We start from the raw sequence: 71656 nt of genomic DNA, 5'->3' as shown, positions 1-71656 counted from the left end.
TTTGAAAACCTCTGCTCTAGGGCACTGGATGCCCAGTAAGATCACCTGGGGAGCATTAAAAAAGTTCTGATGCCTGAGTCTTTTTCCCAGAGAGTGTGATTTAATTGGTCAAAATTAGGGCCTGGGCATCAGGATTTGGGGGGGAAAGTTCCAGGAGATTCTATGGGGGAGTCAGGATTCATAACCGTTACCCTGGAGCCTCACTGAGAGGTCAGGGCAAGTCTGGACAAAATCTTACTTCTGACACAAACAAAGAGTCACACCATGCAGGGCTGACCAAGGGTGTGGCTGGCCTTCCATGTGTCTCTGAGTGTGGCTGGCCTTCCCCATGTGTTCCTGAACCTTTAGGCTCAGATAAAGGTTGCTTGAGCCTTGGGGGTTTTGTTTCCCAGAGTATTTCCTCAACTGTTTTCGTCTCTCGGTAAGGAGTTTCATTGTAAATAGTTACATTAATGAAACGTTCCCCATGTGATTGCTATTTTCAATCCACACACTTAGATTTGTTTCATAAGTCAGTCTCTCATGAGTTTCTTCCAAATAAGTTAAGCAATAGGAATAAAAACAAGAATCTCCAATGGAAACTTAGGACAGCCTAGATTTTCATGGACTGAGATATCTGGAAGATTGAAAACTTCCTTCTGGAACATCTTTGGTAATAGTGTTAAGGAGACAAGATGCGTAGAGAAAGCCAGTTTGCTTGTAAGGCTGGATCATAAACAGGAGTGGAAGATGGACGTTCATGAGTAAGGGGAGATAACTTGCAGAATTTACTGAGAATTGAGCCTTAAGAGATACTTTTCTGTGACTAAAAGAAAAATAATGTTACACAAACGTAGTAACAATAAAAGTTTAAGCGTAATTTTCCTGCAGATGCCTTGCCTTCATATCGGGAATCTGCCTTAAGTAATTGATGCAGTCTTCTGGGTTAGACCTAATCAGTCTGCAGAACCCACAGATCTTGTGGTTATGCACACAAGCTTGTCCACAAATGAAAACTTCCTACGTTTTTCTTCTTTCTCCCCTCCCAGAAGTACAAAGGGGAACAGAGCAAGTGCGTGGGTGTTTATATAAGGCAGTTCTTGCTTACTCAGAGGGGAAAATTAAGCCTAAATGGTTATGTTTGTTTAAACAAGTTTCTTATTTTTAATAATTCCTCCGCCATATTTCTGGACCAAATGGTAAGAATTTTCAAAATATTTTGTGCGTTCCTTTTGCTGTTAATATTCACCATTTTTAAATACTGAGAATTTTATGACTATAAAGGGTTTTTCTATCCTTATAATTTTTTCCACTCCCGTCTTCCTTGCTCAAAAAGGTTACTAAGAAGGAAAATGGCCTGACATTCAGCTAACTGTGAGGCCATCCTTCTCTGGAATGCTGTCTGGTGCCGTGCTGTGACTTCTATGGAATTCAATCCCTGTTTACCAAGGGCTCCCACTTATTTTAATATCATATGTTGGAAAAAGTAAAGTAATTCAATAGACCTCTACCACTAAATTGTGAGTTAGCCTTTGAAAAATAGTAAGTAGTAGCAAAGAAAGATGTTCTATTTAGGCTTAATCTGATTAGCTTCCATTGCTTGGTGGAGGAAAGAAAGGAAGCAGTAATCCTAGGAAGGGGGTTGGGAATTAGGCACACACTGTGCCTTAACCCTGGGACCCACCTCTGCCTGCACTGTGCTAAGAACTGCCCTCTGACCTGGTCGCCAGTCCACCCTGTCGGTTGTGAATCTGACCCTCCAGGGCTGCCCAGACCCTTCTGATGCGTGACCGAGTCTGTCACTTGGCTTCTTCCCACCCTTCAGCTCCCTGCATGAGTCACAGGTGAGGAATGCCTGGCTCCCGAATGCAACGTAGACTCTGAGGACCTCAGTTTCCCACTTCAATCTTTTGGGTGGGGTTAGAGGCCCATACCATCATGGCTAAATGCTCAATCTTCTATTTACAAATGATTCTAGTATAAAACAGTGGCAAGATACCTAAATATTTTAGGATTGGGGAATCTTTGTGACAGAGTCACAATGCTTGGCTGTGTGATGGAGGTGACATTAGTGGTAGCCACGCTGCCCCTTCTCCCCCTTCCCACACTGCACTGTTGGGATTCCTGGCAGGTTATCTTTGAGTTGCCTGACGTGGATAGATTTGAGCTGAGTGGCAGTTGGCCTCCAGTATTATGTGTGTGGGGAGCACATGTTCCAGAAGGAGGAAGGCTGGGCCAGGGCATGTTATCATCTGGTGGTGCTGACCACTAGGCAGAGGCAATGACACGCTCCCAGCCCTGATGAGGTAACAGCAAGACACATCACGGCAAAATACAGTCCTCCGCATCAGTGAGAGATTTCAACAAAGGGCAAGCATTGCCTAGCAATAAAAATGTTCCAAGTCTCCCTCTATTTCGTGCCATTCAGGCTGCATTTCTTCGTCTATCCCTTTAAGTAAGTTGTGTGTAAAAGGAAGGGGTATGTGTCTGTCTATGTGTGTCTGCGTGTTGGGTGGGAGGGTGGTGTGGGAATGGAGGCAACTTTAAAATTAAGATTTAAATTTTCATCCTGGTAAAGGAAAAAAAAAACAACAACATTCAAAGCACTGAAAACAGCCTCTCCATTTTGTGCACAGAGTTATGATGTCAACATAATCCTGCGTGTTGTCCCTGGTACTGGGTGCATTCCATTTAGGCTTATACTCAGAATTGTGAAACATGGTAATTTTCAGGGAAAGTACTTCTTTTAAAAATGTACATTGTTTAGAAAATGAAAGGAGCCAAATATGGGGGGGGGGAGAAGAGAAAGTAAAATACAGAAACATAAGGAACAAAACTGTTTGTTTTGTTTTTAAGAGAAAAACAATATCCTAAGATATGCTGATGTCTCTGACTTGAATGGCCTGGTTCAAGTTCACTTCACCTGGGCAGTTTTTCTATTCACATAAAAAAATCAGGTCATCTCTGGTAACATTCTCTGAAAAAACACAGACTGCCAAGAGAAAGGACTGCAAGAGATTTAGAAAAAGAGAAACAAAAGCAAAAGCCCCATAGGATTAGAGGACCAGAACTTTTATGATTGGTTCCTTTATAAGAAATTCAAAAGAAAAACCTAATACTATCTACTGTAGTACAAAATCATTTTTCTTAGGAGAACTTGGTTGTCTCCCTTCCACCAAAGCATCCCTCTGAGTTTACTGTTCTAAGAAATGTCTGCCCCGCTCTTGCTAATGGTCTAAAATGTTTACTTTCAACTAACAATGTAGTTTCACTTGGACTGCCTCATGGGGGAAGTATTTTTTTTTTTTGCGAAAGGTTTGCTTACTTGATTATTATCTCCAAAATGCATAACAATGACAATTCCCTACTTCAATATCTTATAGTTAGCATGCTAAATGGAGCCTGCTCCACTATTCTCTACAGGACTTCTAGCTTCTGGAACAAAGGAAAACAAACAACAGCATCAAGATAAAAGTAAGATGAATAAAGTGAGCAGGGCATTCATAGGTGAAGTAAGACTCATAAATTACTGCTACTAATTTCCTAGACAGGAAGAACAAGGTCTTTGCCAGTTACTTTTCCCCATTTGGGGAAAACTCAGGATGTTTTTCATAACCAAATGCCCTTCCTGAGGGGTTCCCTACGATGGCCATGCTTTGTGTCTCATTACCCTATTGTTTTGGCCACAGATAATGGACAAGGTTGGGCATTTGAGAACCCGGACTGTCAGTCCATAGTTTTGCTGGAGGCCTGAAAGTGGCTTAGCATGAAAACTCTACCCAGCAGAGGGCTAGTGATTGGCTGCACAGGCTAGAGACTCTTTTTGGGACTTTGAATGTGAGACACACAGAGAGAGTCACAGTTTGGATGATTGGGCAGAAGACAAAAAATGCCTGGGGAAAAGAGAGTAAGCAGAAACCAAGAGGCAGCAGAATCACGGAGATGGAGGGAAGATATAGAAGAATAGAATGATATTAATATGTAGCTGCAAGAGCATAATAACCAGAGAGTAGTTGAGTCACCAAAATGGCAGAAGGCTGAAGTAGGGAACCATAAATGCCTGCTACTGAGACGACAAGACAGACTGAATTTCTGCTCTTCCATGAGGCTTAGCTGTCGTGTCCCAGAATATCCTCACAATAAACCCCTATGACCTGACAACCCAAATGCCAGCAACATAAAGAAGCCCACCTAACACAATTTGGCTTCATGATGAGTTTTAAGATACATTTCAAATATTTTCCACAATAAATGAGAATGATTTATTTAAATGATCATTTTTGTCTCTAGCATCTCCTGATAATAAAACTGACCATAAGTATGTTTGGAAAGCATGAGATATATTTTTGTGTAACTAAAGAGATGTTTTCTAGATCTTAGACCAGAGAAAGGTATAATTGTATTTTCTATTTGTGCTTATAATAAACTGGAAGAGATATGAGCCCATTAAGTAAGTTAAGTGATATAAAATATCTAGTGATTTGATTACCTTTTTAATGTTTGCATTTTGTAATTACAATTGACATCAATGTAGCAAGAATGAATCTTGCCCCGAAACTTTCTACACTCATATAAATCACGGAAAAAATAAACGTTTCTATAAAATTATCAAGATGAGTTTACTGTCTATTATTTAATGACAGTCAGTTATTTTCCTGTCCAGGATCCTATTCTAATTCAAATCTTGTTATTGCTGTTTTGTTATTGTGAGCAACCAGACATTTCTGGAGCATTGAATTTTCACCGTAGTAAATATTGCTTGAAATAAGGGGGCTTTTGCCAGTAGTGAGAGTTAGGGTAAGGGGGAAGGGATAGGAGAGTCTTTAATTTGGAGATGAATGTTGCCCACTGCCCTCTTCTGGACAGAATAGGAGGAGCAACAGTGTGCAGATGTGTGAGAAAAAAAAAATCTTCAAATATTTTGTAAATTCACTTCTATATTTAATGAATGTCTACAATGTACTGGTTTGCCATGGCATGGTGGTCCAAACCCCAAGAATGTCTGAAATTTCCCTTCCTTTGGAAAAGCTTACAGACGTGATGGGGAAATGAAATTTCCCAGAAATGAACTATAACTTCACTGGATAATCTAAGAAAGTATCAAGTCAAATTGTATGTCTATTAACATAACTCGAGAAAACTTCATATGATTTTCATTCTTTGTAAAACATTTTTGCTCTAGTTGGATGGAGAATAGGAATATATACAAAAGAAGCTGGCCAGCAGCAAGTTCTTAGAAGGTCAACAGGCACAAAATACAGTAAAACTGTGTGTCACATACTGATTAAAACATTAAACTAAAGGGCAGATTTATACAGCTCTATGTTCATAATAAAGATGCTCTCAGTAAAGTTGATCATGAGTTCCCTTACCTTTCCAAGGTTTCAATTTATACTATTCAAAGTAAAAGATCTCATTTTTGCTTTCCAGAATTTCTAACAAGCACAATATATGGAGTTCCAATTTTTCAACCTAAGGATCAGAATTTCAAGTTTTATAAGTCTGTTTCTACTTTTTATATATTTTATATCATACTTTTCTCTATTTAAAAATTTCATCTTACTGTGACACCACCAATGATGTGATGTTTTTACTGAAAAATCATACATTCCCCCCATACCCCTCAGAACAACCATCATAATGACATTGACCTGACAGTAAAAAGCTTTCCCAGCTTTGATGAACAGAGTTTGCACCAGGCCAAGTATTTGTAAACACTATCTGTAACTAGAAGGCCCGGATGCCCTAAGGGGGGCTTTGGAAGCTACAATCAACACACTCATCTATTTATGATCTAGTTCTGTGTCCAGAGTTTAGCTAGGGAAAGCAATACCTGAAAATCAGGAGAACTAAGGCTGGAAGAGGTCTCACCTGACAGATACGGAAAACGAGGTCTGGACAGGCTAAATGACTTGCTCAGGGTCACACAGTGGGAATGTGGCGGAGCAGGATATGTACTCTTTTTTTTTTTTTTTTGCAGTACGCGGGCCTCTCACTGCTGTGGCCTCTCCCGTTGCGGAGCACAGGCTCCGGACGCGCAGGCTCAGCGGCCATGGCTCACGGGCCCAGCCGCTCCGCGGCATGTGGGATCTTCCCGGACCGGGGCACGTACCCGTATCCCCTGCATCGGCAGGCGGACTCTCAACCACTGCGCCACCAGGGAAGCCCTGTACTCATATTTAATCTTCATTACATTGGACTTGGTTAGACTACCGCTCTGAATCTGAGGAGGATCAGAGATCTTCATGTTTAACTCGTAACGGCAACATCATAATATTTCTTGTCAAACCTATCCTTTACGATGATCTTGATTTAAACGATCAAGTTTATCTCTGATTAGCTTCTCCTAATAATAAAACTTTTATCATAAATGTGTTTGGAAACCATGAAATATATTTTTGTGTATCTAAGGAGCTTTCTTTTAGACCTTAGACAGGAGAGAAGTACCACTTTATTTTCGGCTTGCTCTTATAATAAACACAGAGATTTATGCCTGTTAAGTTAAACCCTCTAATATTTCATTACTACAACTAAAATCAACTATGGTAACTCTACTGCAAATTCCACATTTTCATTTTTCTCAGAATGATGATCATAATAGGAGAAAATCTTCAAAGCTATATTTTATATATTTTTTTATTGAAGTATAGTTGATTTCCAATGTTGTGTTAGTTTAAAGTGTACAGCAAAGTGATTCAGTTGTACATATATATATTCTATTCAAAGTATTTTAAAGAAACAATTAATTTTTGGAAAAAGCACTAGAATAAAGTCAGAAGAATTAAATTCTAAGCTGGCTTTTTTTTCTCTGACAACTATAAATTTTTTAAATTGAAGTATAGTTGATTTACAATACTGTATTTGTTTTAGGTGTATAACACAGTGATTTGATATTTTTATAGATTATACACCACACAAAGTTATTAAAAATATTGTCTATATTCCTTGTGCTGTACATTATATCCCTGTTACTTGTTTATTTTATAACTGGTAGTTTGTACCTCTTAATCCCCTTCAACTATTTCACCCCTCCTCCCATCCCTGCTCTGGCAACCACTAGTTTGTTCTCTGTATCTGTGAGTCTGTTTCTGTTTTGTTATGTCTGTTCATTTGTTTTGCTTTTTAGATTCCACATATAAGTAAAGTCATATAGTATTTGTCTTTCTCTGTCTGACTTATCTCACTTAGCATAATACCCTCTAGGTCCATCCATGTTATTGCAAATGGCAAGATTTTGTTCTTTTTTTAAATGGCTGAGTAGTATTCCATTATATATATATAATGGAATATATTTATATATATTCCATTATATATGTATATGTATTCCACATCTTCTTTATCCATTCGTCTATTAAGGGGCACTTAGATTGCTTCCATATCTTGACTATTGTAAACAATGCTGCAATGAACATAGGGGTGCATATATCTTTTCTTTAATTAGTGTTTTTGTTTTCTTCAAGTAAATACCCAGGAGTGGAATTGCTGGATCCTATGATAGTTCTACTTTTAATTTTTTTTTTAGGAATCTCCATACTGTTTTCCATAGTAGCTGTACCAATTTACATTCCCACAAAAAGTTAAACTGGCTTTTCTTACTATGTTCGTGGTGACATCACCTAAGTCTTAATTACAGCATCAGTAAAATGAGGCTAATGACAGATGTAAAATGAGGCTAATGGCAGATGACCTTTTTACTTCACAAGGCTCTTGTAATGGAAAAACAGATAATAGGTGGGAATTACTTTGAGCTTTTCTGAAGAAACACTCTGTATTATTCATGTTTTAAAATATCAGGACTTCTCTGGTGGCGCAGTGGTTAAGAATCTGCCTACCAATGCAGGGGACACGGGTTCGAGCCCTGGTCCAGGAAGATCCCACATGCCGCGGAGCAACTAAGCCTGTGAGCCACAACTACTGAGCCCGCATGCCACAGCTACTGAAGCCCACTTGCATAGAGCCTGTGCTCTGCAACAAGAGAAGCCACTGCAATGAGAAGCCCGCGCACCGCAACGAAGAGTAGCCCCCGCTCGCCACAACTAGAGAAAGCCCGTGCACAGCTACGAAGACCCAATGCAGCCAAAAATTAAAAATATAAATAAATAATATTTATAAAAAAATAAAATATCATGTGCTGCTGTATATCATATGTTACAATGCTGCTGACAATTTTCATAAATAATGGCTTATTTAAATTTTGTAGTTGTATTTTGAGTCAATAACCACAAAAAGTACACTTGTATATGATAAAATCACATTTAAAGTGGATATATTTTAATGTTGCAGGAAGTTGACATTAGAAGTAACCTATCTCCTTTTTATTTAAAATGTAAGGCTGACTACCCTCCTACACTGTTGGTGGGAATGTAAACTGGTGCAGCCACTATGGAGAATAGTATGGAGGTTCCTTAACAAACTAAAAATTGAGCTACCATATGATCCTGCAATCCCACTCCTGGGCATACATCTGGAGAAAAACATGGTCCGAAAAGATACACGCACCCCACTGTTTACTGCAACAAGACAATAGCCAAGACATGGAAGCAACCTAAATGTCTATAGACAGAGGAATGGATAAAGAAGATGTGGTATATATATACAATGGAATATTACTCAGCCATTAAAAAGAATGAAATAATGCTATTTGCAGCAACATGGATGAACCTAGAGATTAGCATACTGAGTGAAATAAGTCAGACAGAGAAAGAGAAGTATCGTATGATATGGCTTATATGCGGAATCTAAAAAAAGGAAGTGTTTTAATGGCCTGGAATGTGGTATATTTTGGTGAATGTTGCGTGTAATTTTGAGAAAAATGTATATTCTGTTATTGAATAAAATTTTCTGTACATGTCAAAAATGATTTGGTCTCCGGCATGAGATTTCTTTTCACATCGCTAGATGGCGCAATTTAAGGTTAAAGCCTGTCCTAAGAATTTGTCAGAAGCCTAGTGATAGAGTGACAATCTGCCCTGTAGAAAAGGCAAAATGAGGAAAACAAGAGAGAGGAGAATGTTATTAGTACCCTAAGTCACATAGTTGTCTCCTCTCAGAGACAAAAGAGTGTCGAGTAGGGCATAAAGTCAGGAGACCTGTTCCTATGTGCAGCCTTTCACTAATCAGCTCTGCAAGAATCACTTAACTCATATGGGTATAGATTTCTTCATCTAGTCAATTCCCTTCAAATGCATCCTCTTTCTCTCTTTCCTTCTCTGGAGCCAGGAAACAATCATGAGTTCTGTGGAAGCCACGGTATGTAGGTATACAGTAGGTACTTGGGAAGGATGATGATGGTTTTCTGTACAAGTGCATGGTCTGAGAGGGCAGCCAAACGAAAGGCACACCATTAGGTTCTGTTCCTGATTCTTCTGTGCTCCACGGGCAGCATGTGACTATGTGGACTTCCTCTAACCTTGCCCCACTTCTCTATAACACCAGCTATGGAACATTTTACACTTGCCTAATGAGATAACGCTGCTGAAGGCCAAACCTTTTAACAAAAGCTACTAATTATAAGCAAAGCATCAGAGGGTGAGTATAAAGTCTGACCCTTCATTTGTGTTAAAAAGCTCTTGAATTGGGTGACATCATTCCCACATGTAAAAGAACACTTTGCTGGTGAAGTGAAATTGATCAAGAGGGAGGAAATCAGGTCTTTGAAGGAAAATGCAAAGGCCAAGAGACAGCCCCTTTGCACAAGAGAAGGGGGAGGGTGACAGAATATTCTCTTCATTAATAAGAAGGAATTTTGTATAGGAGTGGAAGTGGATCTTTTCCCAGTTCATTGAGGACAGGAGGGGCAGACAAGAATTTACATGACATCAGAAAGGTCAGAAAGGCATAAAGTTTAGAGAAGAGATATTTGGAAAGTGGATGTTGTATACATTCTTAGTTTTATAACAAACAGACCTGTTTCTTTTAAGTTTTTTTTTTATTGTGGTAAGAACACTTTAGCGTGAGACCTACCCTTTAACACATTTTTTAAGTGTACATTTTTGTTAATGTACATAGGTACAATGTTGTACAGCAGACCTCTGGAGCTCATTCTTTTTTTTTTTTTTTTTTTGGCCACGAGGCATGTGTGATCTTTGTTCCCCAACCAGGGATTGAACCCGCCCCCTTACATTGGAAGGGCAGAGTCTTAACCACTGGACCGCCAGGGAAGTCCCCTAGAGCTCATTCATCTTGCTTGACTGAAACTTTGTGCCCTTTGATTAGTAACTCCCCATTTCTCCCTCCCCCCAGCTGCTAGCAACCATCATTCCACTCTTTGATTCAACAAATTTGCCTATTTTAGATACTTCATATAAGTGAAATCATGCCGTATTTGTCATTCTGTAACTGGCTTCAACCATGTTGTTGCATATTGCAGAATTTCCTTCTTTTTAAAGACTGGATAGTATGCTATCGTTATGTATTGACCACATTTTCTTTATCCATTCATCTGTTGATCGAATTTTAGGTTGCTTCCACATCTTGAATAGTGCTGCAATGAATATAGGCATGCTAATATCTTTCAATTCTTTTGGATAAATATCTCCAAAGTATGCAAGCAGCTCATGCAGCTCAATATCAAAAAAACAAACAACCCAATACAAAAGTGGACAGAAGACCTAAACAGACATTTCTCCAAAGAAGATATACAGATTGCCAACAAACACATCAAAGGATGCTCAACATCACTAATAATTAGCAAAATGAAATCAAAACTACAATGAGGTATCACCTCACACCGCTCAGAATGGCCATCATCAAAACGTCTACAAACAATAAATGCTGGAGAGGGTGTGGAGAAAAGGGAACAATCTTGCACTGTTGGTGGGAATGTAATTGATACAGCCACTATGAAGAACAGTATGGAGGTTCCTTAAAAAACTATGACCCAGCAATCCCACTACTGGGCATATACCCTGAGAAAACCAGAATTCAAAAAGAGACATGTACCACAATGTTCATTGCAGCTATATTTACAATAGCCAGGTCATGGAAGCAACCTAAGTGTCCATCATCAGATGGGTGGATAAAGAAGATGTGGCACATATATACAATGGAATATTACTCAGCCATAAAAAGAAACGAAATTGAGTTATTTGTAGTGAGGTGGATGGACCTAGAGTCTGTCATACAGAGTGAAGTAAGTCAGAAAGAGAAAAACAAATACCGTATGCTAACACATATATATGGAATCAAAAAAAAGTTGGTTATGAAGAAACTAGGGGCAGGACAGTAGTAAAGACGCAGACTAGAGAATGGACTTGAGGACACGGGGAGGGGGAAGGGAAAGCTGGGACGAAGTGAGAGAGTCACATGGACATATATACACTACCAAATGTAAAATAGATAGCTAGTGGGAAGCAGCTGCATAGCACAGGGAGATCAGCTCGGTGCTTTATGACCACCTAGAGGGGTGGGATAGGGAGGGTGGGAGGGAGATGCAACAGGGAGGGGATATGGGGATACATGTATATGTATAGCTGATTCACTTTGTTATACAGCAGAAACTAACACACCATTGTAAAGCAATTATACTCCAGTAAAGATGTTAAAAAAAAAAAAGGCAAAAAAAAGAAAAAAAGTTGGGACAGAAGATTTTCAATAGGAGGAAATCAGAGGGCCTAGATTTTGTTACAGATAGAGGAGATGGTGGACTTCAATGTTAGAAGACAAATAATCAATAGAAATCATGTAATAACAATTTCCAGATGAAATTAGTGCATGTACTCTTTAGAAACAAGTTCAATACCCACTGAGAAGTTGATGAGTCTGCTCAGAGAAGAAAGGGAATTTTATTTGTATTGCATACATATTATAAAACCTGTAGCTTGTTTTCAGGAATGACAATATAATTGGCCTCACTTTGGGAGAAATTCCACAAATAAAGAAATACTAATCGAATAAAAAAAAATGGAGATGAGGGAGTAGGCCATTTGGGCATGGGAGAAAGAGCATTCCAGAAGGAGGGAACAGCAAGTCCCTCCTTAGGAGGAGAACCTGCCTTGTGGGTTTGAGGAACAGCAAGGAGTCTAGTGTGGCTGAAGCACAGAATAAGTGGCAGAGTAATAGGAAATAAGGTTAGAGAGGTCCCAAGAGCTGCAGGTGATGGCCAGGGAGCCAGATTCTATAGAGTTTACGCTGTAAATACATGGGCCTCTAATCTGAGACGGGGAGGGGGCGGCTATGAGCAAAGGAGTAACATGACCTAATTTACATTGTAGCAGGATCAATCTGGCTGCTGTGTTGAGTCAGTCAGGGAGATCAGTTAGGCTAGAAGAAGTGATACTGAAAGTCACTACCCTTCAAAGGAACTCACAGAATTAGAATTTCAGATGGCTGTATTTGTGACTGGTGATTAGTTCTTGAGACACCTGACTAAAAATTAGCCACATGAACTGTGCTTGAGGAAATTAACCTTTAAATAGGGAATTCTCAATTCTGCACCTCTGAGAGAGGCGAGATTGCCTAGAAAACTCATAAGGACAGAAAAGCAAAAATAAACGTCAAAACACACTTTAAAGACTGCTAATATTAGGAAGCAGCAACTGTGACTTTGCATTCCTTGCAGAAAAAAACTTAAATACAAATGAGTAAGATGAATCTCTCAGGGACATTTTTCTTTAGCAATGAAGATGAACAGAGAAGAGGGAGAACAGAACTGCTTCAGAGGAATATATATATATGTGTATGTATATATATTACTAATTACTAATAACACTGATATCCTATTTGAGAATTTGCAGTGTGTTTTCACATACATTATTTCATGTTATTCGAATGATCTTGTAAGTTTACATAACCTGTAAATGGCTAAGGCTGGGCTTCTCATTTTTGGCTCCAGATCCCATGATGGTTATTCCCACTAAATCATTTACATCCCTGCAGAGCTCGAAACACACTTATCCGATAACATCTGTAACTACAAATTAAAAATGAGACACTGAAAGCAAGCCAATCTGCCTCATAAAAATTCTCCATTTTCAGGAAGTTAAGGACCTCCCTGTGTTTGCTGAAGTGTCTCTGTGTCAAAATGAAATTAGAGATCAACCAAAAATGCTTAATGATGCCCATGTAGGTGTGACAAAGATTTGGAGGTATGTTCTCTTCCTTACATTAGCATTGGAAGTCTCTTAGAAAGTTCTCTCTAGTAGTAAAAAACTAAAGAACAACTCTTGAGCATTCTGAAATATGAAGGCTTTTTACAGTGGATATACAACAGGTTTGAAAAGGACGTTTTAACAAAAACTCTGTTAATAAAAGAGTAAAGCAAATAAAGGGGCACACCATTTACCTAAACTTGTAACCAGTATTAACCTTCTCTTTCTAATATAAACCTTAAATTGGTTGCTTTGCTGCACCTATTTTGATAAGTTGTGTTTTTATTATCAGTTAGGAAATTAAAAAAAAATTTTACTTGATGTTTTTCTTTGATCCATGGATTAAAGGTGCATCAACTTCCTTGCCATACTCATTCTGTCTTCCTCACCTGTCACTGTGGTCAAAAGAACTTCATCTTTCCAGTTGTTCCAGCCAAAAATCACCCCTTACTTCTCCCTTTCGTACAACACATATCGAATCCTGACAGCTTCAAAGTATATCCAGAATTTGTTCAGTCCTATAGCTTTGGTGCAAGTCATCGCTATTTTTTGCCTAGGTTACTGCCATGGACTAATTGGTCTCCATGCTTTCAGACTTTGTCCCTCTAAAATTGTCACTCTTCCACCTAAACCCTCCAATGATCCCACATGATCTGGATTCCCACACCAGTTCACTGTGCACCAGCCACACTGGCTTCCAAAATATCAAGTGGGCTCTCACCTTAGGACCTCAGCACTGGCTGTTCCCTCTGCAGAAGCTCCTTCTCCAATAACAAATCATTGATTTCTCTAAGCTGAGGATATCCAGAATAAGAAGCACCTTGTATCTGCAAAGTTACTTCCTGTATTTTATTTGATTCTTACCATCATCAGAAGAGTTTCCACGTTTTTCCTGAAAGTTTAAAAGAATGTCCCAAATCAACCCTTAATACTGAAGACATGGAATCAGTACCAAAGTGTACCTGAATATGTTTGCTTTAACGTATCCTTCTGCTATAAGTAGGCAACAATTCCCAACAAAAGATCAAGACGCCTTCTGGTCCATGGGACCATCATTTTAACAAGAGAAAACTTTAGAGCCTTTATCGTTAGGGAACTTCCTATTTAAAAACTGTTTCCCCCACTACACAAGTGAAACCAGCTTTAATACAAAAACAAAACAAAGGAAAACACAAATGAATGTGAAAAATCTTTTAATGTTTGAATATTTTCTTACATTTTTTCTGCATTAAAAAAACAACATAAGCATCTTCCTTTATTATAAACATAAATGGTACTTCAGCATTCATTTCATAAAAGTACCATGTTTATCCATTTTCTTAGCTTGTTGCCACATATGGCAACAAGGTTATATACTTGTTGCCATTATATCTCTTTGTAACTGCTGCGATGAACTTGAAGATAACAGATGTACATATATATACGTTAAGTACTATTATTTCCTCAGTTTCACTCTCCCAAATCAAAAATTCTGAATATTTTTCGGAGTATTTATACTTACTTTCACATTACTTATCAAAACTGTTACCCAAATTTACACACCCTTCATCAGTTCATAAATTGCTATCACAGAAATATTTAGATCTGCATCCTGCCGCGTTCATTTTACAAATTCAAAAGTGAAGCCTGGAATCCGAATCTAGAACCCAGATCTCAGGCCTTCCAGTTGACTTCTCCCCCGGATTCACTCTGGCTATTCTGCAGTTGGGCCGATCCTTCTGGACTCGCCCGATGCACTAACAGAGCTTCTGCATCTCTGCCCACTGGATCTTTTGTTTGTTGTTTTTTTTTTTTTTTTTGCGGTACGCGGGCCTCCCACTGCTGTGGTCTCTCCCGTTGCGGAGCACAGGCTCCGGACACGCAGGCTCAGCGGCCATGGCCCACGGGCCCAGCCGCTCCGCGGCATGTGGGATCCTCCCGGACCGGGACACGAACCCGCGTGCCCTGCATCGGCAGGCAGACTCCCAACCACTGCGCCACCAGGGAAGCCCTGCCCACTGGATCTTACACTCTCGTGGGATGCCAAGAACTTGGAGGTTCCAGGAACGTAGAAATCACCTGTGACCCGCCACTAGCCATCACCAGGACATGCCTTTGCCCAGTCTGCCGCTGCCACAACGTCCTAACCCGGAAACCTGGTCCCGCCTCCGGTCCCGACTCCCCCAGAGTCCCGCCTCCAGCTACATAGTCACGCCCCCGCACTCCAGGCCGGCCTTAAGCCCAGACAAGTCGGGCAAGGATGCGCCGCTGAGGGGCTTCTCAGGCTCAGGCCCTGCAAAGCCCAGGAACCAATCCTTAGGTGTCCATGGCAAATGCCAGACCGGGTATCTTCACTATCCCTGCAAATCCCGAGCGGGCGTGGGACAGGCGGCCCACCGGCCAGGCCCAACGAGTCGAACGCGGAACTAGGGAGCAGGCGGAGGCAGGCGCTGGGCTGTGGCTCAGCAGGCCTAGCCTGGCTTTGGGCCTCCGGCCTCTCAGCCGGGGACTCTGCGCCTGCGCCCGCCCGGCAGCTGCCTGCTCTCCCAAGTGCGCCGCGGTCCCGGCTGCCGCGCGCCGCCTGGGTGTCTGGGCGATCCATGGGCTGCAGCGAGGGCCGCGATGACAGATTACGGCGAGGAGCAGCGCAACGAGCTGGAGGCTCTGGAGTCCATCTACCCTGACTCCTTCACAGGTGACTTACGCGGCCGCGGGCCCGCAGCTACTCGGGGTGGAGTGGGACCGGCCGCCACCGCCACGGCCCTCGGCATCCTGGGCCAGGATGGAGAAGGGAACGGAGAGGCCGTGTGGCCACCGCGCCCTCTTCTCTACTTCTCCTCAAGGGTTCAGGCATCTACGAGTAACTCTACGGCTGTTTTCTCTTCTTCGCTTGTTTCCTGAAATCTGAAAGTCCGGGCGAGGCTGGCGAGGTCCCTGGAGTCTCGGGCCTGGAATTCAGTCGGGGGCAAAACCAGAGAGTTCCATTGTGACTTAACAGCAGCCCGAGGTTTAGTGAAATACACGAATATAGATACTCCAAGTGGGAGTAGTCTTTCCAGTGCCGCACAAGTGTCAGTTTTCACATTTTCATCTCTATTCAGGTAGAAGCTGTTTTTCAGACGATGGCGTTTTAAAGTTTGTGGGATTCAGAATTCTCAGTTACCCAGAATCCGTTTTGAGAGTAGTGTTGTCCCAGAAGTTTGTCGTTTTTCTTTTGTCTTCTTTCTTTCTTTCGTTCTTCTTCTTTTTTTACATTCTCATATTCTGCAGAATGCCCCATGAATGAGGTGGCCCAAATTTCAGGTCCACTGTAAGATCACAAGTAATTAGACCAATAGTAGGATATCATCAGGCCTGGCTTCCTCTTGCTAGAAGCAAGGTAGTGGAGGCTCAGGAGAGGTAAGTGCTTGCTCTGGGTTGGCCAGAAAGTTAGTGGCAGGACTGGTAATAAGAGTAAGGTCTGGGGCTTGGGATCCAGCTCCAGCTGGGATGAGGGGGAGCAGAAGATTACTTGGGAAGTTGGGCTAATGTGAAATATTAATGAGAAGTTCATTTGGTATATTTTAAAGGAAGAGAATTCTTCAGTATTAAGCCTTCAGATGATTCTGAAAATGCTGCAAGATAACCATATCAATATGGCTTCTCTCACTTTACACTCAGTTTTTGAGAGGTGATCTAATAAAGCGAACATGAACGAGTATAGCCTAGGTTTGTGGGATTTACCTTCCCTATCCCTTCCTTTGAGTGTTGTCCATCACTGATTGTCAGAATTCAGAGTGTAAGGTAATGTTACTTTAACTCATAAACTCCCTTTTTATTGTTTAGCTTAGTTTTCTTAGCTCTACCCTTTGATCACTGCTTGCAATGGTAGCAAATTTTGTTCTGCTTTGCCAACAGGCAGATGTCTCTCAGCTATCCCTGTATAGCTCCAGTCCTGTTCATGTTCTCTGTCAACAGCAGTACAGCTGTGCTGTGAGGATGTTAAGGGGATGAGTGAAGAGGGGTTTGAGAGTGTCATTAACTGGGTGAGTGTGTATGGAGTCTGGCTCCCTTATCTATCCTTGCTTATATATCAATGTCTAAATAAAATAGAATATAGGGTCAGTTGTTGGATATATTCTTAATCATGACGTTTGGTCATTTCTAGTATATTGGAAACGTAACAGGCATGAACACAGTGTAGGCAGAGTTAAGAAAGCATAAGATGTGCTGTTGTTTTCATTTCTTTGGGCATAAGGTATCACTCATTAAGTACTGTGCACATAAGCATTTATGACAGTGATACATTTTTAACCCTAGAATAATTGGATGGTTCTTTCAAATTGTACTAAGCTCTGATGTAGTTCAGTATGTGAAATTCTTGTCAGATGCAAAAGTGCTTGAGGATTCCGAGCCAGGGTAATGAAGGACAATATGTGAATCTTTGACGCATCAAGTATTCTGCAGTGTCAGCTGAGCCCACCTGTCTCTAATTCCTATCAGCAGTCCTACAATTGCATTAAATAAATTAAAATGAGATGTCTTGATTTATAGTTCTTTAGGAACTTTGATCAAGTTCTGTATGATGCCTCAAGGAAAAGGCAGAGGGCTTTGGAATCATATATTTCCATGTTTGGTCTTTTGAAATTTTGAGGATTTGCAAGGTTTACTGTTTTACAGCTTTCTTTCGTGTTGATGATTTCATACTTTAATATTTTCATACCAGGTTTCAGAAAGAGACCTTGTTTGTGTCAGTTTGCCAAGGAACACTAATTGGTAGTTTTCAAACGTCACTTTGAATCACATTGAATATTAGATTTGGTAAATACTTTTTTTTAAGTACATGGTAGAGTGCTGACAGAGAAGCCTTTGTTAAGTACATCATGACCCCCTTGTGGATGCTGAAGAGGCACAATTCAGCCAGCCATAGTCCTAGGCACATAGACCTAACCTGACTTTAGAATTGTTGCTTGACTATTTGCAGAGAACTTTTGGCCTGATGTTGCATTTGTTGTGAAATATGACAGATCATAATACAGTTTCTTCTCTGTGCCTGTTCTGTAGCTTGACTGCACATTGATCCAATCCTCCTAACAACTAGTCTCCCAAAATGTAAATGGACTTTCCTGATACCACATTCTCCTTCAGTGCTTCACTTGACAAGGTCCTGCTAAGGTAGTTGAATTTGGTTATTTCCATTTCTGTGTCAAAATTCTGGCTATCGGGTGTTCTGTTGGAACAAATTGGTTAGCTTTAGGCTAATCAAAAGTTAGGTTCCCTTAATTCTCTTTGATCTTACAGAGAGGGGTACGTAATCCTGTATTTGCTTATATTAGTACCTCTAAGTAACACCCATGAGCTTAACAGTTAAAATTGCATCTTAGAGATGGGGCAGAAGTCATCTTGTGAAAGCAGTTTTTCTAGGACAGTCACTTTCTAAGACCCAAAGAGACTTATTTTATCATGAGCTGATCTGGTTCTTTGTGAAAACCTTAGTGTCATTTGTGTGTCCTGTTAGTGTACCTTTCAGCTACTACCTCAGTTTTCTCTGCTCTTTACAAAATCCTAAATTCTGTCTAGTTTACCATCATCTGCCCCTATATCACCTAACACTTATGCTCCTCCGCTGGTTCCTTCCGCAATGCCCACCAACCTTATTCTTTTTCTCAAAAGTATTTTGATCCACTCACAGTGGTGGAAGTCTGGTCTCTAGTGAAAGTTAATCTTTCCTCAACTCGCCCCAACTCACAGTGTGTAATGCATTGGGATAGGATTATTGCTTCATGAGAACTCAGGAATAATTCATCTTTTCAAGTTCAATTCAGTAAGTTTCCCTATTTTAGTAACCTCCAAGCTTTGGAATATAATCCCTTTTCCATTTTTTTTTTTAATTAGGTTAAGCTATGATACGAACCCCCAAATAACTGGTTTTAAAAAGGTAAAAGTTTATTGCTCTTGCACATAAATGATAGATGTGTAGCTCTGGTGCAAGAATTCTTCATGGACCCAGGCTGCTTCTTAGTTCTTTGTCATTCCTAAGATGTAGTCTCATGCTCATGGTGAAGATGGCAGCATTCCTTTTCCAGGCAGTAGGATAGATAAAGGAATGAAGGAAAAAAAAGAAGAAGAAGAAGTAAAAGACAGCAGTTTCTTAAGAAATTTCTTAAATATTTCTTAAATTTCCTTAAGGAAATTTCCTCAAAACTATAAAAGGGCTTATTTCTTTCTATCCCATTAGCTGGAACTCGGTCATTTGGTGAGACCTAACTGGAAGGGATGCTGGGAAAGAAAGTCTTCATCCTGGGTGGGCAATACGCTCAGTTAAAAATGGTATAACTGGAAGAAGGGGAGAGTGGATATTAGCAGTGTTCTCCAATATTTTTTGTTTGTTTGTTCCTGGTTCACAATTTTCTCTCTGTAATGGCAGTTTGGTGGAATGCGTATCAGCTCTTTGTCCTTGGACAAATCATATAACCTCTCCAAGCCTCAGTTTACATATCTGTTTAATAAGGAATAATGTAAGTGTAAAAACTTTATAACTGTTAAACAAATATAAGATACTCTTTACTAGAAATTTACCATCTTAGTTGTGGATTCTTCTAATAACATGGCTTCATAACTCCCGTCTTTATCAACGAACAGTTTTGATTTCTATTTCCTCCAACTGCAGGGGCCATAGCCACAGCTTGGATGGGCCATCTTTAAAATTTTGGCCTCTGAAATTCCTCTTTCTGTCTATAAGCTTTGTAGCCCTACGGTTTTTCATTGCCATGCTTTTAGTGAACATGCCTCTCATCATGAATTCTCATGGTTTGATAGTTTATCAGCTTCTTTCTTGTTCATCTTGCCTCCCTCTTCTGTCTAGCTCCCAAGGTCAGGCAGTTCAGGGATGTTCTTGCTAGCATTCCCATGTCCTCATTTACCACATGGGTTCCTCATTTACCATTTATTTAGCATACTTATTGTTAGAAGCTCAATCTCTTGGAAAAGACATCAGGTAAATAATTTACAACACAATGTGATGATTCTTTCATGGAGGTTCATATAGAATGCAGCCACAGCAAAGGGAGAGGGGACGGTCTGAGTTGTTTTGGAGAGCTGAGGGGTGATGAGTTATGTGAATGAGACTGGGGGATGGGGCATATGTGCAGAGCCAAATGTGTTCAAAGGACAAGTAGCTGGGTATGGCTAGAAAGTAAAGTGAGAGTCACGGAAAATGAGACTGACAAGTACACAGGGGCCAGATCACGAAGGGCCTTGTTAGGGATTTAGATATGATCTTACAGGCCAATGGTTCATTCCCCATTCCCCCTACCAACAGCTGCTCAGACACATACAGCACATAGAGACTGCCATGTCAGAGCTGGATCTCTCGGTACTTAGGTGGATTCACAAATAAAATAGGCTTCTCTTGAGTTTGTTTTTACCTGTCATGGCTGCTACTTTTCTTTTAACCTTTGGCACTTTTTCCTCCTCTTACTTTTGTTCTGCAAATTTAGGATCCCTTACATAGCTGACATTGGCCCTTATTTTTCTCTCTGTATTCTCTCTGGTGATTTCATTTAGTCGAATGGCTTTAGCTGTCACCTCTGTGGATGATCCCAAATTAAATTCAGGCCCAACTCTCTTTAGCCCCATTTGCCCATTTCTGATTGCATACTTGATACCTCCAACTGAAATTCCGTGTTCTTCAAATACATCTGGTTTTTCTTTTCTATTTCTGGTTTTTGTTATTGGCACTGCCTGCAAATTCAAGTTGTCACCCATCACCATCTTAGATTTGTCCCTGTTCTCTGCTGTTCCCATTGCTCCCAGCCTAGTTCAGAACCTCATTAACTTTGCTGAAACGATTTCAGTAACTATCAAGTTTCATCCTGCATCTAGTCTTGTTTTTCCCCTTCCACTTTATGCACTGTTGCTAGATTTATCTTCTATGTTTAGAAATAGAATTCTGACCTTATTACTTCTGCTAAAGAAAGCTATCACTGTCCACACTAAACTTTCAGCTGTATATTTTCAACTTGTTTTATTCACCGCATGTACATTCTCTAGTGGAATAATTTCTAATTCCTTGCATAGTCCTTAAGCTTTCACACCATTATACCCTTTGCTGTGTTACTCTATCCTGCATTCCTTTTCTCCATCTCTATTTACCAGTATGCCTTTATTCACAGCCTAGCTCAAATGACTTCCCTGGAATTTCTCAGCTGGAAAAATTTTTTTAAAAAGAATGAAACTCTATACAGTTTATATTCAGTCCTGCCAGTTACTGGCTGTATAGCTCTTCTTTCTCAGTTTCCACATCTCTAAAATTGGGATGATACTATATTTAACTGATTCAAAGACATAGTTTTACATGTAAACATTTCTAAAATATGAATTTGTCTTATAATTGATTACATATCATAGTTTAATTGGTAGTTTCTTTCTTAGTGGTACATAAAGTAGGGTGCATCAGATAATTGATGGCATCTTAAACTTGGTGAAATGTGGTAACAGTATAAAAGCAGGATTTTGGTGTGAGAAGTAAAGGATCTTTGTGTAAATGCATAGAACAGCACAGGTGCAAAGTAATGCTCAATAAATGTTAGCTGTTGTTACTGGTTATAGGTAACCCCTAAATTACAGCCTCATGGAGCCCTAGAAAATGATAATAAGTTGGAATGTCATTGAGTTGAACCCTTATTTCTATAGTTGCAATGTTTGTATTTCATGACATGTAAATGCTAAGGTTGGTCGTGAAAAGAAATAGGAATGAAGTACATCAAATATATTTTACACACGTTTGTTAGAAAAAAGGTAGGGCCAATCATATTATAAAAGCTTTATTATAATTACCTTTTAGGGACTTTTTCGGCATAGGCTGGACTGCCTGAGGCCTATTAAAATATGAGTCCAGTGAGTCTCTTATCTTCCTGACAGACACCTTTGTACTAACCATAGATGTTCATCATTGCTTCAAGTACTTTTAAACTTCAATTAAAATGAGGGAATATGTCTTGATTTTTTTTTTTTTTTTTAACATTTTGGCCGTGCCACTGGGCATGTGGGATCTTAGTTCCCCCACCAGGGATCGAACCTGTGCCCCCTGTGGTGGAAGCACCGGAGTCTTAACCACTGGACTGCCAGGGAAGTCCCCTGAAACTTTTATTGATAATTCATTTTATTGATAATTCATTTATTTATGAAGACTTCAGAAGTTCTCGAATAGGAAAAGCTGAGTAGTTTTTGTGGTGACTTCTTCAGAGATCCCCTTACTCTTTCATGTCCGAAAGAGGCTGCTGAGCTGCACAGGGGTCAGGGCTTCCCAGGCCTGAAGTGAAGCACAGACTTTTCTTTTGGGCTCAGCAGCAATCAAGGGTGACTTGAATTTTCCTTGTTTAATCATCTAATGGTTCTGAATATTAGTTCAGCTCTTTCACTGAGCCAAACTTTATTGAGTTTCTAGATACTGCCAGGCACTGATGTAGGAGTTCTCAGTTTTTACAGTATTCTTGTGGGGGAATAGATCATAAACAGGTAAATAGTATCAGATAGACATCAGGCTTCAAAATAGCGTATAAAGCTTTCTTATTTATGTAAATGTTGATTGACATGTCTTGCTTAACAAATTAGAAGTAATTTGATACTTGGATTCATAATTCCATGAAAGATGGTAGATTTTCAATAATTTCTGAAAAAATAAAGCTTGGTTCTAGAGATCATATAGAAGAACGAGAGAGCTAGAAGACACAAACTCTAACAAATTAATATTTACTGTTTGTCATGGAGATTCTGAATTATATTTCAGAATATATAAGTATAAAAATTAGTGATAATACTGAGTATTTATGAGGGTAGGTTCTGATGAGAAACATCAATTTTTTTTTTTGCCGTTTCATTTGGAAATTTTTTAGAATGTAATTTTCCATGTATAGGTGGAAATTTTGAATTAAAAAGTAAATTACTTATTTTAATTGATTTGATAAAACTCAAAGAGGGTATCTATTATAGGTATTTTTTTCCCCAGATTAAAGAAAACCCTAGATTTAAATAGAAATTGATGGATGTTTATCGTTTGAATTGTTCTATTCAGTCTGTATTTATGGAAATGGAAATACAGACTAGGAATCAGTTTCCAGGACTGGATATTGATATTTTGCTAATAAGGAAAAGCATGTGCCGTAGGAAGCATCTTAATAACTTAACCTCCGTGTATAATTTCTTGCAGTATTATCAGAAAATCCACCCAGCTTCACCATTACTGTGACATCTGAGGCTGGAGAAAATGATGAAAGTAAGTCTAATTAAAAATACTTTAGGTTTTTCTAAGCCCTTCTCTCGGGAATTTTATTCATTCTGCAGCCATTGTGTTGGGCATTGCATGTGTGGAGGTGCTAAGGTGCTGTTAAGAATTTAGTATGAATGTTACATATTTCTAGTCAGTATTTACTATGGAGTAATGACTTCTAGAGAAACAGAGAGGAAGTCAAGGAGATGTATTCTGACAGTAAGCTTAATTCTTAAAAGTGAAACAGAAACATTAACAATACAGCAGATAAGAAAAGGGTAGGACATATTTGTCAAGAACACTTGGCATGCACACGTAATTTAGTGGTTGTGTGGTATTCCTTGGCATAGCATGGACTTTTTCCTCTTTGGATATTTAGATTGTTTACTGGACATTTGCTGTTATAAATTGGGCTGGATAAATACCTATCTGCATTTTTCCCCTCTCTCTTTAGAATGGATATTGTACTGTTATTTAAGTATGTGTATACATAAAACCAAATAAAAACCAATATTATACAAGTGTAGAACTAAGACAAATATACAAATTGAAATAAAGGAGCTATAAAACTAATAAATTAAAATTAATTTAAATTTGATACATGTTGGGGGAAGAGTGTCTTAAGTTCTTTTCTGCTTTTAGTCCAGTTCAGTTAATATTGTAATTTGATAAGAATGTTGTATAAGTTGGTGTTAACCCCAAGGATTTTTTTTTTTTCCTGTCAACTAAAATTCTGTCATGGGTATTCAGTAATACCGTTTTAGTGGTGTCATTTGATAACTCTAAATCTGTCTTGTAGAATTGAAAAATTAGTATTGATATTACTGAAATCTGAATTAAAAAGCTGTTGAATACAGTTATTTACATATATTTATATAGATATTTATATATATTTATATATAATTATATAAACTTCTTTGTTAACGTCATACATAAAAATTAAAACAAAATATAAAGCCAGCACATTTTGAGGTTTTTTTTTTCCATTCCCATGGAGAGAAATCTAGATTTCAATTAAAATCATCAATATCAGGAGGTTTTAATAATTAAAATGTGAGTTACAGGAAAGGCAAAATCTAGACAAAGGGTCATTTTGACGAGTAAGTTTTAACAGAAAATGTTTAGCCCTACTGCTTAGTTGGCGAAATTGAGAATTCATCATGCTAGGTAGCAGAGAGATACTTTGCACTAATGCGCCTGTAAGAATCTCACACCTATACCAGTGTCAGATCTGTGAATTGACACAGGCCAAAAGACTGGGGGAGCATGTATGGATGAGTCAGGTTAAAAGTTTCTCAGATAGCCTCTCAAACTGTCCAGTTCACAGCTGTGTACTCTAGCAACCCCTTAGCAATGCCCTGCTGGCATTGTGCAGATAGCAGTATGGACTCCTGCACTGGAGCTGGCTCTGGTAGAGGCCTGAAAATGAGCCTAAGGTAGTACTTTTTCTGTATGTCATATTCAGTGCATTTTGTTCATCTTAAGGAGAGTTTTAAAAAGAATGTGTTCTTCATCCTCTTTCTCTGATGTACAATATGATAAAATACTCATAAGTAGTAGATGTGTTAGAAGTGATCTTTGGTATTCCTATGATTTGTTTTCACTTATATTTGTGGTACATGTTGTTTATGTTAGTAATTATCTATCTGGTCTCATGGTAACCTTGTTTTTCTTTGTAGGAAAATCTGTTGTGCTACTTTTCATTGACACATTGTAAATTAATTAATGATTCAACAAAGATGTTGACCTCTCTGTACTTTACATTTTAAGGTTTCATATCAATCTCTTATCTTGTGTCTTTAGCTGTCCAGACTACCCTCAAGTTTACATACAGTGAAAAATACCCAGATGAAGCTCCCCTTTATGAAATATTCTCTCAGTTAAATCTAGATGATAATGATGTCTCAGACATTTTAAAATTATTAGCATTACAGGTAAGGAAATAACAAGTTTTGTAGTGGCATTATTTTATTGGCCTTAAATATTATACAGTAATGTTAAGAGTCAGAAAATGCTATTAAATATGTATAACCAGTGTTTTGAACAAGCAAAATTCATGATGTGTGTGTGTGTATATATATATTCACAAAGCATCTTTATTTTTGTTTCCCACTGTACCTTTAAAATTTGAGTAAGAGAAGTTCTTCCTATACCCTTGTTTAAAACTCAGTTAACCCTGTGACTTGTAGGTGATAAAAAGTGTGATTAGGGACTCTAAGTTATAAACACAGTTAAAATTTGGTTCTCAGAATGCCTAGTCCCATGTAAACTTAAAAATTCCAACTTAAAAAGCATTAAAACTCCTAACCCCCCTGACCTGTTGCAGGCTAGTTGCCTATAATTTGGTAAGAGAAGTGGTGGAAAATGGGTATTAGAAAGTTCTTACCTGGCTAGTTCTGTGATGGGATGGGCTACTCACAGTCTGGGCATGGGGGATATTTAAAGCTCTCTCTTGCTTGGGTAGAGAGTTTTCATGGGATCTTCAGAGTAGGGAGTAGGGAGGGCAAGTAAAATCTTACTCGACCAGCTTAAAAGCAGAAGTCCTGATTTTGTTTGTTTTCTAAGAAGAACTGACATAAAACATGTCTCCATCATAAATGTGACTTGTATATTTCAAAGACTATAGATGCTCTAAATGCTGACATTTTAAAAATATCTGGAGCTATTAGAGAATGAAGAGGGAAAGGATATATCAAACATTAATTGATGCTGATCTGGGCCCTGTTCACTCTGTTACCCAGTGTGAAGTTATATTAATTCTCTATATTTGGTTTAACATTCTTCTTGTAAAAACATTGCAGAGAGCCTGGAACAATATACTGTATTCAGTCAGTCATATATTAATGTAAGTTATTGGATCTGAGTGATTTTGTTAATATGCATTTTATATTTCGTTTATACTCAAACTCCTTTCTTTCAAAAAGAAAGTTTTGATTTCTTTCTGATACTTACCTGAGATCAGAGATAGAGCGCATATTTGTATTTTTTCCCCTAAAAGTAGTTATATTAATTTTTAGTTATCAAAATAATAAATTTATATTATAGAAAACTCAGAAAATAATGAAGAAGAAAATAAAGATTACCCTTAATCTCACCAGTCAGGTATAAATGCCTAATAACATTTTGGTACGAATTCAGAAAACTTTTTCCTACAGTAGCTAGCACTATCAGTTCTCCAGTATGTTGTCATTATTTTAGTTCTTTGAGGGTATTTTAAGAGCTCTGACAATGGACTGAATTTTGAGGGCAAAGTGATTTTCTAATATAATACAACAATAAAGAATGTAGGTACTTTTATGATTTATCTTTATGTATCCTTTTTTCTTTCTATTTGTAATGGTTTAAAACTAAAAGCATGAAAACATGCTGGAGAACTGATGTTGCTAGCTACTGCAGAAAAACGTTTTCTGAATTGTACGTATATTTATGATTATTACATAGGATTTATTGAAATTTCTTTTTTTCTCTGTTTTAGGTTGAATATGGCAAATTACAAGACTTTTAAAATGTTATTTTTATATATATGCTTAATTCTTAAGTGATCCAAGAGTCCAAACTTATGGTGTAACTGAATTAGTAATCATGTTATAAATGTATGAAGTGTAGTGATTATGCTGAAACACCTTTTTTCCCCCCACTGGTTAGTTAGTTGTTTTTATTTTTCTGAGAATTGTGTTTCTCACTACAACCGTTTTTTCTTTTTTGGTTACATAGACAGAAGAAAACCTTGGTATGGTGATGATCTTTACTTTAGTGACAGCCGTGCAAGAAAAATTAAATGAAATAGTAGATCAAATAAAAACTAGACAAGAAGAAGAAAAAAAACAAAAAGAAAAAGAAGCAGAAGAAGCTGAAAAGGTATATTTAAAAGTCAGATTTTCTTTCATTATTCTTTAAACCTGTTTTTTTTTGGGGGGGTTTGTTTTTGCTTTTGGAAATTTCAGTAATTTGGGGGGAATCACAAAAAGAAGCTCAAGTAAATTTTAATAAAGCTTTACTAAGTAAAATTTTAGAAGGTCCCTCATTTAGTTGATGCACATGGCACAATAATGATTAATAATCAGTTAGTTAAAGGTTATTAAAGCTTATGCAGGTAAAATCAAGAAATATAAACTATTTCACTTACGGTATAGAGTTTAGAATTATAAAGCCTCCACCAGAGTGATTTAAATATTTACTAAATGTAAAGAAAACCTTAGATTCTAAAATGAAGTAAAAAAAGATAAGCAGTGATGTTAGTGTTATGAATTGATGTGTATTTAAACATATTAATATTGACAGTAGCAACTTTCTTCTTAACAGTGAATAGCAATGGGGACACATTACGAATTATCTTTGCTTTTTTGTAATAAAAATTAAAAAAGGACTTTTCCAGAGTAAATTGCCAAAACCAATGAGAGTAGCCAATGCAGGCAGTAATCAGACTAAATATTTTAAACTTGAAACCATTTTTCTCTGTTTTTCCTGTGAGTGGCTGTATTCATTTGTCTAGAAGATCATTAGGCTTTATTTTCTAACTGTTGTATCATTTATCTGGTGGTGTGTCTTTTTTCTTTTCTAAGCAATTATTCCATGGCACTCCTGTTACAATCGAGAATTTCTTAAGTTGGAAGGCCAAGTTTGATGCAGAACTCTTGGAAATTAAAAAGAAACGAATGAAAGAAGAAGAACAAGCAGGAAAAAATAAATTAAGTGGTATGACCCCTCATATCCTGTTCCTTTAAGCCCTCCTATATTATTTCTTACATAGCAAGAGGATCATTTGGACAGATTTCTATAAGAAAATAATATACTTAGGCATCTAGGACAAAAAGAGAAAGCATTCTCTCCATATGGTGATGTTTCTTCACACCTAATTATAATTAATTTTTATGGCTTATCTTTCATCTAAATATTGGAGTGGATAGATGTTGAGATATAACTACCATGACTTTTAGGATCACAAGCCTTAGGACTGATAGAATCAAACCGTTTGTTTTTCTAAGACTCTGAGGCAGATTAGGTTTTCACTTCTTCCATTTTAATGCAAATACATTTCATATGCCTCTTAGCTACTCACTGAGTTCATAAATTGATTGAAATTCACAGAAAAAACAGGTTTTAAGACTTGTTTTTTTATAACTTGTTTATATTATTCTACTGTTTAAAGCATTGTAGGGGAGATGGAGGAAAAGTATGCCATTCGAGTTAAATATGTGTATTTCTTTTAGGGAGACAGCTATTTGAAACAGATCATAATCTCGACACATCTGATATTCAGTTCTTGGAAGATGGTAAGATAATGTTAGAATTCCACACGTACATAATGTGCTGTTTTTATTAAACCATGAAAATCATAGTGGTAACTTAATGTAAATTTTTCCTCCCAAGGCTATAAAGAAACACATTTTGAAGAATAAACTCGAATGTTTGATCAATTTATACATTAAACTACAGCAAAGTATTTTTTTTGTAACATCTTTATGGGAGTATAATTGCTTTACAATGGTGTGTAAATTTCTGCTTTATAACAAAGTGAATTAGCTATACATATACATATATCCCCATATCTCCTCCCTCTTAGGTCTCCCTCCCACCCTCCCTATCCCACCCCTCTAGGTGGTCACAAAGCCCCGAGCTGATCTCCCAGTGCTATGCAGCTGCTTCCCATTAGCTATCTCTTACATTTGGTAGTATATATAACTCCATGACACTCTCTCACTTCATCCCAGCTTACCCTTCCCCCTCCCCGTGTCCTCAAGTCCATTCTCTACATCCCTGTCTTTATTCCTGTCATGCCCCTAGGTTCATCAGAACCATTTTTCTTTTTTAGATTCCATATATATGTGTTAGCATATGGTATTTGTTTCTCTCTTTCTGACTTACTTCATTCTGTATGACAGACTCTAGGTCCATCCACCTCACTACAAATAACTCAATTTCGTTTCTTTTTATGGCTGAGTTATGTTCCACTGTATATATGTGCCACATCTTCTTTATCCATTCATCTGTCGATGGACACTTAGGTTGCTTCCATATCCTGGCTATTGTAAATACAGCTGCAATGAACATTGTGATATATGGCTCTTTTTGAATTCTGGTTTTCTCAGGGTATATGCCCAGTAGTGGGATTGCTGGGTCATATGATAATTCTATTTGTAGTTTTTTAAGGAACCTCCTTACTGTTCTCCATAGTGGCTGTATCAATTTACATTCCCACCAACAGTGCAAGAGGGTTCCCTTTTCTCCACACCTTCTCCAGCATTTATTGTTTGTAGATTTTTTGATGATGGCCATTCTGACTGGTGTGAGATGATACCTCATTGTAGTTTTGATTGTGCATTTCTCTAATGATTAGCGGTGTTGAGCATACTTTCATGTGTTTGTTGGCAATCTGTATATCTTCTTTGGAGAAATGTCTGTTTAGGTCTTCTGTCCAGTTTTGGATTGGGTTGTTTGTTTTTTTGATATTGAGCTGCATGTGCTGCTTATAAATTTTGGAGATTAATCCTTTGTCAGTTGCTTCATTTGCAAACATTTCTCCCATTCTGAGGGTTGTCTTTTGGTCTCATATATGGTTTCCTTTGCTGTGCAAAAGATTTTAAGTTTCATTAGGTCCCATTTGTTTATTTTTGTTTTTATTTCCATTTCTCTAGGACGTGGGTCAAAAAGGATTTTGCTGTAATTTATGTCATAGAGTGTTCTGCCTATGTTTTCCTCTAAGAGTTTTATAGTGTCTGGCCTTCCATTTAGGTCTTTAATCCATTTTGAGTTTATTTTTGTGTATGGTGTTAGGGAGTGTTCTAATTTCATTCTTTTACATGTAGCTGTCCAGTTTTCCCAACACCACTTATTGAAGAGGCTGTCCTTTCTCCACTGTACATTACTGCCACCTTTATCAAAGATAAGGTGGCCATATGTGCATGGGTTTATCTCTGGACTTTCTGTGCTGTTCCATTGATCTATACTTCTGTTTTTGTGCCAGTACCATACTGTCTAGATTACTGTAACTTTGTAGTATAGTCTGAAGTCTGGGAGCCTGATTCCTCCAGCTCCGATTTTCTTTCTCAAAATTGCTTTGGCTATTCGGGGTCTTTTGTGTTTCCATACAAATTGTGAAATTTTTTGTTCTAGTTCTGTGAAAAATGCCATTGGTAGTTTGATAGGGATTGCATTGAATCTGTAGATTTCTTTGGGTAGTATAATTATTTTCACAGGGTTGATTTTTCCAATTCAAGAACATGGTATATCTCTCCATCTGTTTGTGTCATCTTTAATTTCTTACGTCAGTGTCTTATAGTTTTCCGCGTACAGGTCTTTTGTCTTCTTAGGTAGGTTTATCCCTAGGTATTTTATTCTTTTTGTTGCAGTGGTAAATGGGAGTGTTTCCTTAATTTCTCTTTCAGATTTTTCATCATTAGTGTATAGGAATGCAAGAGATTTCTGTGCATTAATTCTGTATCCTGCTACTTTACCAAATTCATTGATTAGCTCTAGTAGTTTTCTGGTAGCATCTTTAGGATTCACTACGTATAGTATCATCTCTTCTGCAAACAGTAACAGTTTTATTTCTTCTTTTCCGATTTGGATTCCTTTTATTGCTTCTCTGATTGCTGTGGCTAAAAATTCAAAAACTAGGTTAATAGAGGTGAGAATAGGCAACCCTCTCTTGTTCCTGATCTTAGGGGAAATGGTTTCAGTTTTTCATCACTGAGAACGATGTTGGCTGTGGGTTTGTCATATATGGTCTTTATTATGTTGAGGTAAGTTCCCTCTATTCCTGCTTTCTGGATGGTCTTTATCATAAATGGGTGTTGAATTTTGTCGAAAGCTTTTTCTGCATCTATTGAAATGATCATATGGTTTTTATTCTTCAGTTTGTTAATATGGTGTATCGCATGATTGATTTGCATATATTGAAGAATCCTTGCATTCCTGGGATACACCCCACTTGATCATGGTGTATGATCCTTTTAATGTGCTGTTGGATTCTGTTTGCTGGTATTTTGCTGAGGATTTTTGCATCTATGTTCATCAGTGATATTGCCCTATAGTTTTCTTTCTTTGTGACATCCTTGTCTGGTTTTGGTATCAAGGTGATGGTGGCCTCGTAGAATGACTTTCGGAGTGTTCCTCTCTCTGCTGTATTTTGGTAGAGTTTGAGAAGGATAGGTGTTAGCTTTTCTCTAAATGTTTGATAGAATTCACCTGTGAAGCCATCTGGTCGTGGGCTTTTGTTTGTTGGAAGATTTTTAAACACAATTTCAATTTCAGTGCTTGTGATTGGTCTGTTTATATTTTCTATTTCTTCCTGGTTCAGTCTTGGAAGGTTGTGCTTTTCTAAGAATTTGTCCGTTTCTTCCAGGTGGTCCTTTTTTTTTTTTTTCGGTATGTGGACCTCTCACTGTTGTGGCCTCTCCCATTGTGGAGCACAGGCTCCAGACGCGCAGGCTCAGTGGCCATGGCTCATGGGCCCAGCCGCTCCACGGCACGTGGGATCTTCCTGGACCGGGGCATGAACCCATGTCCCCTGCATCGGCATGCAGATTCTCAACCACTGCGCCAACCAGGGAAGCCCCAGGTTGTCCATTTTATTGGCATATAGTTGCTTGTAGTAATCTCTCATGATCCTTTGTATTTCTGCAGTGTCAGTTATTACTTCTCCTTTTTCATTTCTAATTCTATTGATTTGAGTCTTCTCCCTTTTTTTCTCAATATGTCTGGCTAATGGTTTATCAATTTTGTTTATCTTCTCAAAGAATCAGCTTTTAGTTTTATTGATCTTTGCTATTGTTTCCTTCATTTCTTTTTCATTTATTTCTGATCTGATTTTTATGATTTCTTTCCTTCTGCTAACTTTGGGTGTTGTTTGTTCTTCCTCTAATTGCTTTAGGTGTAAGGTTAGGTTGCTTATTTGAGATGTTTCTTGTTTCTTGAGGTAGGATTGTATTGCTATAAACTTCCTTCTTAGAACTGCTTTTGCTGCATCCCATAGGTTTTGCGTCATCGTGTTTTCATTGTCATTAGTTTCTAGGTATTTTTTGATTTCCTCTTTGATTTCTTCAGTGATCTCTTGGTTATTAAGTAGTGTGTTGTTTAGCCTCCATGTGTTTGTATTTCTTACAGATTTTTTCTGTAAGATATCTAGTCTCATAGCGTTGTGGTTGGAAAAGATACTTGATATGATTTCAATTTTCTTAAATTTACCAAGGCTTGATTTGTGACTCAATAAATGATCTATCCTGGACAATGTTCTATGAGCACTTGAGAAGAAAGTGTATTCTGTTGTTTTTGGATGGAATGTCCTATAAATATCAATTAAGTCCATCTTGTTTAATGTATCATTTAAAGCTTGTGTTTCCTTATTTATTTGCATTTTGGATGATCTGTCCATTGGTGATAGTGGGGTGTTAAAGTCCCCTACTATTATCATGTTACTGTCAATTTCCCCTTTTATTATGGCTGTTAGCATTTGCCTTATATATTGAGGTGCTCCTATGTTGGGTGCATAAATATTTACAATTGTTATATCTTCTTCTTGGCTTGATCCCTTGAGCATTATGTAGTGTCCTTCTTTTTCTCTTCTAATAGTCTTTATTTTAAAGTCTATTATGTCTGATATGAGAATTGCTACTCCAGCTTTCTTTTGATTTCTGTTTGCATGGAATATCTTTTTCCGTCCCCTTACTTTCAGTCTTTACGTGTCCCTAGGTCTGAAGTGGGTCTGTCATAGACAGCATATATACGGGTCTTGTTTTTGTATCCATTCAGCCAGCCAATCTATGTCTTTTGGTTGGAGCATTTAATCCCTTTACATTTAGGGTAATTTTCAATATGTATGTTCCTATTACCATTTTCTTAGTTGTTTTGGGTTTGTTATTGTAGGTCTTTTCCTTCTCTTGTGTTTCCTGCGTACAGAAGTTCCTTTAGCATTTGTTGTAAAGCTGGTTTGGTGGTGCTGAATTATCTTATTAGCTTTTGCTTGTCTGTAAAGGTTTTAATTTCTCCGTTGAATCTGAATGAGTTCCTTGCTGGGTAGATTAGTCTTGGTTGTAGGTTTTTCCCTTCATCACTTTAAATATGTCCTGTCACTCCCTTCTGGCTTGTAGAGTTTCTGCTGAAATATCAGCTGTTAACCTTATGGGGATTCCCTTGTATGTTATTTGTTGCTTTTCCCTTGCTGCTTTTAATATTTTTTCTTTGTATGTAATTTTTGATAGTTTGATTAATATGTGTCTTGGCGTGTTTCTTCTTGGATTTATTCTGTATGGGACTCTCTGTGCTTCCTGGACTTGATTAACTATTTCCTTTCCCATATTAGGGAAGTTTTCAACTATCATCTCTTCAAATATTTTCTCCGTCCCTTTCTTTTTCTCTTCTTCTCAGACCCTTATAATTTGAATGTTGGTGTGTTTAATGTTGTCCCAGAGGTCTCTGAGAGTGTCTTCAGTTCTTTTCATTCTTTTTTCTTTATTCTGCTCTGTGGTAGTTATTTCCACTATTTTATTTTCCAGGTCACTTATCCATTCTGCCTCAGTTATTCTGCTGTTGATTCCTTCTAGAGAATTATTAATTTCATTTATTGTGTTGTTCATCATTGTTTATTTACTCTTCAGTTCTTCTGCATCCTTGTTGAATGTTTCTTGTATTTTCTTGATTCTATTTTCAAGATTTTGGATCATCTTTACTATCATTACTCTGAATTCTTTTTCAGGTAGACTGCCTATTTCCTCTTCCTTTGTTTGGTCTGGTGGGTTTTTACCTTGCTCCTTCATCTGCTGTGTGCTTCTCTGTCTTCTCAGTTTGCTTAACTTACTGTGTTTGTGATCTCCTTTTTGCAGGCTTCAGGTCTGTAGTTCCTTTTGTTTTTGGTGTCTGCCCCCAGTGGCTAAGGTTGTGTAGGCTTCCTGGGGGAGGGGACTAGAGGTTGTGTTCTGGTGGATGAGGCTGGATCTTGTCTTTCTGGTAGGCAGGACCTCCTCTGGTGGTGTGTTTTGGGGTGTCTGTGACCTTATGATTTTAGGCAGCCTCTCTGCTAATGGATGGGGTTGTGTTCCTGTCTTGCTAGTTGTTTGGCATAGAGTGTCCAGCACTGTAGCTTGCTGGTCATTGAGTGGAGTTGGGTCTTAGCGTTGAGATGGTGATCTCTGGGATAGCTTTCACCCTTTGATATTGCATGGAGCTGGGAGGTCTCTGGTGGACCAATGTCCTGAACTCCGCTCTCCCACCTCAAAGTCACAGGCCTGACAGCCGGCCGGAGCACTGAGACCCTATCAGCCAGAAAGAGAGAGAGAGAGAGAGAGAGAAGGAGAGAGCGAAAGAAAGAAAGAGCAACCAAACCAATAAAACAAATCCAGCAATGATAACAAGTGCTAAAAATTATACTAAAACCAAAATAAAACAAAAAGAAAACAGAACCCTAGGACAAATGGTAAAAGCAAAGCTATACAGACAAAATCACACACAGAAACATACACATACACACAAAAAGAGAAAAAGGAAAAAAATATATATATTGTTGCTCCAAAAGTCCACCGCCTCAATTTGGGATGATTCGTTGTCTATTCAGGTATTCCACAGATGCAGGGTACATCAAGTTGATTGTGGAGATTTAATCCGCTGCTCCTGAGGCTGCTGGGAGAGATTTCCCTTTCTCTTTGTTCGCACAGCTCCTGGGGTTCAGCTCTGGATTTGGACCCTCCTCTGCGTGTAGGTCGCCTGAGGGAGTCTGTTCTTTGCTCAGACAGGACGAGGTTAAAGTATCCGCTGATTCGGGGGCTCTGGCTCACTCAGGCCAGGGGGAGGGAGAGGTATGGAATGCGGGGCGAGCCTGTGGCGGCAGAGGCCAGCATGATGTTGCACCAGCCTGAGGTGCGCTGTGTGTTCTCCCAGGGAAGTTGTCCCTGGATCCCGGGACCCTGGCAGTGGCGGGCTGCACAGGCTCCAGGCGGGGGAGGTGTGGAGGTGACCTGTGCTCGCACACAAGCTTCTTGGTGGCGGCAGCAGCAGCCTTAGCGTCTCATGCCCGTCTCTGGGGTCCGCGCTGGTAGCTGTGGCTCGCGCCAGTCTCTGGAGCTCGTTTAGGCAGTGCTCTTAATCCCCTCTCCTTGCACCCCGAAATAATGGTCTCTTGCCTCTTAGGCAGTTCCAGACCTTTTCCCCGGACTCCCTCCCGGCTAGCTGTGGCACACTAGCCCCCTTCAGGCTGTGTTCATGCAGCCAACCCCAGTCCTCTCCCTGGGATCCGACCTCCGAAGCCCGAGCCTCAGCTCCCAGCCCTTGCCCGCCCCGGCGGGTGAGCAGACAAGCCTCTCGGGCTGGTGAGTGCTGGTCGGCACCGATCCTCTGTGCGGGAATCTTTCTGCTTTGCCCTCCGCACCCCTGTTGCTGCGCTCTCCTCCGTGGCTCTGAAGCTGCTTTCCCCCCTCCGCCACCCCCCACCCCCGTCTCCGCCTGTGAAGGGGCTTCCTAGTGTGTGGAAGCTTTTCCTCCTTCACAGCTCCCTCCCACTGGTGCAGGTCCCATCCCTATCCTTTTGTCTCTGTTTATTCTTTTTCCTTTTGCCCTACCCAGGTACGTGGGGGATTTCTTGCCTTTTGGGAGGTCTGAGGTCTTCTGCCAGCGTTCAGTAGGTGTTCTGTAGGAGTTGTTCCATGTGTAGATGTATTTCTGATGTCTTTGTGGGGAGGAAGGTGATCTCCGCGTCTTACTCTTCCGCCATCTTGAAGGTCTCCCCCCAGCAATGTATTTTTTAAAGTTTTATGATAACTTAAGCAGTATGAAAGATAGCAATAGATAAACAATATGGTCACGTTTGCCTCTAACAACTAGTAAACCAGGTCACTATGACTCAAGTGACCTGTTTTCTTCAAATTTCTAGTATCACAAATCTGTGGTCTATCATGGAGCTTTATAAAAACCTCAAGCGTAGAACTAACCAAAAGTCTTAGATTTTATATCACTCTCACTGTCTTTGGCACCTCTAGCCCCTTGTGCTTTCCTTTTCTTTTTTATCCTGACCCTTATGCTCTTGCTGCCTTTGTCCATCCATTGTCCATCCATCCACAAATATTTATTGCATCCCTGTAAGGCAGGCACTGTCCTGGCCGCTGAGGATACAGCAGAGAACAATTTAGACAGATTTCCCTGCCCTCATGGAGCTTGAGCCCTATGTGTATCTCTTAAACTGAGCTCCTTACTCAGTCACCCCTCCAGTAGCTCCCTGGGTTCTGTACTTCATCGTCCTTCTGTCATGCCCATTATGCCAGCTGGGGATCCTCTAGCATCTGGCCTTTCGACCTTGTTCCTGGACTACCTTCTGGAAAAGGTTAAGAAGGTTCAGAATCAACTATCTGTTGAGGTGGCCCACTGCTAAATCATGCTTCTTAACCTGAGCTGGGCTCCTACTGACACTGAGCCATTTTTTTTTTAATTTTAATATCTTATTACATTCTTGTTCTAAGATTTTTAGTCTCAAAAAAAAAACTCCAACACCAAAAACTGTGAAACAGAAAACAAGGGTATCTTCATCTATCCTCCCTCTCATTTTAGGAGCTTATTTTCCTTTCTATTTTGTTGAGAAGTTTTAGATCCAGAAAGTTTAGTCTCATTCTCTCTTGAACTTTAAAAGTTTTACTGTCTTTACTCATTTTTGACTCTTTTCTTTGTCTAATGGATCAAGTGTCTCCTTATATCCAGTAACTTACCAAAAGCTCTCTGTTGATTCTGCCTCTGAAATGTCTTTTCAGCTCTTTCCTCCTAATTTGAAAGTTTTGTTATTTTTCAACTGGACTTCAGTAATAGTTTCATAAATTATTTCCCTGCCTCAGTCTCTTCCTCCTGGTGCCCTTTCCTACCTTGTAGTCACCACCTCTAAGGTGGTATTTCTAAAAGCCATGTGTAATGATGCCATTTCTCTCCGTACGGTCCTCTGCTGCTTAGAGGGAGAGGTTGACCTGCACAGTCGTTCAGTTTGGCCTTCATCTGTGTTATCTCCAGATGTTTTTCCTCAAGAATCTTGTGTTCCACTTAGAAGTATTCAAGGTCTTAGCTCTTCTCTCTGCCTTTGCATAACCTACCTAGAATTGCTTCATCCTGGCCCCTTCTGGTTGCGTTCAAATTTATCATGAAGATATTTCAGATGTCGTCTGCTCTGTGAGGGCTTTACTGCTTCTCCCAGACTGAGTCAGTTATTCTTCGGCTTGGACTTGACAAATTGTATTTTATTACTGAACTGCTCTTAGGCATGAAGCAAGACTCCTTCTCATTAAGTTGAATGTCAGTGGACTAGAGTCTGAGAGGGAAAGAAGGTAAACAATGTTTGGTGATTTAAGAGTACTCTAATATCCTACTTTATTTACTACAGATAGACTGAAGAGTGAAGATGTTTCATACAAAGCCTGGGTGTTACTTCCTATAGAGCTTAGACATTTGGAATCTTAGAAAGGCGTACCACTGGTTACAGGGGAAGTGGGTGAGAGTGAAGATCAAATTTGTCAATTAATTATAAGTATGGTTGAGCTTTAAGGATGTATATATCTCCAGTATTGGAAGAGATAAACTCTTGGTACAGGTCTCCTGGTCAGTGATAATCGACTTTGTATCATCATTGTCTTCAACTTATAACATGCCAGATCATAAATAATTCATTCTAGATTGGCTTTTTTTGTAGCTGGATTTTTTAGACTATGAACTGGAAGCATGAAGTTGCTCTTAAAATGTGTGAGTCTCTGCTGACCAATGCAGATCACTGTTGGTATGAGTAGTAGTTCAGGATTTCGTCACTTGCACCTCAGATGCACATTTAAGAAGTCTCTGTTTGGTACTGCCATTGGGTTGTATCTTTTATTTCTGAGTGTAAGACTGCAGGGGAAATCTTCTGTCTTTTGCAGCTGGAAACAACGTGGAGGTAGATGAGTCTTTGTTCCAGGAAATGGATGACTTGGAGCTGGAGGATGATGAGGATGACCCAGACTACAACCCTGCTGACCGGGAGAGTGACTTGACCGACTAATGGACTAGCCCGTCTCCAGAGAGGCTTGACTGCCATAGCATCTGTGGCTGTGCTAAGAGGGTGTTGATTTTCCTTTCTTTTTTCTAAGAAAAAATAATTTTCAGGAGAATATTCTTCTGATGGCTTTCATCATTGAACTTAATAAACTGATCTTAAAATTTCAGATATAAAAGTTCAATTCCTCTTATTGGTGGGAAGAAGGCCACATGTTTAAAATCATTTAGTGTTGGAGAGAAATTCTGCCTAAAACACCAAGACTGGAAGGTCAGCTGTTGCTGTACCCAGGTGTGGGTTTACATGCAAGGAATTGGAATAACTTGGAATTTCTGTGCTAGAGACTGGTGGCGTTTGAATTCTAAGGTTTGTCATTCATATAAAATATTAGAAGACTGAGGTGAACAGAGCATTAAACCTTCTGAATTCTAGCCTTCGGGCATAATAAATTTAAGTCTTAACAAAACCAGAAGCCCATATAATAGTCAGGAATAAAATGGACTTTAGTCATATAGTAGTATCTGCATCAGAATCATCTTTGGAGTTATTAAAAAGTGTGCACTCCTGGTCCCTTCTCAGTGGAGGTTAATAAACACTGAGCCTCATTCTGAGTTTTAAAACAGTGAAATCTCATACCTGTGACACAGGTGATTGTGATGCACACTTCTGATGAAGAACTACTGTCCTACAGTTGTCAAGTCTATAAATTGTGATTTTCCCCACTTTTCTAATTAACCAGTCTGAAGTGGTTTGAATTCTTGGGATTGTACACTGTCTGCAAGAGTACCACACATCCACATTCATGCACACATTAGACCTTTGTGATAATTTGGAATGATCGACTTGGGGGCTCCAGGTAGGAGAGCCAGGCTGCGTGCCAAGTTATCCAGTCATTGCAGTTCTGGAGGATTGAATCTTAACTGCAATAGGAAATCACTTGTGCTATTGCAAATGGCTTCCTCAATTCAGAAATGCTATATACCGACAAACACAGCAATATCAATCCATGTTTATTTTTGAAGTCAGACCTTATGATTAAAATAAAGTTAAGACAGAACTGTCATTGTGGAATTTAATGCTTTTCACCCACCTTGATCCTGACCAATAAAGAGGAATAGCAGTAATGTTCAGTATTTCTATGCAGAGAGAAGTCCAAAAGTTTGTTACGTGAGATTTTGCTTTTCCTAAGGAGAGATCCTTTCTGCAGCTGATCAGCAGTTGCATAAGAACCTGAAGGAGTGGTTCAGTTAAGAAAAGCAGTCGTGAGCAGTGTAGTATGAGGTCAATGAAGACTTGACCTTGAAGTATCAAGAATGATTACACTTGCCCCTCACATAATTTTTTAAAGTCTAAGTTTTACACATTTTCTACAGATATTGAATAACCACCTTTGTCATTTCAGAATGTAGGCAGACCCTAATGAAATGGAAATAAAGACAACCTGGTTAGTTCTAATGATAATCCCAAATATTTTCACCCGGAGTAAAAATTAACTTTACTGTTGGCTTTGTATTCTGGGAATTAACCAAAGACTCTGCTTCTCAAACTGGAGCACACTTAATTCCTGGATGTGTAACAGCATGACTGGTAGTATTTGAAGCAATAATTGGCCCGTCCTGAATTATCAGTTTTGCTCTTGGATTTGGGAAAATTTTTGTTTTGGTTTTTCTACTTGTGTTAACTTGTATACAGTATTATTAAGTTAAAAACATACACAGATATTTGTATTCATTGCTGTATCCCTGGAACAATGGCGCTGAGTAGGCACCTAATTGTAGGAATAGTATGCAAGATGCTTATGCATTTTAAAGATAAAATATAAGAGTTCAAAGAAATGTTCTATTTGCCGTCTGCAACTTTGAGTAATGCTTCTAGATTCTGCTTTACATCACATTCTCCTGGCAGCAAGCATGCCTTAGGGAAAAAAAAGTGGATAAATACTAACCTAAGGTAACACATCTAAAAGGTTACAGGAACATTTCCTAGTTGAGGTAAAACCAAGAGAGATATCAGTAACATCTCTTATCAGTGAAAAGGATGAGATCATTGATTGTACTGTCCCAAACTCCCAAGGTATATGTGCCAAGAAGTAAAGAGATGCATTCTTGGATTCCAGAAGAAAGGAAGTTGTGGGTTTTCAATATTTATGTGCTAGCTGGCTGTTAGGTGTTATGAAGGTGCAAACAGATAGTAAGTAAAAGACTGCAAGTAGCTTCTAGTGTTTGTCTTTCAGAGAACATACATGACAGGCAGCAGTCGTAGGGATTGTATGATTATGGGTCAAAATGAGTCACACAGTTCAAGAACTGTAGGGAGTAATTTTAGAGAGACCATTGAGGTCTAAAGTGACAGGGAAAGTTTTCCACAAATGACACATGGAGTGTGAATTTATGTAGATAGGTAAATGTGAATGACACTAGTTTGTTTGCTGCCTTAGGACCTGTGTCTGAGTAACAGAGATGACAGAATGTTGCCAAAAGTTGTACTGTGAAGTTTATAGGTTTCTTTTTCATGTCACCTTTCTTGGGCAAACTCATCAAAGGACTTGAAAGAAGGGGGGTGAGTTGGATTCCAAATGTACTAAATCCCCTCCATTAATAAAAGATGGGAAATGCTGGGGAAGTTTCAAGAATATTGTAAAGGGTTATCAAATCAAAAATTTCACAGTGCTGTGCAAAGCCATAACGGCACCTGAGCTAAAAGGAGAAACCAATAATTATTTAAAATTTGGATAATTCATTTATCATGGATTTTTACATTGATTTTTATTTTTTAAATGCAGCATTAAAATATTATTTATCTTTGTTGAATTTTATGCATCTCCTTAAATTTTGCACCCAGGGTAAGTGTCTCACTCACCTGACCATCGTCCTTGCTGTTTCAAAGAGGTTCTCAGGATCCTATGGCCTCCATCCCAAAGAACATTAGGTAGAAAGACCAGGAAAGGAAACGACTTTTTCAGGTAAAGTGGGCTTCTCTGCATAAGTGAAAGTGCTCAGTGGACAAACAAAATGAAGCCATATTACTACCGGCCAAATAGTTAAGGTAAAGTAATTAAGGACATGAAATTACTGGAGTGTGGGCTGCTGCCACATGCCCAAGACATTAAAAAATAGGTCACTGGCTTTACTCATACCAGTCCAAGCTTATTTAAATGTGATAGACGTCTTCATTATAATTTGGTATCATTAATAGATTTATTGTTGTGGAACTCTGTTTTGAAATTATGGATCTAGAGCATTCTCCACCTGTACATTTGAGAGAAAGTTAAAAGAATTTATTGATTTTAATTTGGATGTATCTTCTGATGTAAATTTTGCTTTTAAAATATCGGAGTGATCCATCTCTATTGATCTAAAGGCCCTTAAGACATTAGGATCTGTTACTAAAGGTATTTGTTTTAAAAGGTAAATATTGATGCTAATAAAGGTATGCATTTAATGTTTTCCATGCTATTATCAGCTGATATTATGGGATTCTATTTGAGAATAGAATAGAAATAGTCTCTGTGCATATGGTTTTTTTTTACATAGTGAGGCTGAGATTTCTCACCGACATTGGTGCTCAATTGATAATAAACCAAGCACACTTTGAGCCAGCCCCTGGGAACTTGAGCAGAAAAGGAAAAAAGTAAGGATTTAATACTTGATATTTCAGTTCACCACTGAAATTTAATGTGTTGCTTAATATGAAAATATCTGAGATGGTTCTGCTGGAAAGAGGTGTGAATTGGAATAATGGGCTTGTCTACTAACTGTAGGAGCTTGAAGAAAATTCACATAACCTCTGATCCTCAACTTTCTCATCTGTAAGGTGGGGGATTATAATAGTTCCTTAACATAAAAAAGGTGTTAAAAAAAGGAAACTTAAACATCAAAACTGGGCTGTTAACAGGGAACTTCTTCACAGGCCTTTGTCTACAAATCTCTCCCACCTTTCCCATTCCACCTGCCCTACACAATCAAATTATAATGAAGACGTCTACTGCTATGGACTGAAGATTTGAGTTCCCTGAAATTCAGATGTTGAAATTATAACCCCCATGGTGATGATGTTAGGAGGTAGTGCCTTTGGGAGTTGACGAATGGGATAATTGCCCTTGTAAAAAGAGGGCCTTGAAAGCTCCCTGCCCCTTCTGCCATGTGAAGTTACAGTGAGAAGACAGCCAAGGGAGCCAATTCTCACCAGACAAGAATATGCTGCTGTCATAACCTTGGACTTCCCAGCCTCCAGAACTGTGAGAAATAAATTTCTATTGTTTATAAGCCACCCAGTCCATGGTATTTTGTTAGAGCAGTCTGAGTAGACTCAGACAAATACTCCTCCATCTTCCTTCTGCCAGTATTTCATCAAAAAATTGAATTCTGGAAAAGAACAAAAGATATATTTGCAGCGGAGATAACACCTCCTTTAGCTCCAGTTGTTGCCCTGCATTTTCATCTGTAGCAGCAAAAGTGCCTCAAGTGAGAACAGCTCTGACGGGTGTCCCAGCTCCTTAGCCCCGTGTTTGTGACCCGCTGTGGATACTGTTAAACCGCATTGCAGTTCAACTTCTCCCTGTGCCCAGTCTTGCTTCCTTCACTCCCTCACAGGTGGTGTTCCTGAGAGCTCTTCCCAGTCTGCAGGCACGTCTCTGTTTCCTGGGGGAACCCAACCTAAAATGTCTTACAGTAATAATTTAAATTAAAGCAGCACGGTGACCCAATGGCAGAACAATGATAGATTAGAACATATGAGGGCAGAGTTTGGTGGGATGGACCTTGAGTCAGTGCCCTTGGCTGCCCATAGACCCTAAGTGGTGCTCGGGAGTGATTCTGGGTCAGGGTTAAAGTGTGGGAGCGTTTTTGGCTGTCACAATATATCAGGGTGGCTAGAAGCCAGAGATACTAGACATTTTCTGGTGGGAGGACGTTCTCACAACAAGAAAAACTATTCTGAATCTTGCACAAATTTCTCACCTTCCTCTGGACATTCATGGCTGTGAAAAACCTGTCTAACTACCTTAGAGTTGAACTAATTCCAGTTGTGTGTGAACTCAAAGTTTATTTTGCATAATTTTAAGAACTTCAGAATATTGTTACCATGCAAATTAAGAAAAGATGGTATTTTGTTTCCAGAAATTTATAAAAAAAAATTTCAACATCAAAAAAATAACATTGCAGGGGGCTTCCCTGGTGGCGCAGTGGTTGAGAATCCGCCTGCCAATGCAGGGGCACGGGTTCGAGCCCTGGCCCGGGAGGATCCCACATGCCATGGAGCAGCTGGGCCCGTGCGCCACAACTACTGAGCTTGCGCTCCAGAGCTCGTGAGCCACAACTACTGAAGCCCAGCGCCTACAGCCCGTGCTCCACAACAAGAGAAGCCATTGCAGTGAGAAGCCCACGCACAGCAGCGAAGACCCAACGCAGCCAAAAATAAAAATAAAGAATTAAAAAAAAAATAACATTGCAGGTAACAACTCCTCATATTCAACATGAATTACCAAGGCGATGTATATATTGCATTCATTAGAGTTGTTGCCTCTATGGTGATTCTGCTTGTAGCTGAAATGACTGGCCTACTCTATGACATCTTATACTGCAGGAATACTTGAGTATTTCATATGTAAATACACGTTATTTTTTATTTGTAACTTTCCTTGTATTTCTTTATAATCGGTATTATATTGATTTATTTTTCAAATTTCATATGTAGTTAGATCATGTTGTTTATGGATTTTATGTTAGGAAAGTAAAGGAATTACAATGAAAAAATCACAATAATATACTTTACACTCACTAGAATGTCTAAAATTTTTTAAAAAACGAACAATCTGGGGCTTCCCTGGTGGCGCAGTCGTTGAGAGTCCGCCTGCCAATGCAGGGGACACGGGTTCGTGCCCCGGTCCAGGAAGATCCCACATGCCGTGGAGCGGCTGGGCCCGTGAGCCATGGCCACTGAGCCTGCGCGTCAGGGGCCTGTGCTCCGCAACGGGAGAGGCCACAACAGTGAGAGGCCCGCATACCGCAAAAAAAAAACAACAAAAAAAACCCCGAACAATCTGAATGTTGGTGCAGGTGTGCAGCAGCTGCAATTTGTTCACACTGGTGCTGGGGTGAAAAATGGCACGAGCGCTTTAGAAAACTGGATGTTTCTTACAAAGTAAACAGTACATCTATTCTACAACCCAGTAATTTTATCGTTAGGTATTTGTACAAGAGATGTAAAATGTATGTCCAAAAAGTGTTGTACAAGAATATACATAGCAGCTTTATTCATAATTGTCCTAAAATGGAAACAACCTAAATATCTCTTGATAGGTAAATGAACAAATTGTGTTATATTTATGCAATATAATTCTACTCAGCAATAAAAAGGAACAAACTACTGGTACACATTCAAACATGGATGACTATCAACAATTTTCTGTTTAGCAAAAGATAATTGATGCGCTTTAGGTAAAGTTTTAGGACAGGGAAATCTAATCAATGTTGATTAAGAAAATCAAAACAATGGTTTCCTCTGAGTTATGGGAGATTAACTGGAAAAGATCACATGAGAACTTCCTGGGTTGAGGGAAATGTATATAATTTACAAAATTCATCAACTATGCACTTAACATTCATGAATTTTATAGGATGTAAATCACACCTCAATTTAAACAAAAAGTGTTATGAAAAAAAGAGGGAAAACCCCCAAAGATGTGGGGATGTGATAGGGCTGAGAACTATTTTTCTAGGACGTTAAGTTCCACCAAGCTCTATAAAGGATGAAGAAGTAATAATAGAATCGGACAAGAAGAAACCTGGGAGGGGGGATAAGAGGCTCCTGAGTAGGAGGAACTTGAGACCTCAGGCAAAGCAGGTCCACGGTCACCAGCAGTAGCTGCCAGTTTCATGCAACACACACCTGTGCCAGAGGCCGCGGTGGAAGGAGAGACGTTTCCCTGGAGGTCTGCAAAGCTTGAGAAGACAGAACATAGGCCAGTGTAGACGAGACTCCCCCCACCAGTATGCAGACCGTTTTGAGAAGGAGAAGTAGGAGGAAAGATAAGTTAGGAGGAGTGAAACAGCTTGACAGGGAGTTTAAAGTGTCTTAATTAAATTTACCTCAAGTCCATGTTCAACACTGGAGGAGACATATAATCTTAATCTATCGTTTTATTATTTATTTATTTTGTTAATGGGAAGGAGGATTTGTGAATAAGATGAATTGGTATAGAAAATAGAAAATGTATACTTTTTCACACAGGGCTTAGTCATGGAGTATAAATCATTAATTTTGTTATAGGAGAATTAAATTGAGATAATATAATTAGAGCCTTGTCTTGAATTTGACTCAGTGCCAGGAGGCAGCTTCAAGGTAGCAAATAGCTTAGTTAATAAATAAGCACAGAGTATAATCTATTGAAAATCCCTGTGGGTATGAAAATCATGCAGGTCCTGCAGTTATGCTTCAAGATTGTTAGGTTCTAGCTATATCAGAAAGACGGTACTGCTTGTATTGTAGCAAGTGAGATGAGTTTCTTTAATTATTCATAATTTTTATGATGAAAAAATAAGCAAAGATAAGCACATGCCCAAGCATGGTTGTGAATGGGGAAGTCAGTTTTATTCTGTATTACCACCTGATACAATACATTATTACCATTTCAGAAAAAACTCTTTGTTCATAATAGAGTCCTTTTTGTTAAGCACAGAGTGTATTCCTGAGACTGCCTGTTCACTCTGTAAATGATGTTAAATACCTCTTTTGATCTTGAAGAGGACTGTATCACCATCTATCAACCAAAATGAGTAAATTATCTTGAAAATGCTGGGTTTGCAAGTGTCATCTAGTGGTTAAGGAATCTATTGCGTTTTTAACCACCAGTATTTTTGGACAACAGTGGCTGGCTCCAGGGACAAAGAGGGCAAAACCCAAAACTTATCAAACAAAAAATAGGAGACCATCCCCGTCATGACCAATTATTCAAGTTTTGCATCCCCTCCACGCAATGTCTGCCTTCGTTTACTCTTCGGTATCTTCAACTAGTCGTGGGTTTTTAAGTCACTTGTCCAGAGAGTTTATAGATATTTGAAAGATAGGCTGAAAGGAGTTATGCCACCATCCCGGAACAAGAACTTGAGTGATAGGGTTTTTTGTTTTGTTTTGCGGTACGCGGACCTCTCTCTGTTGTGGCCTCTCCCGTTGCGGAGCACAGGCTTCGGATGCGCAGGCTCAGTGGCCATGGCTCACGGGCCCAGCCGCTCCGCAGCATGTGGGATCTTCCCGGACCGGGACACGAACCCGTGTCCCCTGCATCGGCAGGCGGACTCTCAACCACTGCGCCACCAGGGAAGCCCCGAGTGATAGGGTTTTGATTCTAGAATCTTATGGAGCTTTGGATGACCATGTTGGGCTTTATCCTCTAGATTGGATTGCTCTCAGAGAAAATTCTGACTCCCAGATAAGATTCTCTCTCTTCTAGTATGAGTAAGATTTTTATACAGAAAAATAGGCACCTGTAGTTGTTCCTTGGAATGTGGCCCGTCTTAGGTTCCCTGCCTAAAATTTCCTGCATCCCTGTTTTTCCCAGGAAACAATTGAACTGCATTTAAACCTTAAATCAACGCCCACTTAGAAAAAATTCAGAGAGAAGAGATTTCTTTTTTCCAAGTCTCAATCACACCCATTGACATAAAAGAAATAGAGAATGACATCAGCACGTTGGTGGCGTAAGATATTCCTTTACTCTTCTCCTTTGATTTATAACTAATTGGACATCCATAACCAAACAAAAGTGACTCTGCACAGCACACCAGGACACCTGAGAAACATCCATTTTGTGCATCTGAAAGTGGGTGGGTTGGACCTCGAAGGAGACTGTGGAGCCGAGGGTGTCACGGCTGCTATAGAGGCAAAGGTGGCAGTGGTGGCCTCTCTAGCCAAGGAGGTGGAAAGGTGTTTAGTGAAAATCTGTCTGGCTCCCCCGGGTGCAGCTGGAGAGACCTGTTGCTCTCCAGCAGCACCTGTATCTGTGAAGAGACCTCAGTGACCGGGAGGAGGGAAAGGAAAGGGAAGAAGGCAGACAAAGAGAATAACGGATCACATTTCCTGCTGTCCACCCCATGATTTCAGCAAGAGGACAACCCACAGTCCCCTGGGACTCCCTACGGGCTCTAGACACAGCCAAAGCCCCAGTGCTATGCATATATCTCTCCCACGCTGCCACCACCTTCTTTTCATGCCATATTTTTTAGGGTCACTCCCAACTTTAGTTGCAAGTCAGCTCCACTAAAAGAAACCAAAAATTTGTGCTAAGAGCCAGCTTCTGGAAAACAAAAGAAAGATTTCTAATTGTCGATCTGTTGAACTGTTGAATCAAGGTAAACAAAGCCTTCCCTAAATAAGAAAGGTGTTTGCCATTTCAAATGAGATGGTAAAGGTGCATTTTAACATTATCACACACTAGGAAATTGCCCAGTAATACGGCATCACAAGAAGAAAACAATTCTTCAGCAAAGCAATCGAAAGACACAGAATGCTGCAATCTAACTGATAAAGAATTCAGATGGCTGTTTTGAAGAAATTCAACGAGGTACAAGATAACTCAGAAAGGCAATTTAATGAACTTAAGAATAAAATTAACTCTATGGAAGCTGTTTCCCCAGCAGGATGCAAACTTTGATGTCTCCACTCATTAAAAGAAATTAAAAGTTGCAGTTTTATATTTACATATGGGCCTGCATAGCAGCATAGCTTAGTGGTCAGTCAATAATAGGTCAGAGTCTGTGCTTAAATAATTTAAGCTAGTAAGTTTTCCACCTTTTCACCCTTATAAGACTGGAAATGAATTAGAAAGTTCACCAACCATAAGATTCAGTTTACTTGCCTTAATTTATTCACTTTAGTTGGAATCTCATAATTTTTCTCTTCTATTAACATACTTTGTCTTCTAGAAATGGCTTATTTTTTAACATTTAGAAATCGTGGAAAAAGGCAGTCTGAGTAATTATAAGGTCAAGTGTCTGTCACATTAAACTCTTATTTTCTTAGCAGTAATGATTTCTTCGGTAAAAAGGGATTGAAGCCTTCCTTGGATTAAGTTTTTATTTAATGAAAGGTGACAATAGGAAAGATGAAACTATGAACTCCAAAGCTACTAAGAGTTGTTCTAAGTGAGAAATACAATGTGGCCTTGCCTGGTGCAGTGGCTACGGGACAGGAGTGAGGGGAAGTGTGTTAGGAAGAGCTTGAGTTATGTTCCAAACCAGATAGTGTGTAGTGGTTGGTGGAGTCTAACAGATAAGAAACTGGTCTATAACCCTATTGTCTATGTTACTGCGTCCTATATTTGTTTCTTAGCTCATCACCCTGTAAGAAAAAGTGAGGTACCAAACCCCACAGAGAACTAATGAATATTTGGCTTGGGTTGGAGAAGAGATTAAAGTGGGTTGTAGGAAGTTTTGTCCTGTTAGTGCTACCTCCTCACCCAGGTGCTGTCCATGTGCTTGTCCCACGAGGTATCATTGGACACTGGAAACATCACTTGACCATGGAGCAAAATGAAAGATTTGACAGAATTTTCCAAAGGAAGATGAAAGATTTTCCCTTGAAGTTCATCTAGGATATAAACGAGGAGTAGAATCAATGTGAAAGAATCATATAAAAAAATCTGCTAACCAGGGAGCATATTTTAATACACATATTAATTTGTGCTGTTCATACAAATGTTAATTATACAATTTTATTACAAAACAAAGTGACTAAACTGTGCTTAGATTAGTTGTCATGAGTTTGATGAACACATTGAAATTTTGAAAATTAAAATGATTTGAGAGATAGTTTGCATTTGTAACCTATATGATAAAGGGATAGACAAAAAGCATGCAACATGAATTGTAAATGTATGGAGAGAGTTTTCTGTAGTGTGTATACTTTCTTTATATGCAATTAAATTTAGGATCAATCAAACATTAAAAATCCTTTTATTTTATTTAAACCTTAAGTCTTTGGTTTAAAATCATTGTGAATGTCAAAATAGAGAAGTCTCATGTAAACACAATGCATCTATTAATAATTTACCAGATCACAAAGTCTGAAGGGCAATCAAAGGTTCAAAAATGGAGTAATTATTTAATGGTTCAATTATTTAACTATTTGTTTGAAAATAGTTTCGGTTGTGTAACCGAAAGTGGGGTCTGGCTGCTCGCCGCTCAAAAGCCAATAAAGAGGCAAGGTTGGTGGAAAGGAAATTTCCGAGGCCTGCAACCGGGGTGGGGGGAATGTCTGTGCCAGGCCAACTGCCCCCCACTGACAATCGGGGGCAAGACCTTTCTTTTATAGACGGCGCGAGGTGGCTACATGCAGAAACAGCACAGTCAGCTCTGACGTCATCTTGAAATCGGTCATCGGTGGTCTGACCAGTGTCATCTTGATTGTTTTAAGTACAGTTAATCTTCAGTTCCAAGGTCAGTTTGTTTCCATTTCTTTGAGGCCAATTCTCGGAACTGTGGCAGCCTGTGTCATGGCTACAGCCTGGTCATCATGTAGTTAACTTCTTCCACCTGGTAGGGGTTTCAGTCTCTATAAGACAGCTCAGAGGACATGGCTCAGAATATTATCTACAGCCCTTGAGGGAGAACTAAGGGGCCTTGACTTTGCTTAATGACTACATTATTATGTGGTCTCATTTGACTGTTTTCCTTTGTTTCTGCATTTTCTCACTTCTCCGATTAAACTTATCAGAGAAATAAGAAACTTAAAGTTTTTCCACAGACAAAAGGCAGATGGAGGACGCGAGCAAGGACCTTAGGGTACTGCTCCGTTTCAGCTGTACCTGTAACTGTGCCCAAAGCATATTACTCACTAAACTAATTCCACCACGTGGAATTTAATTTTCACATTTCATATTTGAATATTTAAGATAAGTTATTTTGGTAGCTAGGAAAATATAGGTGAATCTGTTTATAATTCCCAAATAGAGAAAAACTCGTGAAGCATAAAAGCAGTGGAAGAAACTTAAAAGAAAAAATTTAGGAAATTTACAATCATAAACAGTTCAAGCGCCACTGTCCTTAATAGTCAACAAATGGAAACAGCTCAATGTCCACCTACAGTTAAAAAAACAATTATGGCATTTCAAATAAGGAAACACAATTAGGATGCATGCATTACGACTACATGGAAAATATACATGAACCTCAGAAACGTAATATTCAGTGAGAAAAACCGGGCACTTGTTGAATGATTTGCTATGTAAGATTTAAAAAACAGCAAAGTTACTCTGTGGGTTAGAAGCAGAGTTGTTACCTCTGGACAGGTAAATGAAGGAATTCCTGGGGTGTTGGTAATATTCTTTTCTTGAGTCTTAGTGCTGGTTCCCTAGGTGTTGTTACTGAAAATTTTCATTGGGACGTGCATGTAGAATTTGTGAATTTTTCTGTATTTATGTCATAATTAATAAAAATTGTGAAATAATTCCTGAACATGCAAACATTTTGTGAGACCAGACAACCAAAATCTTGCCATTTATAGAAAATGCAAAACATTTAGTCATAATTAGCAAAAGTTTAAAAATGCAGAATGCTCAATGTTAGAAAGACTAGGATGAAAAAACATTCTCATATATTTTTGTGGAAATGGAAATCATTTCCAATCTTCTTTATAGCAATATTGATACAGGATCAATAGTCTTAAAAATCGTTACGTCCTATTATCCTGTAATTTCATTTCTAGGAAGCTTCTCAACTCCTTTCAATTAACTCAGTCTTCTGTAATTTAAATTTTACATTCACTCCAGTTTTTTTAAACTAACATTTTTTTTCCACGTCCATACAATTGGATTATTTTTTTACAGTTAAAACATCTATTTACGTATCTGTGGAAATATGAATCTGAGATTTTCTCTCATTTTAAAAATGATTTCCCTGGCATTTGGTCAAGCACGTTGTTGCAAATAAGAATAATCTACTTCTGACCAGTTTATGCATAATATGATTATGATTGATACGATTCAAGAAATCAGAAGAAATTGTCATACCTTCCTGAAGAACTAGAACCAAAGGGTATGAAGCCATTAGGGATTCACATATTTTTTCAATTTTTTTCTCTCTCTCTCTTGTCTTGGATTTTCGTGGTCTCTCATTTCTGTGTTCTTTATGTGAAGAAGACATTCTTTTTTGTGTCTCTGAAGACTAGCTGTGCTTCAGCATGATTGTAGTCAGACACTAAATCCAAATGAAATTAGTTCAAATAACAAACAGAGATAGGCTGGTGTTGTTGAATTCACATGAAAACTCCAGGGAGAGAAACTGAAGGGTATAGGTTAGGTCATCTAGCTTCTGTGAGCAGTCAACTTACAGTCAAGGGAAAATGGTCATGGAGTATAAGCACGGCACATAGAACCTTGTAGCATCCTTGAAAGGAGGAGATAGACATGAAAAAAAAATCTATTAAACTTGCTATAGCTTGAATTATCCCTAAAGGGCATGTTAATGTCTTAACCCCCATTACTTCAAAATGTAACATTTTTTTGGAAATAGGGTCATTGTACATATAATTAATTATATTCAGACACTGGAGTGGTGTGTGTCCTTAATCTAATAAAACTGGTGTCCTTATAAGAAGAAGAAAGATACGGAGTGAAATGGCCATGTGATGACAGAGGCTGAGTTTGGAGTGAAGTAAGCCAAGGAATGGCAAAGATTTTCAGCAAACACCATAATCTAGAAGCTACAAGGAAGGATTCTCACCTACAGTCTCCAGAGGGAGTATGGCAGTGTTTAATTTGACTCAACATGGGAAGTGCTTCTTCATTTCCAACTGACAACCCTCTAGGGAATATTTTGGCAGACTGGTCAACCTATAATTATAAACCTATAAATAAGGAAAAAATAATTTAACACTGTGGTCACGATATACTTTAGACTCTGGAGAAAATTTGTTGAGATGAAACTCTTTGGAAATTCCAAAGCTGGCCCTTTTCCCATGTGCAGTTATAGAAAGTTGGCTTGATAAAATACTTTTTTCAGAACACTAACCCTGAGAGAACAAAAATATTCTTCGGAGAAAACTTGAAGTTAACTCTTATCATGTCCTTGAAGTAAAAACACAGCCCACTTTGCCTGGGACTTCAGCCTTGGGTTAATTAGAACTTCAAGCCAAGGGAGGAAAAAAGGTAAGAAAAAGAAGCCTTTTAAAATCAAATGTGTAAATTTGACTATTCTGTTATTTGTAAACTGGTATGTTTAATTGCAATGGCTGATTCATGAACTATAAAAAGATGAAACAAAGAGATCTCTGTTTGTTTGGATGTATGTATGTCTCAGTATGTGTCTTTGTCTTTGGATAATATTGCTGAGGTTAATTTTAAAATGAGCTTTATTTAATTGGCTTAAAGAAAGGTAAGTGCTTACAAATGAAACAAATCTAAATTTACCTACTTTTATCTTCTTGCAAGAGGGAAACTAAAGATGTTTGTGTTTATTAGACACATGTCTTGTGCCACTTTGAGAAAAGAAATTGTACTTTGGGAAAATGCATGTTTTTAGAGGTTATAGAATATGTTCTTAAATTTGCAAATCAGAGAATGCCAATATGACAATTCACAATTGCTTTCTTCTTAGTTCTCACTAGAGAACAAGGTGTTTTTTTTTAAAGGTTAAAAATTATAATATGTAATTAAAACTACTAAAATGATATAGGAAACATTTCAATGTGTAATGCAAGTAGGAGATACATTGCCAGCGAGAGAAGATATAAAGACTGGAAATATTTTTGTTGAGGAAAATAATGATGCCAATAATTTTGTCCTACAGTTGGCTCTTTCTGGATGGAAAAAATAAGGGACAAATTAATATGAATCCAGAAAGTGATAAAAGGGTTGTGAAAAAGGCACTCTGAGAAAAGAATTTTGTACATCATTAAGACTGAGCTCCTCATTGTCAGACTTCTGCCATTCTGGTGACCTTATAGCATGGAAACGGTCTACTCCTAAATCAGGAAATTTAAAATGAATAAATAATAACTGTATATTTTTTAAAATCAGGGCTATGGGAAGTCCAAGATGGCCACTTGACTTTTCCTGGCTCCTGACAAACCTCATTTTCTATTCGGTGGATTAAAGTTTTCCCTGGCTGCAGGGCTGATATCCTCACAATGAAAAGGAAAAGGTTAGAAAATGTGTTTCCCACTTGGAGTGTACTTTCTACAATCTCCAGTGATCAAGACATCCACTTCACTGGACAAATCATACAAGCCTTAACAAAAACTTCATGAACTTCTTGAAATTATCACTGTCACTATCATCCTCAATCATCAGCCAAGGTCAATGAAACTAATGGAAAAACTGGGCTCAAACAGAACAAAGATTAATTATATGGGATTAAATGAACTACTAAATATGACTAATTTTTATGACTTGTCTGACACACTACTGGCTTCTAATCTTTGTTTTTCAGATATAAAAAAGCACTTTTCCTCAAGCTACTCATGATTTACAACAATTTGGTAATTTACACTGTGGTTAAAATTAACATATTTTTCTTTTCTTGCTGCCTGGTTCCTCCAGAAATTGGAGACTCTTGGGTTCAGAGCAACCTTATCAGGTGAATGGAAAAAACTGTCTCTTGGCATGAGCAGAAATCTAGATATTCCGGTGACCTGGAAAAGAAACAAATTTGACCAATATATGTATATCACAGGCAGAATCTGAAGGCAAGCCATTGGCATGGCTTTCCTGGCCTTGAAAGGCCTTTTAAAAATTCAATCTGAGATTCCTAATGAAAAGTTCCAGTGCAGCCAATTTAAAAGAGCCTATATGAGCAATTACATTTATATGAATAATCAGGCCATGTTTATTGAAACCAGACTTATTTTGAACAAATCAGCCTTAATTTAGCTGGATTTAGTAAAAATGAGGATAATCCAGAGAGAAAAATTATGTTTCAATAATATACGTTTGTGGATATTGAAGTTTTGTATTTACTGAGGCTTTGCATTTATTATCTAAGTCCAAGATGTGTCCTTGTTGCTATGTTACATTATTATAAAGTTTAATTGAATTAGTAAAAGAATATTCTAAGCTTGTTTCTAAAGCAGATCACAGTAATCTATCTTTGGTTGAAGATCAGATGCCCTGTGACCTACATCTATCTAAGAGGCTATGCATACTGGAAAAGACATCATTTAAAGGACTGTCTCCAAACTAAATAAAAGGACTCTTATCAGGTACTCTTAACTAGCACATGTACAACAGAAGTGAAGGGAATTGATTCCTGAATTCGTATTTCCATTTAAGAAGGGCCTCTGCATTGGACTATCTATAGAAAAGACTGCTGACCCCAAATGACACTCACAGCGGGATGAGAAGGAGACAATAGCAGTGGAAGACAGCTGACATAAAAATCTGGACCAGACCTGTAAGAACCATCCAAATAATTCAATTGCACTGTTACCAAGTGTTTGTCTTCCTATCAAAATGGAAATTTATTGTTTTACTTCTAACCATACTTTTGACCCCAATGTTCAGGATGAAAAGAAAATCCTCTAGTGGAGTTGTCACAGAGTATAACTATCCATGACATGTATCACTGCTTGTTTTAAGTGTATTGCTAAAAGCACATGTACAATGCTTGTGTGGCAATTAAGTACAAGTGATAAAATGTATAGCCCACACAGCATTTCCCCATTAGCATACCTCTGAGCCAGTTCATGATATCTGATTCCCCCCCAATGTGGAGAACTAGGTAAACTAGTTTCTGGAGAGTTTTTTTTTTTTTTTATCATAAATGGGTATTTTTGAATTTTGTCAGAAACTTTTTCTGCATCTATTGAGATGATCATATGGTTTTTATCCTTCAATCTGTTGATGTGGTGTATCACACAGATTGATTTGTGTTTTGTACGGATGCCAAAATTAAGTAAGCAGGACTACTGTGTACCTGAAGTTCTCTAGTATTCGACTCCTTTGCTTTTTCTGGAGTAAACAGATAATGTTAATGCCAACTAAATCTTACCCAATTTATTTTTCCAGATTGAGCTAGCTGTTTACACCCTGGAACACTACTCATTGGCCAAGACAAACTCTGCAGGGAATATTTCTTTCTCAACCACAAGTGGATCGCTATCATCCTTAAAGTGATATCAGGAGTGGATTTTGCTTCCTCAGTTTATCTGTAACAGTGAGTAGAAAAAGGGTAGATTTAGAGCCTTTTCAAGTCGCACCCTCTCTTCAGCATACAAATGTATTTATTTTTTTCTCCTCAATTTTCTGTTTTTCCTTCTCTTCTTTCAGACTTCAGTGAATGAATAAGAGGGAGACATTAGATGTCCTATCTCTTTATCCAAGCACTTTCTTCTATATTCATCAAGGAGATACAAACAATATATGATTTGCCAATACTGAGATCCTATATGAATCTACACTCTTTTTCTCTTGTTTCTGTAACAAAAAGCTCTCTAATTTTCTCTCTTCTGAGACAGTGCAAGAGAGACTAAGCTTACAAATAGCAAAAAAGAGTGATGCTCAGAAGGTTTCTGTGGAATGCCTGGCGCTCTTTCCTCTCTTCTCAGCATTCTGAGTTTCTGAAATTGGTGTTTTTTAGGGCATGTTTGGGGTGGCTTTGTGGGGCATCAGGAGGTATGTGACAGTGACTCACACTGTCATCCTTGGCTTTCACTTCAAGTTTGATTGTTTGTAAAGGGATTAATTGTTTCTTGACATGCAATTTAGACAAAACCATATGTGCAGCTTTTTAACAAATTCATTTTCTTGGTGTTCACAGAAATTTTTAAAAGTGCATAATGAAAATATATGCTTATTCTAAATCTAACGTTATTAGAACTTCTGGGATCCCTCACCTATTTCACATTCAACATTTCTCAGGCATGGCTAATAAAGAAATTGTAAACTTTTAAAAAATTATTTATTTATTTACTTATTTATTTAGGCTGTGTTGGGTCTTCATTATTGTGTGGAGGCTTTCTCTAGTTGTGGTGAGTGGGGGCTATTCTTCGTTGTGGTGCGCGGGCTTCTCATTACGGTGGCTTCTCTTATTGTGGAGCATGGGCTCTAGGTGCGTGGGCTTCAGTAGTTGTGGCGCACAGGCTTAGCTACTCTGCAACATGTAGGATCTTCCCCAACCAGGGATTGAACCCGTGTCCCCAGCATTGGCAGGCGGATTCTTAACCACTGAGCCACCAGAGAAGTCCCTGGTCCAATTTTTGAACAGGTGTATCTTTAGACAGTTTGCTTCTGATTTTTGGCTTTCATTTTTAGATTTATTTCAGAATTCTGATAAAAAACTCCTTTTGGAAAATATGACGATTACCATAAAACATCTTGCAACTATATGAGGGAACATTTCCAAAGGAAATGCAATAAGTATTTCTCATGCAAAACATTTCCCACAATTCATTTCAAACAGTGTATCAGATCTCAAAGCCTCAGAAGCTTCTTTCACAGATAGCAGATTATTTATGTTCCAGAAAAAAAAAAAAGAAATAAAAATTGTATTAATTAAAGAATTTTCTATTTCTGGAACAATGAAAAAAATGTAAGAATAAAAATATAGGGCTTCCCTGGTGGCGCAGTGGTTGAGAGTCCACCTGCCGATGCAGGGGACACGGGTTCGTGCCCCGGTCCGGGAAGATTCCACATGCCGCGGAGCAGCTGGGCCCATGAGCCATGGCCGCTGGGCCTGCGCGTCCAGAGCCTGTGCTCCGCAACAGGAGAGGCCACGACAGTGAGAGGCCTGTGTACCACAAAAAACAACAACAACAAAAAAGAATAAAAATATAAAGTATTAAGAAAATATGATAAAGTGATTAAAAGCATGGACTCTGGCTAAATTGGCATCACTCTTGCAGCTGGGCCACCTTGAATAGTTTGCCGAACCTCTTGTGCCTTAATTTTCTCATCTGTATGTTTGGAATCATGATTATAACTCATTCATGGGGTTTTAGGAAAAGATGTTTTAACCTCTTAGTGTCTTAGTTTCTTAATCCTTGAAGTAGTTGTAATAACAATACCTTTAGCAACTTTGGGTTGCTGTGAAGAGTAAATGATTTAATATAGAGAAGGTGGTTTGTATGCTAAATGAGTTGATACACATGGGACATTTTGCACATACTGAACACTCAGGAAGTGTTAGTCGTTATTATGAAATACTCAGAACTTTGAAATAATTGTATCTGTTTTTACTTGCAGGTGAATAATTATGGACAACACAGACACATATTTATTGAACTTTAAAGGCTGTTATTTTCAACGTTCTTTAGTTGATGTTGACCTTGTAGAACATTTAGATGATTTTGAAATTAGAGATGATGATGTGTTTATAATTACATATCCAAAATCTGGTAAGTTTGAGGAGTGGCCACCTGTTTTAGTCTTCACCATGGTTTGGTAATTCATGTGGACAAATGTGCCCTTTTCCAGACACTGACGGTAACCCATCTACATTTACAGAACTGTTTAGGATCACAAAAAGTTAAATAAATCTCAAATCTCTATGCATTTGTAATGCATATATTGTCATTTCTGATGGAATATATGAAGAAACCAAATATTGAACCAAGAGGAGGTACTTGGTAAATACTGACCTGTTGGCTTGGTCTGAGAATTGAAGAAAATATATTTAAAAACCTAGGAAGATTTTTGTTACCATCATATCTCAGTCAGAACTAATTCCTAATATTCTTTTCAATTACTCTAATTGTTTTTTATTTCCTTAGAATAATACAATAATTTTAAACTAAAATTAATTGCTCTTAATCTTAAATTCCAAAAAAAATAAGACAAAAACCCAACCTTATTTTTTATATTGCACTTTTCAGAACATAGGATGATAGGATGACTGGCGCCACTGAAGCAATGTTGTACAGAGTATTTAATGTGGTTCAAAGATATACTGGAGTCTAAGGCAATAAAAAAAGTGTTCCTGATTTTCATGAAAATGCTCCAGTCCCTCCCTTTTAATCTACTTTGAAAATCATGACCTTGTTTACTTTCCCCAAATTAGTAACACGTTGCTTTACCCCTGAATTCTTCCACTCTCAGAACTTATGAGCACATCTGATTGAGCTTTTTTTTTCCTGCATTTGATGTTAGTGGTATCTCAGTTTGCTTAGTTTTAGGTCAAGCACAGCTGTCCATAAAAGAGTCTTTTCTTTCCCATTAATCCTAGTCTAGTGTTTGGGACACAACACACCAGTCCCCAGTGCAGCTTGCTGGATTCTTGCTCATCTTGGAGGGGAGATTAGTGAGTCTCCCCAGGATTCACTATAAATTGCATCAAATCTATCATGTAGGTACATCAGTTGCATAGTGACATTGTGAGACTTTTGGCATCTCACATCCTTTTAGAACATTGATGATATATTCATGGACAAAAATGCAAAAATCCTAAACCCAATATAAGCAAAACACATTTAGCAATGTTAAATCATAAATACACTATGACAAAAGTGGGTTTCTTTCAAGAATCAAGATTGGTTTAAAAAATTATTAATGTAGTTCACCCACATTACTGAAGTATAAGAGAAAGCCTGAATTATCATCTCAATAAAGCATTCAAAAAATTCAGCAGTCATTCATAATGAAAACCATTAGCAAACTAAGGAGAAAAGGGAACTTCTTCAACTTGATAGAGTTTACCAAAATTTCCACAATATCGTGTGCAACAGTGATACAAATAAATATTACATTTAAAATCAGGAACAAGAAAAGAATGCCTGCTGTCACTACTGTTATTCAATATTGTGTGGGAAGACTTATGCTACACAATAAGTAAACAAAAAAAGTAAAAGAGGACTTGAGTTCTTAACTTTTTTTTTTTTTTTTTGCGGTACGCGGGCCTCTCACTGTTGTGGCCTCTCCCGTTGCGGAGCACAGGCTCCGGACGCGCAGGCTCCGGACGCGCAGGCTCAGCGGCCATGGGTCACAGGCCCAGCCGCTCCGCAGCACGTGGGATCCTCCCGGACAGGGGCACGAACCTGTGTCCCCTGCATCGGCAGGCAGACTCTCAACCACTGCACCACCAGGGAAGCCCTTAACTTGTCTTCTAAAAGATAACACTCTAAGAAAGGAGACTAAGGAAAGAGAAACAAAGGTAGCCAGAGAAAATTGTGGAAACAGACTTTACTTGAAGTACAGGAAAGAGAGGAGCTGAAAGATTAATCTGAATCACTGCTATCATGGAGTCAGAACCATCACAGCTCTTCAGAGTGAAAAAGAAACTGAGTCCTTGATTTTATCTTCATTAATTTTAATGTAAATGCAGACAAACAAAAAATTGGGCAAATTATTGACATCCTTAGAGTGATTAAAAGAAATAAAAGTTCCAAATCATTTTAAGAAGGACAGCCTTACTGTTGACATTTATAATTAAAAATTAACTCAGAGTTGAAAACAAGATTATTTGTTTTCACAGGTACAATCTGGACTCAGCAGATATTAAGCTTGATTTATTTTGAAGGACATCGTAACAGAAGTGAACTGGTGAACACATGTGATAGAGTCCCCTTCCTGGAATACAGTGCACAAAAAGTGGACCATGTCAACAGACCATCCCCTCGTCTCTTCACTTCCCACCTCCCATATTATTTAGCACCGAAAGGTCTCAAGAACCGAAAAGCTAAAGTAAGTCACAGAAATAGCTTATAGACATTTTTCACAGACAAAATTACTTTATTCAGATATTGTTTTCCAGCCCCATTAATCCACATCTTTTCAAATGTGATTACTATAGTCTTTATAATCTTGTTTTACATAATAAAAATATATACAAAATTATAGGTATATATATAAATTGGGGCACCATACATCATTGTTTGCAGTATAATTATGTAACATATAGTAAAAATAATTTTATATCAGCATATATAGTTCTATTTTTTAATGGTTTAGTAGGATTTTGCTGTATGACTACACAATATTGAATGTGTATTGATGGACAGGTAGGTGGCAGCCAATGAACATATCATATAGCAATAAACATTCTCATAGATCTTTGCACTTTTTTGTCCTGATGAAATGATTTCCTAAAAGTAGAATTTTCAGGTTAAAGTGTCCAAAAGTTTTGTGTTGGTACTTATTATCTATTTGCCTTCTATAATGTATCAATTCACACTTCTCAAACAGCAAGAATGATTTTTTCCTCACACACTCACCAGAGATTGTGTGTTAGGTAAAACAATCTCATTCTTAAGTAACTGCAACCTTTTTGTTTTTAATAATTTTGAGCATCTTTTTATATATTTTGAGATCTTGAAATATCTATTATATTCTTTGCCCATTTTTCTCTAGCTTGTCTTTTATTTACTGTTTTGCAGAAGTCTTTATATGGGGGAAATATTTTCCCAATTAACAATTTACCTTTACAAATTGTTGAATGATTCTAATATTATAGAATCAACCTATCAATCTTTCTTTCATAGTTTCTGGATCTTGTGTCTTGCCAAGAAAACATTTCCTCACCAAAAAAAGAAAATATATGCAAATACACTTCAGATTTTTTCTAATTAACTTTATGTATTTATTTTTTTACATTTCACTGTAAATTATATCTGGCAATACATGTGATCTGAAATATGACTATTGCATGATATTTGCTAGGGGGTTGGCCAGTTGACCATCTATGAGTTGTTAAGTATTTAGTCTTTCCAACTAATTTGAAGTCTGCACTTTGATATACTACATTTCCATAGTTCCTCCCTCTGACCCTGCATTCTTCATACCAAAATTGGTACGATCTGTTTAATATGTGATAGTTCTTCATATTATAACTGAGAAGGCAAATTGCCATCAACTTTATTTTTAATATGTTTATTCCCTCAATAATATTTAGGTATTGATTAGAATTGATCAATTATATAGATTAATTCTAGGACAATCATTAGCATTGCAGTACTCCAACATTTCATCCTGCATTATTCTGATGCTCTATTTATCAGGTCTACTTTCAAACCCACCTCATGTGCTATGTATTTCTCTGCATGCTTTTTACACATTTTTTTTTCTGAAGTTGCAGTTTTTTATTCCTATTTTATGGATATTATGAACAGGTAATTTTTTCACAATTATTTTTTCTGTTTAATTATAAAGTAAATGGCACTGATTTTGGTACACTATTATATTTGGCTTCCTTAATTTCTCTTATTAGTTTTATTAATTTTCCCTATATTCTCTGGAATATATTTCTTCTTAAAATAATAATACATTTTATATTCCTTTACTTTCCAATATTTGCACTTCTATTTCCTTAGTTAAAATCTGCAGAAAAAAACAGAATAATGGAGGTGATGATGAATGTTGTTCTCTTGTCTTTGTAGCATTTTTAATATCTTTTCGTGGTTTTGTTTTGTTTTGTTTTGCAATTGATTTTTGAGGCACATGATGCTGAGAAATAATTTTTTCCTGTTCTTAGTTTAATTGGAATTTTACTTTTTTTTTTCTTTTTGCTGTTCAGAAAAGGTCTACTTACATAAAATGCCTTTTTTGACAAATCTGACAGTACCACGTCTCCCCTCCTCCCCAAACCTCCCTTCAATTTATAGTGAAATGAAATTCATTAATAATTTACTAATACTCTATTTCTGGAATAAATCCTACTTGTTTATAGTTTAGTACTTGTTTTAACATACTGCAAGAAGAGTTTTGTTTTCTTTTACTCAGAAATTTTTATCTGTAATTATTTAAAAATATACTTTAGGGCTTCCCTGGTGGCGCAGTGGTTGAGAGTCCGCCTGCCGATGCAGGGGACACGGGTTCGTGCCCCGGTCCGGGAAGATCCCACATGCCGCGGAGCGGCTGGGCCCGTGAGCCATGGCCACTGAGCCTGCCTGTGCTCTGCAACAGGAGAGGCCACAACAGTGAGAGGCCCGCATACCGCAAAAAAAAAAAAAAATAATAATAAAAATATATATATATATATATACTTTAATTTTTTGCGATTGCTCTATCTTTATTTTAGTATTGCTTTTATTCTAGTCTTGTAAATAAGTTTAGAAGCTTTTGGTATTTTTGCTAAGTTATCAAGTAGTTATAAATGTAAATCAACAGAATTTTTTGAAGTTTTAATTAAAGCCCATTATAAGTATATCTGACCCTGTTACCTTCATAATTCCACAACATTTTTACTTTTTCTTATGCTTTTTTCGAAATTAGTTGTCTTTCCCTAAAGCAGTATTATGATTTTCCTAGATAAAATAAATTATTATGCATTCATATGATGTAATACTATGTAGATATTAAAATATCTGTTAAGATGACCAAGAATTGTTAAAATTGTTTCACTCTTCCCCCTGCAGATTGTTTACATCTATAGAAACCCCAAGGATGTTTTGACTTCATATTTTCATTTTTCAAATTGGTTAGTTACATTTGAACCTTCCGATAACATAGAACATTTCATGAAAAGGTTTCTAGATGGAAAAGGTAACTATTAATTCATTTATCAGGCAACATTTTATGAGGCAATGTTGCTGTTTAGTCAACAATTCTCAAACCCATGGAAAAAAGTTTGGGGAGATGGAGAAGGGTAATCATAGAAGGAGGAATCGCACATAAGCGGTCACTATTGTCTGTCAACTTAATCTGTCACCCAAAGGTTTTTCTATCCTCAGCAGGACCACTCTGGGGATTGTCAAGGTTGCAAAGATATATTTTGACCAAATGAAAAGAGATCTACAAATGGCCTAGCAGTTCAAACTGGCTAGATCCAAAGTTAGATCCAGGTGTTTCAATATAGCTAATGTTTAGGTTGGGTGAAGTTTTTGTGTTCTGTCATGGCCCTTGGGTAGGCTTTATATGGCAGCTGTGAAATGTTCATTCCAGCACTGAGGAGGATTAATTGATGCAAGAGGCTTGTGGAATGTGCAATCAGGGCTCTCACTCATTTCAAAAATTATATTCAGGTTAGCTAAATATTGGGTTGGCCAAAAAGTTCCTTCGGGTTTTTCTGTAACATGGCGAAACCCGAAGGAACTTTTTGGCCAGCCCAATATAAATAGATAGCTAAACTTGCTCTGAACAGATCTTAAAACAGGCAACAAGAGGGGAAATAAAGACTTATGTTTTCAGGTGGATGAAGTAGGAAAAGGAAGGGGCTTACCTTAAAGAAATCTTCAAAATGAATTCTTTGAGATTGTTTTTTCTGAATTCCCTATTCCTTACATACACAGAGTACCTTGCAAAGGCAGGTTTCTGTGAAAACCATTTACTTGTTTGCTCAAACACCATTTTAAAAAGGTAGCATAGATCTAGTCCAGTGGTGGGTGCTTGATTTGTCTTGATGATCCAGAACAGAAAAGAAAAACTGTAGTTTGCTGTTCAATAAGTGCAACATTTTTACCTTCTTATGTATTAATTTTCCACAGTGATGGGAAGCCTTTGGTTTGATCACATCAGAGGCTGGTATGAACACAGACATGACTTCAATATTTTGTTCATGATGTATGAGGAGATGAAGAAGGTAGGAAGAGTGTTTTGTTTTTAAAATTATTCCTTTGAGACCTTTTCTTATCTTGGTTAATGAACTGCATTCTCCTAGTTATCTTTTTTTTTATTTATTTTTTTTTTCTCCTAGTTATCTTTGTATCACTGTATACACTATAACTGAAACTATGATTATGCATAAAATTGAGAGTGGGAAGGGAGAAAGGTAGAAAAAGAGGAGGAAGAAAGAAAGGGGGAAAGAGGAGAGAGAAAAAAAAGAACTAGAATCTGTAATTGAGAGACATTAAGACAAATAGTTTGGGTACGGAGAGAAAGCCTACCCAGGTAACAAAAGATACTATCAGAAACGTAGCAAGGGAAGTACCCCTTTGTTGTACCCCTTTGAATTCTTGTGGGTTTATACCCCCAAGTAGAATTGTTGGATGATATTGTAATTATATACTTATTTTTTTGAGGAACCACCATACTATTCATACTATTTTCCATACTGACTGCACCATTTTATTCCTACTAGTAGTACACGAGGTATTTCTAATTACTCCACATCTTCATCAACACTTATTTTATTTATTTAAATAATAGCCATTCTAGTCCTTGTGAGGTATCTCATTGTGGTTTTTGTTTTATTTTTCCTTAGTGATTAATAATGTTGAGTATCTTTTCATGTGCTTATACATTTTTTATATATTATCCTTGGAGAAATATATTTAAGCCTAATTCATTTTGAGTTAATTTTTGTCAATGGTATAAATAGCATACCATAGTTATTCTTTTGCGTGTAAACATTCAGTTTTCTCAAAACTATTTATTGAAAAAGCTGTCCTTTCTCCATTGAATGATCTTGGTACCCTTCTCAAAATTCATTTGATCTTATATGTAGGGGTTTCTTTCTGGGCTGTACATTCTGTTCCATTGACCTATCTGTCTGACTTTATGTCAGCACCACACTGTTTTGATAAATGTGGTTTTCTGGTAAGTTTTGAACTCAAGAGTCTGATGCCTCCAACTTTCCTCTCTGTTTTCATGATTGCTTTAGACTTTCAGGGTCCCTTGAGATTCCACATAAATTGTAGAAGAAAATGTCACTGGGATATTGATAAAGACTGCATTGAATCTGTGGATCACTTTGGGTAGTATTGATATCTTGACATTATTAAGTCTTCCAATTCATCAACATTGGATGTTGGTCCAGTTATTTGTGTCTTCTTTAATTTCTTTTGCAGTGGCTTGCAGTTCTGACTACACAAATCTTTCACTCTTGGTTAAGTTTATTCCTAAGTATTTTTTTCTTTTTGCTGAACTTGTAAATGGAATTTAAAAAAAATTTCCATTTGGATTTTTCTTTGTTATTATATAGAAAAGTGACTGACTTTTGCCTGTTGGTTTTGTACTGTGCAACATTTTAAAATTTGTATATTAGTCCTAACAGTTTGTTTTGCAGAATCTTAGGGTCTTCTGTGTATAAAATCATATTGTCTGTGAAGAGAAATAATTTTACTTCTTTTTTAGTTTGGATGCTGTTTATTTCTTTTTCTTACCTAATTTCTCTGGCTTGGACTTCCAGTACTATGTTGAAAAAAAGTGTCTTGTTCTTGATCTTTGCAAAGTATCTTCCAGTCTGTCACCACTGAGTACAATTTTAGTAGTAGGTAATTCATATATGACCTTTTAGGTGGAGGTAGTTTCCTTCTATTCTTCCTTCATTCAGTGTTTTGTCACAAAAAGGTGAAGGATATTGTCAAATGCTTTTTCTTCATCAGTTGAGATAATCATGCCGTTTCTTTATCTTTTTTCTGTAAATGTGGCATTACGTTATTATCATATGTTTAAACTTGCTTGCATGACAGGAGTAAATCCCACTTGATCATGGTATATAATTCTCTTAATGTGTTGTTGGTTTATTTTGCTAGTAATTTGTTGAGGATTTTTGCATTTTTATCTTTCATGATATTGGTCTTTAATTTTCTTTTCCCATAGTGTTTTTCTGGCTTTGGTATCAGGATAATGCTCCTTATTGAATGAGTTTGAAAGTATTCCCTTTTTTTCAATTTTTTGGAAGAGTTTGATGAGTATTGGTGTTAATTCTTTAAATGCTTTGTAGCAGTCACCAAAGAAGCCATCCAAACCTGGGCTTTTCTTTCTTGTGCCCATGGTATTTAATTACTTGCTTGACTCTACTCCTCATGATACTGTGGATTCTTAATGAACCCAGATAGCATGTTATTATTCTCTTAACCTTCTCCAGCATCTTGCACAGTTTTTAAAACTTATTAGGTATCCTAATAGTGTTGGTTATTTGAATGAATTGAGGTGAGTTCTCCTTATAAAATCAAACAGTAGGATGCTCTAACAGAGCTGACAACCAGAGCACTCATTTTCAAAGAACAAATAAGGTAGGAATATATTCTTGTCAAACTTTAGACTTAGAATAACCCCAAGCACTTTCAGTTTTCCAATATGTGATAAAGATGTTGGTCTGTAACTCATGTATTCCTTATAGGCTTAATAGACTCTTATACACACAATTTTTTCAGGATCTCAGAAGTTCTGTGCTTAAAATCAGCAGTTTTCTTGAAAAAGAACTGAGTGAAGAGGATTTGGATGTTGTTGTGAACCAGGCTACATTTCAGAACATGAAACTTGATCCACAAGCGAATTACGATCATATTCTAGAAGCTGAAAACTGGACAAGAACAAAAGAAGGAGATTTCCTGCGCAAAGGTGATGCTCAGTGGTTAAGAGGAGCAAAATGTTGAATGTTTTCTTGACTCCTTGGCCCCTAGATTAATTAAGGAGTGCTTCCAACATTTCTTTCCGAGCACTGCCATCTGGGCCCTAGAGAGGACCAAAGATTCTAACTGAAATAGCCTCTAAAAGTATCCCTGGAAACAGAACCATTCTGACTTATAAATATTAGATTCTTTCCTTCTAGTACAAGTGACCCTACTCTTGAAAATTGGTTAACAAGTCTTATCTGGAGGCAAAGGATATATGTGACCAGAATAGCTGCAAGTCTTTGTTTTATTTTTCCTAGAACATCCTAGAAGTAAAGTTAACATGTATTTTGTTTTGAGAGACGGGGTTTGAACTATTGTAATTTCCTCATGTGTTAGATTTCCTTCATTGTCAAAAGTAGACTGATACCTCATTAACCTAATCTGCTATTCAATTATTCAACAATGTGTGATACATTTTTATTGTGCTCCTATAACATGCCAGGAGTTGTTAAGAAAGAAAATATTTTCCTTCTGATACTCCTTAAGCTCAAAAATTTTTTAATTTAATCTTTTAAGGTACACCATTCTAAAACATAATGGGTACTTCTCTAATTTATTCATATTTTATTCCCTAAAATTTTCATAAGTTAGCATTATGTGATGGGCATTGATTGATCTTAATTATCTAAAGATCTTATTGAAATTGATGTAGATATTGATATTTTAAAAAGTTATTGTTTCTTCTTTTGTCCCATGTATTATCAGCTTTCACTTCTCATTGCTCAATCAGATTACATATAAAGCATTTTTCAAGCCCATAAAAGCTTGCTTACTATTCCACATTCCAACAATAACCTTTACATAAGAAAATCTGATACCTTAAAAATGCCAAATTATTAATCTTCATTGTAAAATTGTCTGAATAATGATGGTTTCAAACTTGTGTCATATAAAACTGCAGCAATGGCAGCTCTGGCCAACCTCTGTGACTTTGATTTCATTACTTGAAAACATTTGGGTCCAATTTTTTAAATGAAGTAGTACTTATCTTGAAGTGTTGGTTAAGAATTATATTCATGATAGATGTAGTTTGACAAGTGTGGTGCCTGGCACTTACTGAAATATTTTTAAATATTTTAATCTCTTCATGTATTTTGGCTTTATTTTTCCTTCTAAGGAAAGGCTATAATTTAATGCAGTGGCTGGTGGAAGTCTAATACATAAGGTAGTGGACGATAACTCTGTTTTCTGTGTTACTGCATCCTAAGATTTTTTCTTAGCTCATCCCTGTATAAGAAAAAAGTACGGTATCAAGCCCCATGGGGAACTAACAGATAGACATTTAGCTCGCCTTGGAGAACAGATTAGAGTGGGTTGCAGGAAACTTTTATCCTGATAGTGCTATCTCCTCACCAAGTGCTGTCCATGTGCTTATCCCACTAGGTACCATCGGAGACTGGAAACATCACTTGACTGTGGAGCAAAATGAAAGATTTGACAGAATATTCCAAATGAAGATGAAAGATTTTCCCTTGAAGTTCATCTGGGATATAAATGAGGAGTAGAATCAGTGTAAAACAATCACATAAAAAATCTACTAGCCAGAAAGCATATTTTAAATATACATACTAATTTGTGCTGCTCACATAAACGTTAATTATACGACTTTATTAATAAGCAAAATGAGTAAGCTGTACTTACATTAGTTGCCATGAGTTTGATGGACATTTTGAACATTTTAAATTAAAATGATTTGAGTAATATTCGGCATTGGTAGCCAATATGACAAAAGGAAAAATAGCATGCACAATGAATTCTGCATGTCTTTTGATTTGAGATTGAGATTTCTCAAATGATTGAGATTTCTGTTGAGTGTATTTTTTTCGTTATCTATAATTACATTTAGAATTAATCAACATTAAAAGTCCTTTATTTCTTCTAATTAAACATTAATTCTTTGGTTTAAAATCAGTATGAGTGTTGAAATAAAGAAAACACATGTAAACACATGCATCTGTGAATAATTTATGAGATCACAAAATCTGCACTAAAGGGCTTCCCTGGTGGCGCAGTGGTTGAGAATCTGCCTGCCAATGCAGGGGACGCAGGTTCGAGCCCTGGTCTGGGAAGATCCTACATGCCGCGGAGCAACTGGGCCCATGAGACACAATTGCTGAGCCTGCACGTCTGGAGCCTGTGCTCCGCAACAACAGAGGCCGCGATAGTGAGAGGACTGCGCACCGTGATGAAGAGTGGCCCCCGCTTGCCACAACTAGAGAAAGCCCACGCACAGAAACGAAGATCCAACACAGCCATAAATAAATAAATAAATACATTAAAAAAAAGAAAATCTGCACTAAAGATCGAAGTTTCAAAGGTGGGTTACTTCATGTAATGGTGCAATTATTTAACTATTTGGATTAAAAATAGATGTATTCATAACATATCACTCAATAAACTAATTCAAAGTGTATTTAATAGTTAAATATTTAAGACAAAATCATTTTGAAGAGCTAGAAAAATATAGCTGAATGAGTTTTTAATTCCCAAATGGAGAAAAACTTGTGAAGCATAAATACATTGGAAGAGGAAACACCTATTGAAAAAATACTGGGTACCCGTCGCCTGAAGCTCCTGGAGAATTTTGTGTTCCACGGTCTCCGAAGAAAAACTGGGCGGGTATTCATCCGCTAATTGCCAAGTTTTCGAGGTAGTGGAAAACAAGGGTTGGGACATGGAGAGCCACTTGCAGGAGATCCGGGAGCGGCAGAAGTTACCGCGACAGCTTCTCGCGCAGCAGTTGGGAGCTGAAAGTGCTGCCAGTATTGATGTTGTGTTAAATAGCAAAGACGAGCAGAGAGAAATTGCTGAAACAAGAGAAACTTGCAGGGCTTCCTATGATACTTCTGCTCCAAATGCAAAACGTTAAGTATCAGGATGAAGGAGAGACAGATGAAGACAAAATGGAAGAATATAAGGATGAATTAGAAATGCAACAGGAGGGGCTTCCCAGGTGGTGCAGTGGTTGAGAGTTCCCCTGCCAATGCAGGGGACACAGGTTCGTACCCCGGTCTGGGAAGATCCCACATACTGCGGAGCGGCTAGGCCTGCGAGCCATGGCCGCTGAGCCTGCGCGTCCGGAGCCTGTGCCCCGCAACAGGAGAGGCCACAACAGCGAGAGGCCCGCGTACCGCAAAAAAAAAAAAAAAAAAAAAAAAGAAGAAATGCAACAGGAGGAAGAGATTTTGCCATATGAAGAAGAGATTTACAAAGATTCTAGTACTTTTCTTAAGGGAACACAGAGTTTAAATCCCCATAATGATTATTGCCAACATTTTATAGACACTGGACATAGAGCTCAAAATTTCATCAGAGATGTAGGTTTGGCTGACAGATTTGAAGAATACCCTAAACTGAGGGAGCTCATCAGGCTGAAGGATGTTAACAGATAAATCTAACACTCCTCCTATGTACTTACAAGCAGATATAGAAGCCTTTGACATCAGAGAACTAACACCCAAATTCGATGTGATTCTTCTTGAACCCCCTTTAGAAGAATATTACAGACAGACTGGCATCACTGCTAATGAAAAATGCTGGACTTGGGGTGACATTATGAAGTTAGAAATTGATGAGATTGCAGCACCTCGATCATTTATTTTTCTCTGGTGTGGTTCTGGGGAAGGATTGGACCTTGGAAGAGTGTGTTTATGCAAGTAAACATACAGATGTGAAGATATTTGTTGGATTAAAACCAATAAAAACAATCCTGGGAAGACCAAGACTTTAGATCCAAAGGCCGTCTTCCAGAGAACAAAGGAACACTGCCTTATGGGGATCAAAGGAACTGTTGAGCGTAGCACAGATGGGACTTCATTCATGCTATTGTTGACATTGACTTGATTATCACAGAAGAACCTGAAATTGGCAATATAGAAAAGCCCGTAGAAATTTTTCATATAATTGAACTTTTTTGTCTTGGTAGAAGACGCCTTCATTTATTTGGAAGAGATAGTACAATTCCACCAGGCTGGCTTGCAGCTGGACCAACTCTTACAAATAGCAACTACGTATGCAGAAACATAGGCATCCTACTTCAGTGCCCCAAATTCTTACTTGACTGGATGTACAGAAGAAATTGAGAGACTTAGACCAAAATAACCTCCTCCCAAATCTAAATCTGATCGGGGAGGTGGAGCTCCCAGAGAAGGAGGAAGAGGTGGAACTAAAGCACTTTGCTTTAGTTTCTCCAAGCTGCAGGAGTATTTTAGCCAACCTCTGTTGCAGCTGTCACTGTCTGGTTTTGTCCAGAATAAATAAGTCATCCTGTCTTTTGTCATGTGCATGTAACCAAACAGAATGGAACAGCACAAATACCCTCACTTTCAGAGACCGAATTTATAGATTTCAACTAATTACAAAGGCTTTTGCTTTTAGAAATAAAGTGAGCAGTGAAAAAGACCCAATCTGGATTATCATACTAGTGCTGACAGTAGTTGATAATGGGCATCCTGCCACTGCTGTCACAGCAAGTGGGAAGCTGTTTGACAGCCTTGATGGAATGGAGTTGGGACAGCTGGTAAACTTCTCTTAGGCTTTTTTTTTTTTGGTACGCGGGCCTCTCACTGTTGTGCCTCTCCTGTTGCAGAGCACAGGCTCCGGACGTGCAGGTTCAGCGGCCATGGCTCACGGGCCCAGCCGCTCTGCGGTATGAGGGATCTTCCTGGACCGGGGCACGAACCCGTGTCCCCTGCATCGGCAGGCGGACTCTCAACCACTTCCCTGCGCCACCAGGGAAGCCCTCTCTTAGGCTTTTAATATTTTCTTGTTGAAACAATAAAAAGAGACTTCTTTTTTCTTGCTTTTTGAAAAATCTTAAATAACTCATATAATTTGACCACAGAAGAAATTGAGACACTTGGAACAAAATCACCTCCTCCCAAATCTAAATCTGATTGGGGGGGTGGAGCTCCCAGGGTTGGGCAGGGAAGAGGTAGAACCTAGTAGGCAGACTTTACAAAGAGAAAAAAAGAATACTCATTATAATCTCAGTTGCGCAGCTACTGATGACTGTTAATCATACTTCCTAAAAAGTGAACAAGGACAAATATCCAAGTGCTAGAACTTTGGTATGGACTTGATCTTGGATTGACTTTCAAAACAGTTTCATATTCCTTAACAAAATAAAAGAATTGGAGGCATCAGAGACATCTGGTTATCAGGTACTTGGTTTAAACA

General features: G+C 38.1%; 2 protein-coding genes and 1 pseudogene across 11 annotated transcripts; all 3 read left to right on the top strand.

Annotated features, from left to right (window-relative positions):
* Positions 1–15472: 15472 nt before the first annotated feature.
* Positions 15473–41091, top strand: RWDD1 (RWD domain containing 1). Of its 6 annotated transcripts, none has more exons than XR_009543786.1 (9): positions 15473–15741; positions 23236–23301; positions 25099–25229; positions 27010–27153; positions 27858–27990; positions 28506–28568; positions 38166–38647; positions 39684–39725; positions 40719–41091. XR_009543786.1 is itself a non-coding variant. In XM_060167558.1 (9 exons), the coding sequence occupies exons 6-9, from the start codon at positions 27028–27030 to the stop codon at positions 38285–38287; spliced, it is 444 nt and encodes a 147-aa protein (XP_060023541.1). In that variant the 5' UTR covers positions 15479–15741; positions 16944–17071; positions 18090–18200; positions 23236–23301; positions 25099–25229; positions 27010–27027; the 3' UTR covers positions 38288–41091. The 6 variants fall into 6 exon arrangements, 3 of the variants coding, with proteins under 3 accessions (XP_060023540.1, XP_060023541.1, XP_060023542.1); XM_060167558.1 differs by adding exons at positions 16944–17071; positions 18090–18200 and having other exon boundaries at positions 15479–15741; positions 38166–41091; XR_009543784.1 differs by having other exon boundaries at positions 39684–41091.
* A 5791-nt stretch (positions 41092–46882) lies between these two features.
* Positions 46883–68749, top strand: LOC132530530 (amine sulfotransferase-like). Of its 5 annotated transcripts, none has more exons than XM_060167726.1 (9): positions 46883–49713; positions 52276–52421; positions 55278–55425; positions 57453–57604; positions 59722–59885; positions 62555–62681; positions 63623–63717; positions 66236–66422; positions 67862–68749. In XM_060167726.1, exons 4-9 carry the CDS (start codon positions 57463–57465, stop codon positions 67981–67983), a joined length of 837 nt encoding a protein of 278 aa, XP_060023709.1. In that variant the 5' UTR covers positions 46883–49713; positions 52276–52421; positions 55278–55425; positions 57453–57462; the 3' UTR covers positions 67984–68749. The 5 variants fall into 5 exon arrangements, with proteins under 5 accessions (XP_060023709.1, XP_060023705.1, XP_060023707.1 ...); XM_060167722.1 differs by having other exon boundaries at positions 59677–59885; XM_060167724.1 differs by lacking the exons at positions 46883–49713; positions 52276–52421 and adding an exon at positions 54306–54472 and having other exon boundaries at positions 59677–59885.
* A 121-nt stretch (positions 68750–68870) lies between these two features.
* Positions 68871–71008, top strand: LOC132530529 (N6-adenosine-methyltransferase non-catalytic subunit-like; annotated as a pseudogene).
* The last annotated feature ends 648 nt before the right edge of the window (positions 71009–71656 follow it).

This window comes from Lagenorhynchus albirostris, chromosome 12, assembly GCF_949774975.1.
Source record: "Lagenorhynchus albirostris chromosome 12, mLagAlb1.1, whole genome shotgun sequence".
Classification (NCBI taxonomy): Eukaryota; Metazoa; Chordata; class Mammalia; order Artiodactyla; family Delphinidae; genus Lagenorhynchus; species Lagenorhynchus albirostris.
The sequence above is the reverse complement of the archived record's forward strand: the minus strand, read 5'-3'. Positions and strand labels throughout refer to the sequence as shown.

What these genes read in the sequence shown, in the direction of transcription:
- RWDD1 (XM_060167557.1), top strand. Translation starts at nt 15,669, where the DNA reads ATGACAGATTACGGCGAGGAGCAGCGCAACGAGCTGGAGGCTCTGGAG. An exon ending in CTACCCTGACTCCTTCACAG is followed by an intron (nt 15,742 to 23,235) that starts GTGACTTACGCG and finishes AATTTCTTGCAG; the next exon opens with TATTATCAGAAAATCCACCC. An exon ending in GGCTGGAGAAAATGATGAAA is followed by an intron (nt 23,302 to 25,098) that starts GTAAGTCTAATT and finishes TTGTGTCTTTAG; the next exon opens with CTGTCCAGACTACCCTCAAG.
- LOC132530530 (XM_060167722.1), top strand. Translation starts at nt 57,463, where the DNA reads ATGGACAACACAGACACATATTTATTGAACTTTAAAGGCTGTTATTTT. An exon ending in TCAAGAACCGAAAAGCTAAA is followed by an intron (nt 59,886 to 62,554) that starts GTAAGTCACAGA and finishes TTCCCCCTGCAG; the next exon opens with ATTGTTTACATCTATAGAAA. An exon ending in AGGAGATTTCCTGCGCAAAG is followed by an intron (nt 66,423 to 67,861) that starts GTGATGCTCAGT and finishes TTATCCCACTAG; the next exon opens with GTACCATCGGAGACTGGAAA.